This window comes from Hyla sarda, chromosome 10, assembly GCF_029499605.1.
Source record: "Hyla sarda isolate aHylSar1 chromosome 10, aHylSar1.hap1, whole genome shotgun sequence".
Classification (NCBI taxonomy): Eukaryota; Metazoa; Chordata; class Amphibia; order Anura; family Hylidae; genus Hyla; species Hyla sarda.
In genome coordinates this window covers 133,352,775-133,413,277 of record NC_079198.1, presented here as the reverse complement: position 1 = coordinate 133,413,277, position 60,503 = coordinate 133,352,775, and the positions used below count along the sequence as shown (strand labels likewise).

At 45.0% G+C, this 60,503-nt stretch overlaps 2 protein-coding genes across 3 annotated transcripts in view; both read right to left on the bottom strand.

The window, feature by feature from the left end:
• Nucleotides 1-21,885: 21,885 nt before the first annotated feature.
• LOC130293768 (indolethylamine N-methyltransferase-like) lies at nucleotides 21,886-26,227 on the bottom strand. 2 transcript variants are annotated; one of them, XM_056542843.1, is made up of 3 exons: nucleotides 26,055-26,227; nucleotides 23,972-24,179; nucleotides 21,886-22,874 (listed from the first exon to the last, which is right to left on the bottom strand). In XM_056542843.1, the coding sequence occupies exons 1-3, from the start codon at nucleotides 26,191-26,193 to the stop codon at nucleotides 22,433-22,435; spliced, it is 789 nt and encodes a 262-aa protein (XP_056398818.1). In that variant the 5' UTR covers nucleotides 26,194-26,227; the 3' UTR covers nucleotides 21,886-22,432. The 2 variants fall into 2 exon arrangements, with proteins under 2 accessions (XP_056398818.1, XP_056398816.1); XM_056542841.1 differs by having other exon boundaries at nucleotides 21,891-22,877.
• Nucleotides 26,228-41,815: 15,588 nt separating this feature from the next.
• LOC130293657 (nicotinamide N-methyltransferase-like) overlaps nucleotides 41,816-60,503 on the bottom strand; it is a 23,116-nt gene continuing 4,428 nt past the window's right edge. Inside the window, exons 2-3 of the mRNA XM_056542626.1 lie at nucleotides 48,050-48,257; nucleotides 41,816-43,322 (exon numbers count right to left, since the gene is read on the bottom strand). Of these exons, the coding sequence (XP_056398601.1) occupies nucleotides 42,899-43,322; nucleotides 48,050-48,257 (632 nt within the window). The 3' untranslated portion in view covers nucleotides 41,816-42,898. The remainder of the gene's footprint in view (nucleotides 43,323-48,049; nucleotides 48,258-60,503) is intronic.

Sequence of the window (60,503 nt, the reverse complement as noted above, 5' to 3'; positions counted from 1 at the left end):
GGGGTTCGCCGTACATTTTATGGTAAAATGAGAGGTTTCATTACAAAGTACAATTGGCCATGCAAAAAACAAGCCCTTATGTGGGTCTGTAGATGGATATATAAAAGAGTAATATAGGGTCCTTAAGGTGAAAATGGGCTTGGTCCTTAAGGGGTTAAATGACCACCTAAGCAAATATGAGCAGGACTCTTGAATCATCCCGTTCTTGTTATCTCTTTTTACCCTGGCAATGTTGGAAGGAGAAGGCACATCCAAAATTTGCCCTGGGGTCCATAGTTACACCTACTATTCATATGCATTGAATGTGCCAGGAGGCTCCACATATGACAAAGCAGCTGATGTTTGCTTGTGCTTTGCCAAATATTACCGTATTTATCGGCGTATAACACGCACTTTTTAGGCTAAAATTTTTAGCCTAAAGTCTGTGTGCGTGTTATACGCCGATACACCCCCAGGAAAGGCAGGGGGAGAGAGGCCGTCGCTGCCCGCTTCTCTCCCCCTGCCTTTCCTGGGGTCTAGAGCGCTGCTGTCGGCCCTTCTCACCCCCTGGTTATCTGCCCCCGCTGCCTGTTCTGTCCCTCTGACTATCGGTGCCGGCGCCGATAGCCAGGGGGAGAGAAGCGGCGCCGACAGCCAGGGGGAGAGAAGGGGCAGCGGCACCCATTGCCGGCGCCGCTGCCCCGTTGCCTCCCCCCATCCCCGGTGGCATAATTACCTGAGTCGGGTCCGCGCTGCTGCAGGCCTCCGGCGTGCATCCCCAGCGTCGTTGCTATGTGCTGAACGGCGCGGCGCATGACGTCAGTGTGCCGCGCCGTGCATAGCAACGACGCTGGGGACGCACGACGGAGGCCTGCAGCAGCGCGGACCCGACTCAGGTAATTATGCCACCGGGGATGGGGGGAGGCAACGGGGCAGCGGCGCCGGCAATGGGTGCCGCTGCCCCTTCTCTCCCCCTGGCTGTCGGCGCCGCTTCTCTCCCGATAGTCAGGGGGACAGAACGGGCAGCGGCGCCGATAACCAGGGGGTGAGAATGGCCAACAGCAGCGCTCTAGACCCCAGGAAAGGCAGGGGGAGAGAAGCGGGCAGCGACGGCCTCTCTCCCCCTGCCTTTCCTGGGGGTATATCGGGGTATACACGCGCACACACGCACCCTCATTTTACCATGGATATTTGGGTAAAAAACTTTTTTTACCCAAATATCCTTGGTAAAATGAGGGTGCGTGTTATAGGCCGGTGCGTGGTATACCCCGATAAATACGGTAATCTGTAGTAAAGAAACCCAATATATAACCAACAATCAGGTGCAGAAATAATATTACCTCGAGAAGATCCAGACGACAAGGAACCAGGCTCTGAAGATGGAGGGAACGTCTTCTAAACACTATACGCTTCCTGATTTTGACCATAAACAATTTCTTCAGACATTTTGCTCTCCAGCCATAGACCCCGTTTTGTTTGAAGAAGTTTTTCTATTCCCATTAAGACTCGGCATCCAGAACATTCATTTAGGTAAAGATGGTAAAGATTACCATATATTTCAGGTCAAGTATGTGGGACTGTGATATGTTGGGGGGGGGGGTATGTTCGCATGTTGTTGTTGCTGTTTTAAGCTATTATTATTTTTTTTAATTCAAACAATTTTTATTTGTGACAAATAACAGGAAATGCAACATCACAACAGGTAAGCAGCATACAAAACAGCATGGAAAACATCAACTACAATGTAGATAATCACTAAATAGAGATCACTAAGAGAGGAGAGGCATTCTCTTAAGCCTCGTAGCGATGAAGCGTGGGTTCAGGACGGGAATGGGAAGAAGGGATCAGGAACTCACAGTAGGGTAGGGAAAAAAAACATTCAGAAAGGAGGGAAAAAAGATCCAGTGTAACAAGGAATGACAGTAAACTCCGGAAAACACATACAGGAGGTCAACCGTAGTAGGGGAGAAGTCCCTGAAGGGCAGTGTGGGATGGAAAGCCAACTGTACCAACTTTTGTGAAACTGGGCAATCTGGGAGTGATTGAGAACATATGATTTTTCATAACTGCAAGTGAGATTAAAGGGGTACTCCGGCGCTTAGACATCTTATCCCCTATACAAAGGATAGGGGATAAGATGCCTGATCGCGGGGGTCCCGCCGCTGGGGACCCCCTGTGATCTTGCACGCCGCACCTCGTTAAAATCAGTCCCCGGAGCGTGTTCGCTCCGGGTCTGATTACTGTCGATCACGGGGCCAGAGCGTTGTGACGTCAAGGCTCCGCCCCGTGTGACATCACTCTCCACCCCCTCAATGCAAAACTATGGGAGGGGGCGTGACAGCTGCCATGCCCCCTCCCATAGGCTTGAATTGAGGGGGCGGAGCGTGACGTCACACGGGGCGGAGCCTTGACGTCACAACGCTCCGGCCCCGTGATCGGCAGTAATCAGACCCGGAGCGAACGCGCTCCGGGGACTGATATTAACAGGGTGCGGCGTGCAAGATCACAGGGGTCCCCAGAGGCAGGACCCCCGCGATCAGGCATCTTATCCCCTATCCTTTGCATAGGGGATAAGATGTCTAAGTGCCGGAGTACCCCTCTAACTATATTGAACAATTCCAACAAGCTAGGAACATTTGGCGAGCGCCACCTTCTGGTAATCAGGAGCTTGGTCGACATTAGGATGTGGGCTACGGGGGAGCGAACGTTTTTAGGTAGTCTGTCTAAATTCAAGGACAATAGAGCCAAGCTAGGGGAAAGTGTGAATTTGTTCCCTACGAGTCTGTTGAGAATCAGGCGGACACCATGCCAGAGAGGGGAGAGCTTGGGGCAGTCCCACAATACGTGCAATAGGGTACCATGTTGGCCACAATTCCTCCAACAAAAGGCGGAACAGCCCGGGTTCATAAGGTGGAGTCTCGAGGGGGTGAACTGCCTCTCTGTGGTTGGTAGAGCGCAACAAAGTGCGGGACTGTCCCAAGGCTTGCTGCCATTGTGATTTGTTTTAAGCTATTAAAAGATTAAAGGGGTACCCCGGCCCTAGACATCTTATCCCTTATCCAAAAAAACTACCCCCCTCAGGGAACGCAACAAGGGGTACAGTGAGCCTTAACACCCCAGAGGTGTTTGATGACTTTTCATTTGAGTCAGATGTGTACATTTTTTCACTGAAATGCAGTTTTTTCACCAAATTAACCATTTTTACAAGAGGTAGCAGAAGAAAATGCCCCCCAAAAGTTGTAACCCCATTTCTTCTGAGTATGGAAATACCCCATGTGTGGACATAAACTGCTTTGCGGTTGCACTACAATGCTCAGAAGATAAGGAGCCACATTTGGCTTTTTGAAGGGAAATTTTTCTGAAATGGTTTTTGGGGACATGTCACATTTATAAAGCCCCTATGGTGCCAGAACAGCAAAAAAAAAAATAAAAAAAAACAACAACATGGCATACTATTTTGGAAACAACACCCCTCAAGGCACATAACAAGGGGTACAGTGAGCCTTAACACCCCACAGGTGTTTGACGACTTTTCGTTAAAGTCGGATGTGTAAATTAAAAATTTTTTTCACCAAAATTTGTTAGGCAATTTCTCCCGAGTACGGAAATACCCCATATGTGGCCCTAAACTGTTGCCTTGAAATACGACAGGGCTTGAAGTGAGAGAGCGCCATGCGCATTTAAGGCCTAAATAAGGGATTTGCATAGGGACGGACGCGGATGCAAGAATTACACTTGCCTTCGATACCAAAATTACCCTACGGCAGTGTTTCCCAAACAGGGTGCCTCCAGCTGTTGCTAAACTCCCAGCATACCTGGACAGTCAATGGCTGGGGTGTAAGGGTACGTTCACGTGGGTGGATTTATTTGTGGGTTTTCCGCTGCGTTTGTCTGCAGCAGATCCGCTGCAAGTCCCATTGAAGTCAGTAGGGTCTGCGGCGGATTTTCCTCATCGGAAATTACCTAGGGGAAAATCTGCTGCGGACAGCTGAGAAGAGCCCGCCCCCTTTCAAATACACAGCGGGAAACCCGCTAATAAATCCGGATGTGTGAACGTACCCTAACTGTGTAGGGGAATATGCATATGTAATTTTCTACCCTTTATTTTGTCTAGTGTAGTGTAGTATTTTTAGGGAACAGTCACATGGGCGGGGGTTTACAGCGAGTTTGAGCTGCAGCGGAAAATTTGCCGCACCTCAAACTTGCAGCAAGAAACTTGCTGTAAACCCCCGCCCGTGTTACTGTACCCTGTACATTCACATGGGGGGGGAGGGGGCAAACCTCCAACTGGTGCAAAACTACAACTCCCAGCCCGTGCTTGCTGGGGGTTGTAGTTAGGCAACAGCTGGAGGCTTACTGGTTGCAAAACACTAAGAGTTTGTTACTTGACTCAGTGTTTCGCAACTTGTGTGCCTCCAGCTGTTGCCAAATTATAACTGGAGCCAAACTATAACTGGAGTTGTAGTTGGCAACAGCTGGAGGCACATTTGTTGCGAAACACTGAGTTGGGTAACAAACTCTCAGTGTTTCACAACCATTGTGCTTTCAGCTATTGCAAAAGCTACAACTCTCAGCATGCAGTGACAGCTGAAGGGCATGCTAGGACTTGTAGTTATGCAACAGCTGGAGGTACACTGGTTGCAAAACACAGAGTTTGTTACTTAAAGCAGTGTTTCCCAACCAGTGTGCCTCCAGTTGTTGCATAACTACAAACCCCAGCATGCACAGACAGCCGAAGGACATGTTGGGAGTTGTAGTTATGCAACAACTGGAGGAGAAAAGTTTGGAGACCACTGCACAGTGGGAGTTGTAGTTTGGCTATTCCTAGAAGGCAGCAGTGAAGATTACTTACCACTGATCTTCATTGCTGCCTCCACCGCTCCCTCCGCCACCGCCTCCTTTCTGCCGCCAGCCTCGTCATGATCGCCGGTCCCTAACCGCCCCTCGCCGGTCCCTCGCCGGTCCTCAGGTACTCCGGCACATGCCGCCATCTTCTCCCCGCTCTGCCCGGACATCCTGGGGCGGAAAGAGTGGGATTTCAACTTTAACACTCCCCGCCCCCCAACTGCCAATGGTAGGTCATCTTGACCGACCAATGGCAGGGGATAGGAGGAGGTGGCACCCATGACACCTCACTCCTATCCTTCAGGATGGTCTGGGCTGTCTCTGACAGCTCCGATCATCCCTATTTTCCGGCGATCGGGTCACCACAGAGTTGATCAGCCCGCAATCGCCGCAAATCGCCGATCTGAATTGACACAACATGGACACGACAGGACCCCTCCAGGGGTTTGCACGGGGTGCCTGCTGAATGATTTCAGCAGGCATCCCGGTCCAGTCACCGCCCACTGAACAGCGGCGACCGGAATTCCCACGGCGTACAGGTACGCTCTGTGTCCTTAAGTACCAGGGCACACCAGTACACCCTGTGTCCTTAAGGGGTTAAAGGGGTTATCAAGGAATAGAAAAACAGAGCTAATTTATTTCAGAAACAGCTCCCTGTCTATCTCCATGTTGTGTGCGGTTCTTCTGCTCAGTTCTATTTAAATGAATGGAGCCAAGTTGTAATACCACACCCAACCTGGGGACAGACGTGAAGCTCTTTTGAAAGAAATTAGCTCTGCTTTTTCTATTCCTGGATAAACCCTTTAATACATAAGGCACCCATACTGCCTCCTGCCGGTCTGGGCATGTGTAGGAGTAATTTTCTGGTATACTGGCTAATATTGCATATATCTGCAAATTGTTGCCCGGGATATAACTTTAGTGGTCCCAAAGGCTTTGTAATCTAGTCATGTTTCATGAGGAACAGCTCCTATCCCTTGACTTATGTTCTTGACCTTGACTCAGGGCTCAAGTCCTGCAGGAACTCATTGGAACAGAGTTCCTGCACTTTTTCCACATCAGTTCCCCCGTAGCCCACATCCTAATGTCGACCAGTTCACGCAGTTCCCATTAGCAGGAGTCCTGCAGGACCAGCCCTTAAAGGGTTACTCCGCCCCTAGACATGTTATCCCCTATCAAAGGATAGGGGATAAGATCTTTGATCACAGGGGTCCCACTGCTGGGGACCCCGTGATCTCAACTGTGGCACCCCAGAGATCCGGTGCACAGAGAGAACTTTGCTCCTATCGAATGCCTGGTGATGCAGGGCAGAGGCTTGTGACATCACAGTAATGCCCCCTCAATGCAAGTCTATGGTAGGGGGCGTGACAGCCGTCACGCCCCCTCCCATAGACTTGCATTGAGGGGCCGTGACATCATGAGCCTCTGGCGCTGCACCCAATGCTCTAAACGAATGCCGTGAGGATCAGGGAGAACGTGGGGGTCCCCAGCGGCGGGACCCCCGTGATCAGACATCTTATCCCCTATCCTTTGGATAGGGTATAAGATGTCTAGTACCCCTTGAAGTGGAAACCTAGGGTGAGTTCCCACACTTTTTTTTCCCAGGACTTGACGCCTGCTTTGACTTATGCTTCCATAAGGACCTGAGCCCAAGTGTAAACAAATGCTGATCTCATGGATTGTCGCCATGTAATAGGGTCCTAACCTCTGTATTGCACTTTTATTATTTGTGAGCCCAGATGTGTTGTTAACCGTTTCCTATTATGTTTTTGCAGTGAAATCTTTGGGAGCAACCTTGTGTGATCTTTCGATGGGCCCGAACATTTTGCATTTGTTACCATTCTGTGAATATTTCTCAGATATTATTGTTCTTGAGATGAATTAAAATTGTGTCAAAGAATTGGAGAGATGGCTGAAAAAGGAGGAAAATGCTTTAGACTGCGCCCCTGCAGCCCAGTTCATCGGAGACTTGGGGCTCAGCAGGTGAATCGTTTTTGAGTATTTTAGTGCACAACAAGATTTATAGCCATTAAGTACACATTTCAAATATAAAACAAAAAACACCAAAAAACTAAAGCCACTTGCTTTCAGTTCTCATCTTCATAAAAAATGGAATTTGAACCTGGGGTCCTAGGTTCAAACTCCACTAGGGACACAATCTGCATTGAAGAATCTGTGAAGAGAAAAAAGAAGGACCGACGGACGGCACCTCGTGTATTACCCAGGGGTAAGAGAGTGGTGAGTGGGGGGGCAACCCCGCGGAGCTTATAGATGGCTACCCACCTTGTGATAGTATAAATAGCGCATGTAACCCACAAACACAGTTGGGGTGCTAGGGGTACGAGCCGCTGCTGAGCCAAAGGATTGCAGGAGTAGACACAGTCGTCCTGGAGTAGGAGGTAGAAGTAAGGCAGGAAAAGGACCCTTTAAGTTGGCGCTGCTGACTCAGGTATGAAGGATAAGGCGAAGCCAGAGGTGATACAAAAGGCCTCAGCAGGACATTTTATTGATAGAAAATAGAAAACGGACAGATGACGCGTTTCGGGAGGATCCCTGATCTGAGGAAGGGAGGGATCCTCCCGAAACGCGTCATCTGTCCGTTTTTTATTTTCTATCAATAAAAGTCCTGCTGAGGACTTTTGTATCACCTCTGGCTTCGCCTTATCCTTCCTACCTAAATCAGCAGCGCCAACTTAAAGGGTTCTTTTCCTGCCTTACTTCTACCATCTGCATTGAGCTTGTATAGGGACACTTTAGTGGGAAAAAAAATTATAATTTTTTTTTTTTTTCTTTTCTTTTTTTTCTTTTTTTTTATTGTAAACCCCAATTGGGACAGAGGCTGATTTGGTTGATAGCCAGGGATGTGCACAAGCATTTTGGGGGGCAGAAGCTCAAGCAGAAAAAAGGGAATGCTCAATCCACATGCAACTCGCAAGGAGCAGTAGGCAAATGGGAGTCAGCACACTACACAACACTTTTGGCCACTTATCATTGCTCATGTCACTCTTACAATAATAATTCTTTATTTATTTAACGCTCACAGATTTGGCAAAACAAATGGTTATCCATTGGGGCTTTCAATCTCAATTCACCTTTCAGTATGTTTTTGAAGTGTGGGAGATAACCCATGCAAAAACGGGGAGAACACAATTGCAGATATTGTCCTTGGTGGGATTTGAACCTAGGACCCCAGTGCTACGACCCCATACAGTACCAGCCAGAGTCCCCCCCATACAGTGCCAGCTACAGCCCCCCCATACAGTGCCAGCTACAGCCCCCCCATACAGTGCCATCCAGAGTCCCCCATACAGTGCCAGCCAGAGTCCCCCCATACAGTGCCAGCTACAGCCCACCCATACAGTGCCAGCTACAGCCCCCCCATACAGTGCCATCCAGAGTCCCCCCCCTTACAGTGCCAGGCAAAGTCCCCCCATACAGTGCCAGCTACAGCCCCCCATACAGTGCTAGCTACAGCCCCCACCCCATACATTGCCAGCTACAGCCCCCACCCCATACATTGCCAGCTACAGCCCCCACCCCATACATTGCCAGCTACAGCCCCCACCCCATACATTGCCAGCTACAGCCCCCCCATACAGTGCCATCCAGAGTCCCCCCATACAGTGCCAGGCAAAGTACCCCCATACAGTGCCAGCTACAGCCCCCCCATACAGTGCCAGCTACAGCCCCCACCCCATACATTGCCATCCAGAGTCCCCCCATACAGTGCCAGATACAGTAAATATGGCACGCCCTTGCTTCAGGTAAGGTAGTCAAGTTGGACTCCCAATCCATTCATCTATATAAAAGTTGTCTTGGCACTCTGGTTTATGATTCAATAGTAATTTTATTGTGCAGTCAAAAAAAATAAAAGATAACGTTTCATCAGAACACTACCGGACTGCTTGCGGAGGTAACGTGTAAGGTATAGAATTGGCCAGGCGCCGTGCTGATAGGAGAATCAGTGTAGGTGACCGGAGTCACAATAGAGTCTAGATTCTAACTTTTATTTTTTGGACTGCACAATAAAATGACTATTGAAGCATAAACCAGAGTGCCAAGTTTACTTTCATATTCACCCAATACAGTTCCAGCCACATTATTCCCATACAGTGCTAGCCATAGTACCCCCATACAGTGCTATCCATAGTACCCCCATACAGTGCTAGCCATAGTACCCCCATACAGTGCTAGCCATAGTACCCCCATACAATGCTAGCCATAGTACCCCCATACAGTGCTAGCCATAGTACCCCCATACAGTGCTAGCCATAGTACCCCCATACAGTGCTAGCCATAGTACCCCCATACAGTGCTAGTCAGAGTCCACCCATACAGTGCTAGCCATAGTACCCCGATACAGTGCTAGTCATAGTACCCCCATACAGTACAAGCCACAGTCCCTCCCCATACAGTGCCAGCCAAAATGTTCCCTCAGTATCAGCCCACATATATTGCCAGCTACAGTTAAGCTGCAAAAAGCTAGGCAAAGGATCAGTCACCACAGCCACAATCACCCTCATTGCCAGCCAAAATAAACCAATTAGGGTTAGCTCCAGTCCCCGCCACCTACAATATTTGCGTGCCCTCACAAGTAACTTTCTTAAAGGGGTACTCTGCTGGAATTTTTTTTTTAAATCAACTAGTGCCAGAAAGTTAAACAGATTTGTAAATTACTTCTATTTAAAAATGTTAATCCAACCCGTAGTTATCAGCTGCTGTATACTACAGAGGAAGTTGTGTAGTTCTTTCCAGTCTGACCACAGTGCTCTCTGCTGACACCTTTGTCCATGTCAGGAACTGTGCAGAGCAGGAGAGATTTACTGTGGGGATTTACTTGTACTCTGGACAGTTCCTGACATGGACAGAGGTCTCAGCAGAGAGCACTGCGGTCAGACTGGAAAGAACTACACAACTTCCTCTGACGCATAAAGCAGCTGATAAGTACTGGAAGAATTAAGATTTTTAAGTAGAAATTATTTACAAATTTGTATAACTTTCTGGCACCAGTTGATTTAAAAAAAATAGTTTTCCACCAGAGTACCCCTTTAACTATATAATGTTATTATCTTTCTTTGCAGTCGTAACCTCTTAGGAAAAGCAGACATTCTGGGAAAAAGAGTGAAACTTGTAATGTTATCTGATCCAAAAATGGAGAACCCCGACAAAGACCTCCCTGCCCCAGAAAGTCGATTGTTTAATCAATATCCACGCGCTAGACCATGTGAGCGTAGACCAGGAGAGCTACCGGCGGAACCTTAAGGCCCTCACTTCCAATGTAAAAATTGGCGGGGTATTATTGCCAGGTGGAGCATTCGGTTCTCAGTTTTTCGGTGTTGGGGACCAGACGTTCAGCACTTTTGCCTATGATGAAAGTTTTCTGAAGAAAGCTCTAGAGGAGGCCGGCTTCACTATAAAACAACTGGAAAAGATGAAATCAAAACTATGCAGCGCGGTCGCTGAAGTGTGGTTTGTGGCTGCAACCAAAGTGCGAGAGGTTTAAAGAGCACCTGTCATCAACAAAAACTTTTAATATTTTGTTCATAATCATTAATGAAGAGATATTGTAATATATCTTCATTAAAAAATATTAATATTTATACCAGTTTTTTCATTTTATACTTTTGGCCACTAGGGGTCACTCTTCTATGCCTGGTCTGCAAGCAGCATCCTATGCTTTCCATAGTAAGTGTACAGCTTTTAGGACTAATGCTGAAGGGCTCTGGTCCTTCCACCGGAAGTTCAGTACTGTGAGCTACAAGCCTGCACATACCTCTCATATAACAGCCAGTCACCTCCCCCTCCCCCCTGCTCTGTGTTCTCCCTGCCCCTCACCACACGTTATCTTATACATTGTATCATCTCACTGCACTCCCTGCTCTGTGCCCCACCCCCCACATTCATCTTAATCACTGCCTCTGTAATTGTTCCCTCAGCCCCTGGTTCTCAGCATTGAATTTTTAGTGCAGAGAGACACAGGAGAGAGAGAGACAGGCTGCCGTCCCTCTCCTGTACTTAGTCTGTATGCACACTGCAGAGCAGTGTTTCCCAACCAGAGTGCCTCCAGCTGTTGCAAAACTACAACTCCCAGCATGCCCGGACAGCTGTTGGCTGTCTGGGCATGCTGGGAGTTGTAGTTTTGCAACAGCTGGAGGTACCCTGGTTGGGAAACACTGCTGCAGAGGGAGAGCAGCATACAGGAAGACTGGCAGAAGCAGAGCCCCAGCCAGGCTTCATGTGACATCATGCCTGCCGGGACCCGCCTCCTTCCACCCCTCAGAAAGACAGTGCTTCTGAGCTAATGAAGAGGGATAAAAAAAGGTATTTCCACAGCGTTTTAAACCTCAATAAACACAGGGATAGGCATAGTTAGAGAAAGGGACAGATGGGAAGGGGGATCAGGGAAAGTTTAGATGATGACAGGTACTCTTTAAGTCCTACTGGGACCCGGCAGATAAGAAATGATTGGGAACAATGTTTGTTATTCCGTTAAAATTATTGACCAATATTAAAATATTACAATCTCCATAATAGGCTTAACATTTCTTTATTTATCATGCGCTAATCCTGACTTATATCTTGTATTATACTCCAGAGCTGTACTCACTATTCTGCTGGTGGGGTCACTGTGTACATACATTACATTACTTATCCTGTACTGATCCTGAGTTATATCCTGTATTATACCCCAGAGCTGTACTCACTATTCTGCTGGTGAGATCACTGTGTACATACATCACATTACTTATCCTGTACTGATCCTGAGTTATATCCTGTATTATACTCCAGAGCTGTACTTACTATTCTGCTGGTGAGGTCACTGTGTACATTACATTACATTACTTATCCTGTACTGATCCTGAGTTATATCCTGTATTATACTCTAGACCTGTACTCACTATTCTGCTGGTGAGATCACTGTGTACATACATTACTAATCCTGTACTGATCCTGAGTTATATCCTGTATTATACTCCAGAGCTGTACTCACTATTCTGCTGGTGAGGTCACTGTGTACATTACATTACATTACTTATCCTGTACTGATCCTGAGTTATATCCTGTATTATACTCTAGACCTGTACTCACTATTCTGCTGGTGAGATCACTGTGTACATACATTACTTATCCTGTACTGATCCTGAGTTATATCCTGTATTATACTCCAGAGCTGTACTCACTATTCTGCTGGTGAGGTCACTGTGTACATACATTACATTACTTATGTGGTGTCCCGGTACCGCATCCTATACGGTACCTGTATATAGGTCCCCATCACCAGAGTCCCTAGGACATCGGGGTCCTTCTTATTTTGTCCACCCCTTGTCACCTCTCATCTAGATATTAGTTATCTTACAGTTACTCAGGATTTATATAAATATAATTGTACAAATGTATATAAGTGGTTAATTACCTGTACGGAACGTAACAGGACCTGCGGGTCACGTGATCAGGTAAACTCTATGGTTTTTGCTTAAGGACCTTTGGAGGTCCCTATGACGTATTGCGCCCACAATTCCTTGTAACAGTGAGTGACAGATATTCGGACCAATTAAAACGACCCTGCCCATATAAGGGAGTGGCGGCCATAGCTCGCTCTCTTGTTCCCGGGCTTTGATGAGAGAAGGATCTGCGCTGCTGTCATCAGTGAGTTTAGGCCTGAGCCTTGAGGCAATGGCTGATCATTACCAAACCGTGAGTGTATCAATCCCTAAGCACTCTGCAAGATCACCGGACCTTATCTATCCCCTAAATCCGGACGGATCTTCGCAATTAACCCTAAATCTAGAGACTTATAAAACAAGTCAAGGTCCGCAACAACTGCCAGTCACTGAAGTGTATAGAGACTGTATTGATGACTCTTACTGTTTATTGGATGTACCGCAAGCCTTTAAGTAAAGTTTATCCAAGTTCAAGTTCAACTATCTTGTGGACCTTCAGTCATTATTTGCATGCACCTATTGTTATTGGGAAGGGCGGCGATAGGCCAGAGAATTATCTCAGCATGCTAGCCCTCAGCCTGGCGTCACAAACTATAGGGTTAACCTTAACCCCTGATAGACTGAAGCAATACCCTGACTACATTACCCCTACCCCAGAGGCCTACCACACTTATCCTGTACTGATCCTGAGTTATATCCTGTTTTATACTCCAGGGCTGCACTCACTATTCTGCTGGTGAGGTCACTGTGTACATTACATTACATTACTTATCCTGTACTGATCCTGAGTTATATCCTGTATTATACTCTAGACCTGTACTCACTATTCTGCTGGTGAGGTCACTGTGTACATACATTACATTACTTATCCTGTACTGATCCTGAGTTATATCCTGTATTATACCCCAGAGCTGTACTCACTATTCTGCTGGTGAGGTCACTGTGTACATACATTACATTACTTATCCTGTACTGATCCTGAGTTATATCCTGTATTATACTCCAGGGCTGTACTCACTATTCTGCTGGTGAGGTCACTGTATACATACATTACATTACTTATCCTGTACTGATCCTGAGTTATATCCTGTATTATACTCCAGGGCTGTACTCACTATTCTGCTGGTGAGATCACTGTGTACATACATTACATTACTTACCCTGTACTGATCCTGAGTTATATCCTGTATTATACTCCAGGGCTGTACTCACTATTCTGCTGGTGAGGTCACTGTATACATACATTACATTACTTATCCTGTACTGATCCTGAGTTATATCCTGTAGATCTTTTATTAAAATTTCAAACATAACAATAAAAAAATTACAAAACATAAACATATCATATCCGACAGAACATATCAATATAACGATCATAAAACCAACACCATAGCATAAAATACAACACCGGTCCACCCCACACTCATTCCTGCACACAAACAAATATATACAATATTTACAAAAGACATATTCCTATAATACCCATAATACCCATACCATACTAATAAACTATATACACTAATATACACTAATACTAAATGTGATTTTCCTGGCCCAGTTGCAATACCAAAAACCCAATACCAGTGATATACCAAAAGAATAACAACAACAACAATAATAATATATACAAAATAATAAAAACCAACACAAACAAAATAACACCACTTATTTTTATTTTTCTATTTTTTTTTTTTTTTTTTTTTTGGCCCTGAGCTGGTCCCGCATCCCATGCCCCCAGTACATGTTACCAGACGTCCATGAACCAGTCCAGGATTTTCTGTATTTATAAAAGTCCCATACAAACCCCCTCCCCCCTTTTTAACCCACCACCCAACCTAAACTAAACCCAATCCCCAGGTGGCATCACACAATATATACAATATATACATTACATAAAATATACACAGACTAACAATATATAAGTATACAAATAGACTACAACAATAAATACAATAACAAATACATATAACACTATAAGCCAAACAACAAACCCCTAAAGCTCAAGTTCAGCGCCTGCAAGCCCTATATTACCATAAACCAACTGCTCAAAACAAAAAGACTAATGTGCCAGCATCAGCCCACCACCAGGGGGAGACAACAGGCTAAGGCACTTTAAAGGCAGAGCCCCTCCATAGACGAGAGGCCCTGCCAGCACCCAGCCTCTCGTACTCCAGAGAACGCACCTTCACCAGGTCACCGAGAATGTTCCTAACCACCACATCCACAGGGAGGATTTTACGCTGCGTCGACACTAAACACCGTGCGTTCCACGTGTAGTACCTAACCACTGAGCTGACTAGGAATAAAGTGCACCGGTCCCAGCCTCCAAGGTTTCTGAATGCCCCATAGGCCCATTCCGCATAGGAGAGACTGGCCAGCCGAGGCCAACCAATGGAAGCGCCCACCCTGGTGTAAACCTCTGTGTTAAAGGGACAATGAAGCAGAAAATGCTCCATGCTTTCCAGCATGCCTCCACACTCTTCGCGGGGACATCCCCGGTCATCAGAGCTCCTGCACTTCAGATTGTCCCTCACACACAGTTTCCCATGGAAGCAGCGCCAAGTCAAGTCCCAAAACTTCAAGGGGATCCTGATAGAATTCAAAAGCTCTAAACCCACCTCCAGATCCCGACTTGGGCAGTCCTTGAGCGCCAATGGCCTCTGGAAATGAGAAGACAGGACCCTCTTGTCAAGGAATTTCCTCGACAGAGTCCTAATCTCCCCCATCCCCAGACCCCACCGACGAATAACCTTCAGAACCGGGGTAGCGTAAGCCGGGAGATGCCCGTGTGGTGTGCGAAGATCCTTCACTTGCCCTCCTGTCTCCCATTCCTGGAAGAAAGGCCAAAACCATCCCCTACAGGAGGATACCCACGGAGGAGCCCTCTCTGACCAGAGGTTTGCTATATTGGTCTTAAGAAAGGTATTCACTAGGAATACCACAGGGTTGACCATACACAACCCCCCTAGTCTCCTTGTACGGTAAGTAACCTCCCTCTTCACTAGGTTCAGTCTGTTCCCCCATAACATTTGGAAGAACACACTGTAGACCCGGGTCCAAAGAGGTTCTGGCAACATGCATACACTGCCCAGGTATATCAGTAAAGGGAGCAGGAATGTTTTGATCAGGTTAACCCTTTCCCGGAGGGTCAAAGACCAACCCTTCCACTGATCCACCTTCTGAGCGGCGATCTTAAGCCTGCTGTCCCAGTTTTGTTTGGGGTAATCCCCTTGGCCAAATTCGATGCCGAGAACTTTTGCAGATTCCTGGGGCTCTGGAAGGGCGTCCGGGAGATCAAAATTAGGATCTCCCCCTCCCAGCCAGAGACTCTCGCACTTATCCCGGTTGATCTTGGACCCGGATGCCTCCGAGTAGCGGTCCACCTCTGACATCACCCATTGGCCTTCCTCTTGTGAGGAGACAAACACGGTGACATCATCAGCATACGCTACCGCCCTCAGAGCCAAATCCGGCACCGCCAGGTCCATTCTCACCCCCGCCAACGGTCCACAATCAATCCTCCTAAGGAAAGGATCAATTGCAAACACGTACAGCAACGGGCTCAAAGGACAACCCTGACGGACACCAGACCCAACCTCAAAAGAGCAGCCAATCCAACCATTCACAAGCGGGAAACTCTCTGCCCCTGCGTACAAGGTCTTAAGCCAATCAACAAACCCCCCCGGCAGGCCATATCTCAGAAGAACAGACCAGAGGTACTCATGGTTAACCCGATCAAACGCTTTTGCCTGATCCAAGGACAGCAAGTACCCCTTCCAGTGGCCAGCCCTACCCTGCTCCACAGCCTCTGGGACACTGAGCACAGCACTAAATGTACTGCGGCCCGGAACAGAGCAATGCTGAGCCCCCGAAAGGAGCCGAGGTGCAAACTCCACCAGCCGGTTAAACAGCACTTTTGCCAGAATCTTTCGGTCCACATTGAGAAGCGCTATGGGACGCCAATTCTCAATGTGGAACGGGTCTTTACCCTTTGACAGGATGATCAGCGCTGACCTCCTCATTGACTTTGGCAGAGTGCCCGAGGATAGACACTCATTAAATACCTCGGTCAACAGGGGAACCAAAGTGTCCTTAAAGGTCTTATAGAACTCAGATGTTAAGCCATCTGGACCGGGTGACTTCTTGAGGGCAAGCCCATCAATAGCCATCCTGACTTCCTCTTCCCGGATCATCTCTGTCAAAACGTCAAGAGAGGGGTCTACTCCTAGTTCAGGGATGGTTTCAGCCAAGAAAGCTGACACCTTATCCCGATCTAGATCCTTCCTTCCCAAGAGGTGCGAGTAAAAGGATCTGATGACCTCCAAGATCCCTGATCTGGACCTTTTCAAGGATCCCGTACTATCAATCAGTCCTGAGACTACCTTACTATTCACTGACATCTTGCAGTTTCTGTAAGGGTCGGGCGAGCGGTACTTCCCGTAATCCCTCTCAAAAACCAAAGATGCGTGCCTATCGTACTGACACCTCATCAGCAAGGATTTCACTCTGGAGATATCATCACGACTACCTCCAGTCGAGACAAGGTGCTCAAGTTTCTTCCTCAGGCCCTGGTACAAACGGTACCTGTTTAGGCTTCTGAGGCCTGAGAGCTGGCGGAAGAATCTCGCAACCCTTTTTTTGAAGATCTCCCACCACTCTGACTTACTGCTACAAAGGCCCAGCAATGGTACCTGGCTCTGAAGAAAATCCTCAAAGGACTGTCTTATCTCCGCTTCTTCCAAGAGAGGCGAATTCAGCTTCCAATAGCCTCTGCCCATCCGGGGGGTCTCTGTAACATTCAGAGAAAACAAAATTAAACAGTGATCGGAGAACTCCACCTCAACAACAGACACTGCTGAAGAGACGGCCTCCTCCTTTAAATAAAACCTATCTATCCTAGACCTACAACTACCCCTATGATAGGTGAATCCCGCGTGGCCTGGGGTGTGCCGGATGTGGACATCCACCAGGCGAGCCTCACTCGCTATGCTATTTAGGGCGACGCTATCATAAGTCAGCTTGTCTCTGGCACCTCCCCTGTCTTGGGGCCTCGTGACAGCATTAAAGTCCCCTCCAAAGACCACCTGCCGACTTGTAAAAAGATAGGGCTTGATCCTCATAAAGAGACACTTCCGGTCCCACTTAGACTGTGGGCCGTAGATGTTAATAAGGCGAAGTTCTTGTCCCTTCATGAGGACATCTAAGATCAGGCACCTCCCCATTTCTAACTCGATAACCCGTCGGCATTCTACCGCTGCGGTAAAAAGGACCGCCACTCCGCTATACGGCTCGGCCCCAAGAGACCAGTAGGAGGGCCCATTCCTCCACTCTCTTTTAGCCTTGTAGATAGATGACATATCTGTTAGCCTGGTCTCTTGCAAAAATAAAATATCAGCATTAATATGGGCAAAAAAATCATAGGCCGCAAATCGAGCCGTATCTGACTTTATGCTGGCAACATTAATGGATGCCAGAGTCAACGGAGAGGGTGCCGCCATCAAGGGTGATTGAGTTAGACAGCTTTCTTTTTCCCACCATCCTTCCCATCCACCCCACCACCCTCCTCATCAGATGATGGTTTACCCCTTTTTAGTGAGATGGATGTGTCCATTTTCCCTTTATTTACATTTTCCTCGTCCCCTGACTCTGAGCCAGTCCCCCCCCCTGAAGACATAGGTTCCCCAGGGAGAGAGGACTCAGGGTCCCCTGTGGGCCCCACCGCAACATCCGGAACCTCACCCCCAGCCTCCTCCTCCGAAGAGGAAATGTCGCGGAGGGCTCGGAACCGGTTGGAGAGACCAATCAGAGGGGGGTCAGTTGTACCTTCCTTTGGCATCTGGCGGGTGGGAGAAGATTTTAAATCTCCCTTTTTCTTATTCCTCCGAGTACCCCGCTTTGTTTCTGCCCATCTCCCTCTGTCCTCATCTGCGCTCCCACCATGGGAGGACAGCGAGGAGACAGTATCCTCCTCTTTGTGGATCCTTCCAGTCTCCTCATCCAGTTCACTATCCCCCAGGGCCTCAGCAGTAACACTGGTCGCAGGGACAGGATCAGAAGCCACCTCAGCTGGCTGATGCTCCTGTGACTCCCAAATCTCCCTATCCCTTTGACGCTTCTTGAGACGCCTCAGTTGGGCAGGCGTCTTCTGCTTACTTTTCTTCCCTGGCCCCTGCACCCCTTCATCCCCGCCAGCCATCCCCCAAGCAGAGTTCACCTCATGGCTTACCCCCACTGGGGCAACAACCGCGTTGACAAAGGAACGAGGGCAGCGACTGAATGGGTGACCTAAGTCACCACACAGGTGACACCTAATCTCTGCACAAGATGCAGCGAGATGGCCTATTTCCCCACACAGAGTGCACTTCTGCACAGTGCAATTGGCACTAAAATGTGTGGGGTCACCACATCTGTGACAGAGCTTCGGCTGACCCTGGTAGAAGATCTGGATACGATCCCTTCCGAGGAAGGTCGCAGATGGTATATGGGTAACGGTGTTTCCTGAAAGCTTAAGCTTGACCATAAACGTCCAGGCCCCTGACCAGATGCCATATTCATCCCTGTTCTTTTTTGGGACCTCCACCACCTCTCCATACCGACCTAGCCACGTCATGATGTCAATACAAGAAAGTGATTCGTTACGGGTTAAAACGGTCACCTTCTTGACATTGTTTTGGCGAGACACCGCCTGAATGGCAAAGTCTCGCCAGCCGGGCTCATTCTTTACCAGCTCATAATTCGACCAGAAGAGCTCAAGCCCCTCTGGCCGAACAAAGCTGATATCGAACTCTGGGGTACCATAAGGATGTATTAAGGCGTAGATGTCAGCTGCCTTAAAGCCCAACTTCAGCAGAAGCTCAACAACTTTAGATCTTGGAGGACATGTATCACTGCCTCTCCACCTCAGCCGGACCACATTCCTTCGGAGACCACCTGGCCCGGCTGTTGGGAGGGACCACACAGTATCCCCCCCTCTTTCCTCTCGGAAGGCTGAAAGACCATGTCTTTCTATCCAAAAGGATAGATCAACCTCCCTACCCTCTACATTGATTGATCTCTCCCCTCTCCTTAAGGCCCCCAGGAGACGCTGCTGCAAATTGCCCCCCCCAGAGCCAGAAGACGAGGAAGGTGCCCCCCTCCCCCCAGCGGTGACATTTGCGTAGCTGCGTACCGGTGCTGCCACCGCTGGGGGTGCAACTGGACCAGGCCCTACATCCCCACCACTAATCTGTGCCCCTTCACCACCCTCCTCCACATAATCCATACTCACACCATTATTGCCTGTTTTAGCTGATGTGCCCCCCATACCTCCACCCGTGCTACAGCCCATACTACAATTCACTCCAACATTAACCTCCTCATTCATACTGGCTGGACCGGTGCGTTCTGGTGCAGATAGTGTACCATCAGCATCACTGGGTACCAGAGCTGGAGCCACCACCACAGGACAGGTCACCGGTCCTTTATACAAGGACCGGGAAGCCTGCCTAGCCTGTTTATTAGTGGCCCCAGCCCTGTTTTTACTGGTACCCTCCGCCTCATCAGTACTGGAGTTTTCTGCTCCTGGGCGCCGCTGTTCTGGATAAGCGGCGCCAATACAAAATAAAGGTTTTAGTCCAGTCTTTCTGGGAGGCGAAGACATCTTGGCCCCAGCAGCTCTTTCACGATGACACCGCTGCTCCAAAGGAACAGCAGTGCCAACGCTCAGAGCCACCGGAGCTCCCGCAGCTGACTCTGGCACAAAGCCGCCCCCCCCTCCCGTTAGGGAGCAGCCCAATGTGCCAGAGCCATCCATGCCCATCGCTGGGCAAATATCACTGTCCGACCTCACAGCCGATACATTGTCTGCTCCACCACTGTTACTACAAACAGCGATGGAGCTCACCGCCACACTAGACTCCATACTCTCCCCACTCTCCTGCACTGAGTCCACAGTAGAACTCAGGCTGGGCTGAGAAATGGGGTTCACACAGTGAGCTGACCCTGCGGCCAGTCCGGGGGGCTCAGGGAGGGGGGTATATACAAATGTTACCTGCTCCTGGAGCTTGGTCTTCTTTAGCTTCTTTTTCCTTCCCCCAGGTGCCTCCTCTGGTAACTCATCCCCAAACGTGAAGTCCTGGAGGCGACCTGGGGACTCCAGGAGCTGGATCTGGGCCATCAGCGCCCCTCCCTGGTGACTGGTGCTGCTCTCATCCCCCGAACCGCCAGAGCCACGGCCAGATGACATCGCCACTTGCCCTGCAGGGAGCCCACTGTATGGGGTGAGATGTTGCAGACCCCCGGGTGGATTTGGCTCAACATTATCGGCCTCCGCAGCGTCTCCTTCCTCCTCCACCCGTGGCTGAAGCCCCCTCAGCCGTCTCTGCTTCTCTCTCTCCATTGTATGAAAGCGGTCTTCATTTAAAAGTTTTTCCCTAAATGGCCCGCTGTTCTCTAAAATAAAAGTTCTCTTCTTCTCCAGTATCCTTATTTCATTTTTCAGCTGTTTAATCCGGGCTGACAGCTCAGCTTTCTGTCGTTTCGCCGCAGTTTCCATCAGGGCTTTTGCTTCCCGTACCTCCTCCTGGAGCCTATACAAGCTGCCCCTTGCTTCCTCATATCCACGGATGTGTTCTGCCACACGAGAGTTATGGGGGACTCCAGACTCCCGGGCCCTAGGCATCCCCCAATCCTCCTCCACACATCCGTGGGCATTTAGCTTTGCTCCAGGAGGAGTATCACAGTCCACATTGTCAGGCCTTGTTGTCACAGTACCTGTGCTTCCGGAACTTCTTGCACTTGTAGTCCCACAACTTGCAGGGCCAGCCTTGCGGCTGCTCTTTGTCTCTACGGGTTCAGGGGTGGCTGGAGATGCATCGCTGCACCTCCTGGCAGAGCGCCTCAACCCGGAGACCTCTGATGCACTTCCTGACGCTGGTCCCTCCACACCTGGTCGCTGGCTCCCCCTGCCCCCCGCGGACCTGATTCGGGGGGCAGGTGTTGGGGTTCTCCTCTCCTCGCTCATGCCTGAACACACGCTCTCCCTCTGGGGAAGGAAGAACGCTGTCCGGCACAGATGACACGGCAGAGCTCAGAGCGCACACACACCAAACAATCCAGCAAACGACTTCCTCCACACTCAGCAGACTCACAGGAAGATGCTCCCTCTAGTGGCCAGACTCCAGAGCTGTACTCACTATTCTGCTGGTGAGGTCACTGTATACATACATTACATTACTTATCCTGTACTGATCCTGAGTTATATCCTGTATTATACTCCAGGGCTGTACTCACTATTCTGCTGGTGAGATCACTGTGTACATACATTACATTACTTACCCTGTACTGATCCTGAGTTATATCCTGTATTATACTCCAGGGCTGTACTCACTATTCTGCTGGTGAGGTCACTGTATACATACATTACATTACTTATCCTGTACTGATCCTGAGTTATATCCTGTATTATACTCCAGGGCTGTACTCACTATTCTGCTGGTGAGATCACTGTGTACATACATTACATTACTTACCCTGTACTGATCCTGAGTTATATCCTGTATTATACTCCAGGGCTGTACTCACTATTCTGCTGGTGAGGTCACTGTATACATACATTACATTACTTATCCTGTACTGATCCTGAGTTATATCCTGTATTATACTCCAGAGCTGTACTCACTATTCTGCTGGTGAGGTCACTGTGTACATACATTACATTACTTATCCCGTGCTGATCCTGAGTTATATCCTGTTTTATGCTCCAGGGCTGTACTCACTATCATACTCTTCCTGGGCCTTTGCTCACACTTCGTCCTCCATCCCAAGGAATTTGCTTCCCAGTTATTCTGAAATGGCTTGGTGGTGTTCAGAATTCCCCAGCCTATCAGACCATTCAACAGGTGCTCTGACAGTACAGGAGCACACGACAACACAGTGTATAAAGAAAAGATCACAGAATATACTCATTTTTTTCCCACTATATAATCATTCCAGATGCTAAATACTTGTCATTGTTTCTATACATATCAATGGAAGGTGTGTCCTCCTAAGACAAAGCTACAATTATTTGTTGACTTCAGTTTTAATGTATTAATTTCTTTATGTTATAATTATTTTTGTTATTGTTGATGTTATTATTATTAATATTATCTTTTTCCGTGCATTATGTATCATAGTCATCCTCTTTCTCATGGTATATCGAGGTTTTTCTGTGCCACAATAAAAACATTGGCGTATGTGTCTGTAATGTGGGCACATGTGGTCTTATCGGGGATGTAATAGACTTCCATGTCCTGAATACTGTACCCCGCATCTATGACAGCGTTCCTCACCGTCTCTTCATCCAATGGCAGACAGAAGAAAGTTTTGTCTCCCACCTTATAGAAAGAGTCTCCAAGGACACCGATCAGAACCAGATGTCCTCCAGGTTTCAGCAGGGTTGTTATGTTCCTCAGGGAGCAGCGATAAGCATCAATATCTCTGCCGGCAGTCTCCAAGCACAAAGCCGTGGTCAGACAATCCACAGGGGGGATCACTGTGGGATCTAGTGGATTACCCTTCGTTACGTCACACTTCAGAACTTTCTGGATTCTGGATCGTAACTTGTTCTCTTTTTCCACCCAGTTGTCTCTGCTTAAAGAAAAAATAGAGAAGCCTGAAAACAGCTGTGAGGTCAGATCTTAATATTTTATTACCAGATACTATTCTACATTATGAGGCCAATGATCCTTTATGTGGATCTCCTCAACTTGAAATATCTAATAAAATGGGGGGGGGGGTTGTTAATGGATGGACCTAGATAGAGAGCTCCTCGAGCTTCAAAGACATAAGGAAGTTTGCCTCAGATCATTAAAGGTGTACTCCGCTGTTAGATACATTATCTCCTATCCTGTCTGTTCGCGAGGGTCTGGCTGCTGGGACATCCCCCCCCACCCCTGCGCAATCTCCATGCAGACAGCTGGAATTCTGAATATTATGTTCAGAATGCTGGGTTTGGGGGCCCATGGTTGTGACATCACACCACGCCCCCTCCATTCATGTATATGGGAGGGGGCATGACAGGTGTCACGCCCCCACCCATGGACATGAATGAAGGGGACCTGGCATGACAAACCCAGCGTTCAGAACACTGAGCGTCCAGGTGCACAGAGATTGTGGGGGTCTCAGCAGCCAGACCTCCCTGGTCAGACATCTTATCCCCTATCCTTTAAATAGGAGATAAGATGTCTAGCAGCAGAGTACCCCTTTAATTCTATGACCTTGGTCTATGTTATAGATTCTCCAACCCATGTGTGTACACCAGAGAGGCTTCCAAGGCCGCTTCCTTGGACCTTTGAAGAAAGAAGTCTTGAGTCCGGTTGTCCCTTCCTTCTTCCCTATGGGTTATGTGAACCTGCCCAAGACCCCCTTTATGCATGGACATCTACATCAGCAAACATGGGCGAGGGGGTCGGGAGAACAACTTCATTGATTTTGTTTTGGTCCAGAACCTTATGACTGCAAATTCACTGTATCGTAGGGTTTTAGGTTGAACTTGATGAACTCTTGTCTTTCTTTCAAACCATAAATCATGAGATTCTCCAATAGCTCTAAAACTGCTAGCAATCCTGTGCATGTATTTTTTCTACAACTATTTAAAAAGTATTCATATTATTATTATTATTATTATAATTATTATTATAGACTTGGTATATATTAGTGTGAAGTCATGTAGGTTTGTTATCTACCTGTCACCTTCCAGATCACAGACGGTCTTCACAATCCCTGACCAGTCGAAGGTTCCCGGTTCCCTTCTCAACCATCTCTCCAGCTCCTGCCTATTGCTCTCTGTGAAGTCGGTCGCAATGATATGAGGAAAAGATTCACAGGCAGAGAGGAGATGATATATCGACGGTCCAGTCCCAATATCAACCAAAACATTTCCTGTGAGGCCTCCTGAAGGAAAGACAGTAATATATTGGGTAATGGACGTCACACAAGTCTGATAATAATTTTTTTTACTTCTAATTCACAGAGGAGAAAGTCAAAGCGGCACTCACCCTGGGAAAATGTCCTTTATTGAATCATCCACAAGCAGTTCAGACTGGAGGATGCACCTTTTCCCCCTATGCCTATGGACGTTTCGAGGGGCACGTGTCTTCTTAAAGGGGTACTCCCGTGTCCCAGCCTTCTGAACATCCGGTTCAGAAGGCTTTGAGCAGTGGCCAAGGTCACAACGTCATGGCCATGCTCCCTCGTGATGTCATGCCATGCTCCTTCCATTGATGTCTATGGGAGGGGGCGTGACAACCGTCATGCCCCCTCCTATAGCCATCAATGGAGGGGGCATGGCGTGACATCACGAGGGTGTGTGGCCATGATGTCGCGATCACGGCCACTGCTGGGGCACGGGAGTACCCCTTTAAGCTCTCATGGGAGGAAGGAGCAGTATAGAGAATTATATTTTACATATAAGACAGCAACAGACCCATTTTTCCATGAGGCCCTGAGATAGCACGTGCCTCGCAAAACAGCCGTAGGCTATGGGGGAAGAGGAACATCCTCCTTTCTTAGCTGTTTGTATCTGGATGATTAAATAACAAAGACATTTTATTCCCAGGGTGAGTGCCGCTTTAATATCGAGATCTTCTGTCTTCGGACAGCTGAGAAAAAAACAGTGCTGCAACTGGGAAGTGTAAAGTGTACACACAACCTGTGCCTAGTGCCGATTTTATCTACCTTATGGGATGATGGAAATGTTTAACTCATACCAGCTGTGCATGTATTATTCTATACAGTATATACCCAGGTTATACCAGCATGGTCCATATCTCTATATAGAGGAGATATATAACTTATACCAGCTGCACATATATAATTATATACAGTATATATCAGGTTATACCAGCATGGTCCATATCACTATATACAGGAGATATATAACTTATACCAGCTGTACAGATATAATTATATACAGTATATACCCAGATTATACCAGCATGGTCCTTATCACTATATACAGGAGATATATAACTTATATCAGCTGTACATATATATTCTATACAGTATATACCAGGTTATACCAGCATGGTCCATATCACTACATACAGGAGATATATAACTTATACCAGCTGTACATATATATTATATACAGTATATACCCAGGTTATACCAGCATGGTCCATATCACTATATACAGGAGATATATAACTTATACCAGCTGTACATATATAATTATATACAGTATATATCAGGTTATACCAGCACGGTCCATATCACTATATACAGGAGATATATAACTTATACCAGCTGTACATATATATTATATACAGTATATACCCAGGTTATACCAGCATGGTCCATATCACTATATACAGGAGATATATAACTTATACCAGCTGTACATATATAATTATATACAGTATATACCCAGGTTATACCAGCATGGTCCATATCACTATATACAGGAGATATATAACTTATACCAGCTGTACATATATATTATATACAGTATATACCCAGGTTATACCAGCATGGTCCATATCACTATATACAGGAGATAAATAACTTATACCAGCTGTACATATACATTATATACAGTATATACCCAGGCTATACCAGCATGGTCCATATCATTATATACAGGAGATATATAACTTATACCAGCTGTACATATATAATTATATACAGTATATACCAGGTTATACCAGCATGGTCCATATCACTATATAAGGGAGATAAATATAACTTATACCAAGTGTACATATATAATTATATACAGTATATACCAGGTTATACCAGCACGGTCTGGATCCTATGCCATGCACTTACCTGGTCCAAATGTTTCAAAACATTTTTTAAGTCGGAATGTTAGAATGTCGTCTCTTCCAGATCCCAGGCTACAGAAAGAAGCAAGATATGCTTTGGGGTCAAAGCTGGACTCATATATTTCCCCTCCAGTAAAGTCCATCTTAAAACACAGGAGTGATCTTGCATATAGTCAGATATGGAAGAAAGACCTGACATAAGTTTCAGCCCCAGACTCCACTGTTAATGTTTAATGTGCGCTTACTCAGTGTGACCTAAAAACATCAGGATTACTCAATGTTTGGTTACCATCCATAAACTGCAAGTCATTGTTATCTACTTTCTTCTGATATGACCCCCCCCAAAAAAAACAAAAAAACAAACAAACAATCAATATAAAATAATATATGTACACTACAATGCACACAAAATACAAGTTATTAGGTAAAACATGCAGTGGCCTGATATGGTGCATGTAGTGACCTGATATGGTGCATGTAGTGGCCTGATATGGTGCATGCAGTGGCCTGATATAGTGCACGTAGTGACCTGATATGGTGCGTGTAGTGGCCTCATATGGTGCATGCAGTGGCCTGATATGGTGCGTGTAGTGGCCTGATATGGTGCGTGTAGTGGCCTGATATGGTGCATGCAGTGGCCTAATATGGTGCGTGTAGTGGCCTGATATGGTGCATGTAGTGACCTGATATGGTGCATGTAGTGGCCTGATATGGTGCATGCTGTGGCCTGATATGGTGCGTGTGGTGGTCTGATATGGTGCATGTAGTGGCCTGATATGGTGCATGTAGTTGCCGAATATGGTGCGTGCAGTAGCCTGATATGGTGCATGCAGTGGCCTGATATGGTGCATGCAGTGGCTTGATATGGTGCATGTAGTGGCTTGATATGGTGCATGTAGTTGCCGAATATGGTGCGTGCAGTAGCCTGATATGGTGCATGCAGTGGCTTGATATGGTGCATGTAGTGGCTTGATATGGTGCATGTAGTGGCCTGATATGGTGCATGCAGTGGCCTGATATGGTGCATGCTGTGGCTTGACATGGTGCATGTAGTGGCTTGATATGGTGCATGTGGTGGCCTGATATGGTGCGTGGTGGCCTGATATGGTGCGTGTGGTGGCCTGATATGGTGCATGTAGTGGCCTGATATGGTACATGCAGTGGCCTGATATGGTGCATGCAGTGGCTTGATATGGTGCATGTAGTGGCCTGATATGGTGCATGTAGTGGCTTGATATGGTGCATGTAGTGGCCTGATATGGTGCATGCAGTAGCCTGATATGGTGCATGCAGTGACCTGATATGGTGCATGTAGTGGCTTGATATGGTGCATGTAGTGGCCTGATATGGTGCATGCAGTGGCCTGATATGGTGCATGCAGTGGCTTGATATGGTGCATGTAGTGGCTTGATATGGTGCATGCAGTGGCTTGATATGGTGCGTGTGGTGGCCTGATATGGTGCATGCAGTGGCCTGATATGGTGCGTGTGGTGGCCTGATATGGTGCATGCAGTGGCTTGATATGGTGCATGCAGTGGCTTGATATGGTGCATGTAGTGGCTTGATATGGTGCATGCAGTGGCCTGATATGGTGCATGCAGTGGCTTGATATGGTGCATGCAGTGGCTTGATATGGTGCGTGTGGTGGCCTGATATGGTGCATGCAGTGGCCTGATATGGTGCATGTAGTGGCTTGATATGGTGCATGTAGTGACCTGATATGGTGCATGCAGTGGCCTGATATGGTGCATGCAGTGGCTTGATATGGTGCATGCAGTGGCTTGATATGGTGCATGTAGTGGCTTGATATGGTGCATGTAGTGGCTTGATATGGTGCATGCAGTGGCCTGATATGGTGCATGCAGTGGCTTGATATGGTGCATGTAGTGGCTTGATATGGTGCATGCAGTGGCCTGATGAGGCCCTGAGATAGCATGTGCCTCGCAAAACAGCCGTAGGCTAAGGGGGAAGAGGAGCATCCTCCTGTCTTAGCTGTTTGTATCTGGATGATTAAATAACAAAGACATTTTCTTCCCAGGGTGAGTGCCACATTAAAATTTAGATCTTCTATCTTTGGCCAGCTGAGCAAAAACCAGTGCTGCAACTGGGACCAAAGTGCAAAGTGTACACACAACCTGTGCCTAGTGCAGATTTTATCTACCTTATGGGATCATGAAAATGTGCTCATAACAGCTGTGCATGTATTATTGTATACAGTATATACCCAGGTTATACCAGCATGGTCCATATCACTATATACAGGAGATATATAACTTATACCAGCTGTACATATATATTATATACAGTATATACCCAGGTTATACCAGCATGGTCCATATCACTATATACAGGAGATATATAACTTATACCAGCTGTACATATATATTATATACAGTATATACCCAGGTTATACCAGCATGGTCCATATCACTATATACAGGAGATATATAACTTATACCAGCTGTACATATATAATTATATACAGTATACACCCAGGTTATACCAGCATGGTCCATATCACTATATACAGGAGATATATAACTTATACCAGCTGTACATATATAATTATATACAGTATATACCCAGGTTATACCAGCATGGTCCATATCACTATATACAGGAGATATATAACTTATACCAGCTGTACATATATATTATATACAGTATATACCCAGGTTATACCAGCATGGTCCATATCACTATATACAGGAGATATATAACTTATACCAGCTGTACATATATAATTATATACAGTATACACCCAGGTTATACCAGCATGGTCCATATCACTATATACAGGAGATATATAACTTATACCAGCTGTACATATATAATTATATACAGTATATACCCAGGTTATACCAGCATGGTCCATATCACTATATACAGGAGATATATAACTTATACCAGCTGTACATATATATTATACACAGTATATACCAGGTTATACCAGCATGGTCCATATCACTATATACAGGAGATATATAACTTATACCAGCTGTACATATATAATTATATACAGTATATACTCAGGTTATACCAGCATGGTCCATATCACTATATACAGGAGATTTATAACTTATACCAGCTGTACATATATAATTATATACAGTATATACCCAGGTTATACCAGCACGGTCCATATCACTATATACAGGAGATATATAACTTATACCAGCTGTACATATGTACTATAAACAGTATATACCCAGGTTATACCGGCATGGTCTATATCACTATATACCTTATACCAACTGTACATATATAATTATATACAGTATATACCCAGGTTATACCAGCATGGTCCATATCACTATATACAGGAGATATATAACTTATACCAGCATGGTCCATATCACTATATACAAGAGATATACAACTTATACCAGCTGTACATATATATTAATATATAGTATATACCCTGGTTATACAAGCTTTACATATATAATTATATACAGTATATACCAGGTTATACCAGCATGGTCCATATCACTATATACAGGAGATATATAACTTTTACCAGCTGTACATATATAATTATATACAGTATATACCCAGGATATACCAGCATGGTCCATATCACAATATACAGGAGATATATAACTTATACCAGCTGTACATATATAATTATATACAGTATATATCCAGGTTATACCAGCATGGTCCATATCTCTATATACAGGAGATATATAACTTATACCAGCTGTACATACATTATTATATACAGTATATACCAGGTTATACCAGCACGGTCCATATCACTATATACAGGAGATATATAACTTATACCAGCTGTACATATATATTATATACAGTATATACCCAGGTTATACCAGCATGGTCCATATCACTATATACAGGAGATATATAACTTATACCAGCTGTACATATATAATTATATACAGTATATACGAAGGTTATACCAGCACGGTCCATATTACTATATACAGTAGATATATAACTTAACCCTATAGTTCGTGACACCAGGCTGAGGGCTAGTATGCTGAGGTAATTCTCCGGCCTATCGCCGCCCTTCCCAGTAACGATAGGTTAATGCATAAAATGACTGAAGGTCCACAAAGTAGTTGAACTTGAACTTGGATAAACTTTACTTAAATGCTTGTGGTACATCCAATGCACAATAACAGTCTCATTCAAACAGTCTCTATATAGTTCAGTGACTGACAGTTGTTGCAGACCTGGAATTGTATTATAAGTCTCTGAATTTAGGGTAATTTTGGAGATCCGTCCGAATTTAGGGGATAGATAAGGTCCGGTGATCTTGCAGAGGGCTTAGGGATTGATACACTCACGGTTTAGAAGAGATCAGCCTCGCCGCAAGGCTAGGGTCTAAATTCACTGATGACAGTAGCGCAGATCCTTCCCTGTCAACAGCCCATGAGGAAAGAGCGTGAGCAATGGCCGCCGCTCCCCTATATGGGCAGAGGCGGGGTTGTTCTGATTGGTCCGAATATCTTTCACTCACCGTCACAAAGAATGATGGGTGCAATACGTCACAGGGACCTCCAAAGGTCCTCAAGCAAAAACCATAGAGTTTACCTGATCACATGACCCGCAGGTCCTGCTACGCTCCGTACAGGTAATTAACTATTTATGTACATTTATACAATCCTTTATATATAAATCCTAAATAATTACTAGATAACTAATACCTAGATGAGAGGTGACTAGGGGTGGACTAGACAATAAGGACCCGCACGTCCTAGGGACTCTGGCTATGGGGACCTATACACACAGGTACCGGATATGATGCAGTATCGGGACACCACATCACTGTATACAGGATATATATATAATTTATACCAGGTGTACATATTTAATTATATACAGTATATACCAGGTTATACCAGCATGGTCCATATCACTATATACAGGAGATTTATAACTTATTCCAGCTGTACATATATAATTATATTCTGTATATACCAGCATGGTTCATATCACTATATACAGGATATATATATAACTTATACCAGCTGTACACATATAATTATATACAGTATATACCTAGTTATACCAACATGATCCATATCACTGTATACAGAAGATATATAACTTATATTAGCTGTACATAAATAATTATATACAGTATATACCAGGTTATACCAGCATGGTCCATATAACTATATACAAGATGTATTTAACTTGTTCCAGCTGTACATATATAATTTTATACAATATAGTGGGTATTTATACTTACCATAATTCTACTTTCCTCGAGTCCAGAAGGCAGCACAGAAGGGTAATTTGGTCTCCTGGACCACCCACTAGGACCACCCATCTAGAATAAATATCAATTAATAAATCAGCCCCCTGTCCCTATTGGGCCATAAATAGACCCCGCCAACAACAAACTGTGTAATAAAAATATACCGACTGATGCAAAAACACAACTTTATTGGGAGGGTATGTGTGCTGCCTTCTGGACTCGAGGAAAGTAGGATTACGGTAAGTATAAATACCCACTTTCCTCTTTGTCCATCCGGCAGCACAGAAGGGATATAACATAGACAAGAAAAGGGGGGGGGGGGTTAATATCTGCGCACAGTGGACAACACGGTGCTTAAGGCTGGGCTTTCGGACTGCAGATCCAACCGATAGTGCCTGGCAAATGTTGAGGCGGATGACCAGGAAGCTGCGTTGCTAATCCCCAAAACCGACACCTGCTCTCTTTCAGCCCAAGATGTTGATGTTGAACGTGTTGAGTAAGCTCTCAAGGGATAAGGTGGCTCCATTCCTTCCTTAACATAGGCTTCTACTATAGTTGTCCGAATCCAGCGTGCCAGGGTATCCTTAGATGCCTTACATCATTTCCTGCTGCCTGATGGCAAGATGAACAAGTTTTCTTCCTTCCGGAATTCACAAACTCGTGATAGATAGCAGGAAAGCGCCCTTTTTACATCCAGAGCATGGGACTTCTGCTCTTCTTCCGAAACTGGATCAGGGTAGAATGCTGGAAGAAAAGATTCCCTGTTTATATTCTCCGTTGAAGGGACCTTTAGGACGAAGGTTGGCATTGTTCTGAGACGATCCCCGACTGGGCTAAATCTGAGATACGGCTCAACAGAAGATAGTGCTTGAAGCTCCCCTAATCTCTTGGCAGATGTAATGGCAACAAGAAATAGAACCTTCATTGATAACCATCTAAATTCCACTGTGTCTAAAGGTTCAAAAGGTGGGTTCGTCAGTGCATTGAGCACCAAAGCTAGATCCCACGAGGCCACAGGCGGCCGGACTGCTGGATTCAATCTCTTCAATGATTTAAAAAATCCTGATGATAAGCGGCTGGTTGTTAAATCTTCCTTCCGTCATGGCATTGATGGCAGTCAGGTGGACCTTTAAGGTGTTCACTTTAAGGCCTCACTGCAGGAACTGTAGAACCGATGACAGGGAGACTTGTAATGCTGATTCCGAGAGCCAAGCTTGGAATTTTTTCCACAACCTAGAATAAATGAAGTTAGTGTATGACTTCCTGGATGCCAGTAGCATTTTTACCATTTCATCTGACAGACCTAGTTGCTTCAATCTCTCCCATTCAGGAACCAGCCCGTAAAATGCAACCGTTCTGGTTGTGGATGAAGAAAACCCTTCTGAAGCAGGAGATCTGGAGCCACTGTTAACTTCACGAGATTCCCTGCCAACAGATGAAGCAGTACTGGGAACCAGGCCCTCCTGGGCCAGAATGGGGCTATCAAAATCACTGTTGGAATTTTGGATAGAACCCGAAGTAGAACGGGAAGAGGAGGATAAAGGTAAATAAACCTCCTGCTCCAAAGTAAGGAAAATGCGTCTAGCACATCTGGTTGGTCGTGTTTACTGAGGGAGCCAAACTTCTCCAGCTTGCGATTGTCCCGCGTAGCCATCAGGTCTACTTCCGGTGTTCCCCATTTCTCGGTCAATAAACGGAAATATTTTGTGTTCAGTGACCATTCTCTGGACTGCAGTTATTGCCGACTTAACAGATCCACTTGCTGGTTGCAAATCCCTTTGATATGTATCGCTCATAGATCTGTGACTATTGGTTCCTCCCACTTCAGGATCTGGGCACATAGTTCCTGCAGGGACTTGCAACTAGTTCCCCCTTGTTTGTTTAAATAGAATGCCGCGGTAGCGTTGTCCGTCTGCAAGAGAACAGATTTTCCAGAGACAGATGATTCGTAATGCCGGAGGGCCAGCTGAATAGCATTGAGTTCCCGGAAATTGGATGACTTGATGGCTACAGATGGGGCCCAACTCCCCTGAACCCAAGACCGACCTGAATGAGCCCCCCATCCTGTGGCTGAGGCATCGGTAGTAATCACCACTGGATTGTTGAAACGGAAACTCTTCAATATTTCCAGATTCGCACTGACTGTCCACCAAAGAAGACTGCTGCGGGTTCTGAGTGAAATGGATATCTTCGTCTCCAGTGAACGGAGATGTGGTCTGGACAACAGCATTTCCTGTTGAAAACTTCTGAATTGGGCTCTTGCCCACGGAACCGCTTCTATAGCTGCCTCGAGAAGTCCGAGAAGGCTCATTGCCCTTTTGATGGATATCTCTGGAGAGAAGTATAGCATCTTCTATCTGGTGGATCTTGTGGACTGGCAGAAAATTTTCAGCCCTATAAACTGGATGTGGGATGTTGGAATCAATTCAGATTTTTGGCGATTGATAATAAATCCAACGTCCTGTAACAACTGGATGCAAATCTGAATGTGATGTTTTAGAAACTCTGACGTAGCGGCTATGATAAGCCAATCATCCAGGTAAGGTATAATTCTTATACCCTGCAGCTGGAGCGCAGCCACAAGCACGATCACAATCTTCGTAAATATCCTGTGTGCGGGGGATAGTCTGAACGGAAGTGCCCGTAACTGAAATTGCAACATTTGATCTTTTGATGCCACCGCCACCCTCAGATATCTTCTGTCTTCCTCTCGAATTGGTATGTGGAGATAGGCATCCTTCAGATCGAGGGATGCCATGACTTCCCCTGGCTGGACAATACTGTAGACTGACTAAAATATTGTCCATTCTGAACCTTGCCTTGATCAGATGCTTGTTCAGATAACGGAGATCAATGATTAGTCTCCATTTCTGGTCGGGGTTTGGCACTGGAAAAACTCTGTAGTTCACTCCCTGAAACTTTTCTCCTGCAGGAACAGGCTCTAGAGCTTTTTTGTCCAGGGATTCCGATAGCAGCTTGGTCACTCGCTGATCCTTTTCTTGATTCATGAAACATCTGCTTCTGGGCTGATGGTGGAATTCCAGGGCATACCCCGAACAGATAATGTTCAGTACCCAGACATCTGATGTAATTTTTTCCCAGTTTTTCACAAATCTCAGAAGCCTTGCACCCACTGGACCCCCACTCCTGGCGCCAGAATTTAGGCTTGGGCAAGGGAGGACCTGGTGTCTTCTTTTTTCCTTTTTCCTGAAACTTGGACTGGAATCTTCTTTCTCTGTCCTGAAATGGACGTCTCCGAAAGTTACCCCTGCTTTTCGGACCACGGTTACTCCTGAATGGTTTGCGGAAAGAATGAGGCAGAACCAGAACCTTATTGTTTTTATTCTCTTTTAGAACTTTATCCAATTGCTTGCCTATTAGCCTTGCCGGCTCAAACGGCAGGGCACAAAAAAGCATCTTCGAGGAGGGATCCCCCGACCAGGGCCTAAGTTAGTAACCGCCATAGATTTTGCAGCAATTTTTAGCACATCAAGGGAAAAATCGCACAAAAAATCAGCTGCTGGTTTTAATGAAGAGAGCTGCTCCTTCAGATGATGTTTGTGATTCCTATCCTGCACATCCTTAGATAGATGGCTAAGCCATAACCTGACTGCCCTGGACACTGGAACAGATGAAATTACCGCCTTCTTCAGCGCTGCCATATTTTCATGCAATCTCTTGAGTAATGTCTCTGATTTCTTGTCCATGACATCTTTCAGCAGGATGGACTCATCTGATGGAAAAAGGATCTCTTTGTTACTCTCGCTACTGCAGCATTCACCTTCTCTGGCTGCTCCCAGTCATCAAAGACTGATGGGTCAAGTCTATACATAGACTTAAATCTAAAGCCCATATCCAACCTTTTATCAGGCTTCTTCCACACTCTCTCCATGATACCCTGGAGCACATGATGACCGGGAAGCACTCTAGACTTCTTCTTGGGGAAATAGAATAGTTTTTCTTTTTCCTGAATCGATCGTTCATGCTTCCTTGACTCCATGCTCTTCTTCACCCTCTTTATCAGCTTATCTGCCGAGCCTGTGTTAAACAGGTAGTAATCTTCAGCCACATGTTCCGAGTCAGAGGATGAGTTCTAGGAATCAGAGGGAGGATGATGATGACACCTTTTGATGATATTTCTTCTTCTTGTGAGAAGTTTTTACTGAGCTATCTGAAGAGGAGGACAACACTTTTTTTCATTTTAATCCGCTTATACTTTTTCTTGGAAGCCAACAGTAAAGAATCTGAGGAGGATGAAGAAGAAAAAGATATTTTTCTCTTTTTTAACTTCTTACTGGCCCCTGACGGACCTGGCTCCGACATGCGGGAGCGCATCCAACTAAAGAAGCCCCTGGCTTCATCTTCAAAACCTACTTTATCAGGGGGTTAACAAGTATAGCACAGATTAGAAGGGTGCCCGTCTGACAGATGTTGTAAATAACTTATGCATCTCTTATATTTTTTCATGGGTGTCACAGGCTTAAAGAAGATATCCCATGCAGCAAAGAAAAAAAAAAATACCTAGCCATTCCATAGTATATTCACCTACCACCTCTCTGACATGTTTGTGATTTTTTTTCCGCCCCCCATTCACTGGCTATTCAGCTCATAAATTCCAGTTACTTCCTGGTTATGGTGGCTATGCCTGTGATCTCAAAGACTACATTTCCCTGCATGCACTGCTCACATTTCCTGCTCTCAGCTGCCTGAGCAGAGAGCTTGTTACCTCCCCTAACTTATGTTAGTCACTCCCACATAACACTGAACTCCAATCATAGCCCTATACAGCAGGGTGGCCACGAGGAAACAAAATGTAATCTCAGTGCTCAGAGAGAGGGACCCTGGAGTTGAAGCTGCAGTTTTACACTGTAAAATCACTCCCTCCCCCTCCTCCTCTCAATGAAACAGCTTTACACTGGCACAATCACCTCCCCCCTCCTCTGCCCTGCACTCCTCTCTCCCCAGTGCTCAGTGTGACAATTCTACTCTCCCTCCCCTCCATTCTCAGTGTGACAGGTCTACGCTGGCAGCTCCCTCCCCTCCCCCCTCTCCTCCGTTATCAGTGTAAAAACATTAGCAAGGAGAGGGGAGAGAACTATGATCTGAATCAGCCGGCATATAGGCAGTGCTGCTCAGCCAATCACTGCAGAACAGAGGGAGGACAGTGTGAATATTCATCAGATGGGAGGGGCTAAGGCCGAGCTCAGGCAGCTCTCTGCAGCACAGGGGTTTTCTGGGTAATTGTCACGTCACGGCCCCTGGATGCTGCTGATAACAGCCTGAATAGGGGGTCGAAAGTCATGAAAACCTGGAACAGCTGAATTTCCTGTCAGACAGAAGAATACAGATAAAGCTTGTTTCTAAGCAGCATTGGTAATGGAAGTGATTTACAAACCTATATAACTTTACCTTCTGCACTAAAAGCTGAACAATTGTTTACTGTGAGACTTGTCCTTTAAGTTTTTTTAGCACATAGATCACACTCATGAAGGGGGAATTCATCTGTGAGCAGCTCCTGCCAGAGTCAGTAGACATCTGTAAAAGGAAGAAGTGAGCCAGCTAAATGAATAGCAGCCTTACACAATAGACAGGAGGAAGAGACAGCAGATCCTGTAAATACCTTATTAGCCCGAGAGTCCGACTGCCCAGCAAAAGAGACCACACACCACCGAGCTCTCGGCCTAATAACAGCAACCCCGATGGACCCCTGGAGTGCAGGAGCGGCATTACATCACCAGTGCACGACCCCGCCAGAGATATACAGGCCACCGCTGGAGACGCGCGCACAGGGAAAAAGCTGAGCAGCGAGCACAAGAAGCGAAGGCTGTGGACAGTAAGTACAACATTCAGAGCATACACGGCATACACTTACCCCGCAAGGAGAGCTGAAGGTACTCAAGAGTATGGCACCGCACATATCAGCCACAATCCCCATAACCGCTGTCAGGAACAAGGTGCCAATGCAGGACTTCTCACTGCTGCACATCACGATCGGGCATAACCAGGATCCCACACTGGAATTAACCCTTAAGGTAATGGCAATCCAGGACCATGCACTGGTAAATTTGCACGTACCTTTTAGTTGCTGAAAGCCAGGACCCCGCACTGGCAACATCCTTGTTATCCATACAGCAATATAGGAACTGGGACCCCACACCAGTATAAATGGATGACAAGAACGCCAGGACCCCGCACTGGCAATGTACTCACAATATAGTTGCAGCCAGGACCTTGCAAGGCTGATTCTTTCTTAGGATGGACAAACAGAGTGGTCCCTTGCATAAGGAGGACCAAGAAAAAACACAGTTTGTTGTTGTTGGCAGGGTCTATTTATGGTCCAATAGGGACAGGGGGCTGATTAATTAATTGATCATTTATTCTAGATGGGCGGTCCTAGTGGGTGGTCCAGGAGACCAAATTACCCTTCTGTTCTACCGGATGGACAAAGAGGAAATTGGGTATACACTGTATATAATATATATGTACAGCTGGCATAAGTTATATAACTCCTGTATATAGTGATATGGACCATGCTGGTATAACCTGGGTGTATACGGTATATAATTAGAAATGTACAGCTGGTATAAGTTATATATCTCCTGTATATAGTGATATGGACCGTGCTGGTATAACCTGGTATATACTGTATATAATTATATATGTACAGCTGGTATAAGTTATATATCTCCTGTATATAGTGATATGGACCATGCTGGTATATCCTGGGTATATACTGTATATAATATATGTACAGCTGGTATAAGTTATATATCCTGTATATAGTGATATGGACCATGCTGGTATAACCTGGTATATACTGTATATAATATATATGTACAGCTGGTATAAGTTATATATCTCCTGTATAAAGTGATATGGACCATGCTGGTGTAACCTGGGTATATACTGTATATAATATATATGTACAGCTGGTATAATCTAAACATCCCCTGTATATAGTGGTATGGACCATGCTGGTATAACCTGACATATATTGTATGTAATCTACATGTACGGCTGGTATAAGTTATATATCTCCTGTATATAGTGATATGGACCATGCTGGTATAACCTGGGTATATACTGTATATAATATATATGTACAGCTGGTATAAGTTATATATCTCCTGTATATAGTGATATGGACCATGCTGGTATAACCTGGTATATACTGTATATAAGTATATATGTACAGCTGGTATAAGTTATATATCTCCTATATGTAATGATATGGACCATGCTGGTATAACCTGGTATATTCTGTATATAAGTATATATGTACTACTGGTATAAGTTTTATATCTCCTGTATATAATTATATGGACCATAAGTTCATACCACTAACGTACATCTAAATAGTGTACCTGTAAATCTGTCAACGGCCTAGATACTGTGAAAGGACAGACAAAAGTAATCACCGGCTAGTGTTGTACTCAAATACTATTTTAAGCGTACTGTAGCGCATTTTTCTGCTCTCACAAGTGCATTCCACATACCTGCATCTAAGTAGTGTACTATTTTGTACCTAATAATTTGTCATGGGCCTAGATAATGTGAAAGGACAGGCAAACGTACTCACCGGCTGATGTTGTACTCAAATACTATTTTAAGCGTACTGTAGAGCATTTTTCTGCTCTCACAAGTGCATACCACATACCTACATCTAAATAGTGTACTATTTTGTACCTGTTCATTTATCAAGGTCCTAGATAATGTGAAAGGACAGCCAATAGTACACACATACTGCTGTTCTAGACAAATACTGTTTTAAGCGTAGTGAAGCGTATTGTACTCCCCTCACAAACAAAATAAGTATGTCAGGCAGAGAAGTGCCAGGACGTGCACAGAGTAGTGGCAGAGGCCTAAATTTATCAGGCAGAAGTGGCAGCAGACTAGGGGTGAATGGCAGCAGGAGTTGCAGCGAGAGGCCTGAGCTCCCAGTATCAGCTAGCGGTCGTGTCTCAACCAGCAACCCATCTGCCGTCATCGATTGGTTTGCAACGCGGTCATCCACTTCCTCACAAGTGACATTTGATACCCCCAGTCAACAGTCGGTGGGTTTCTCAGACACAACCCTCAGTTGGCATGGCCCGGGAGTAGTCCCTGTTCTTCCATTGCCTCTGTCCTATGCTGTTCTCTCACTTAAAGAAGTATCTTATGCTGTGGGTTCAGCTCCACTATTCAGTGAGGACAATCTAATAGAGGACAGTCAGCAGCTACTGCCCAGCCAAGAAGTGGAGGAGACATCCGCTAGGCGGGCAAGTAGTGATGAGGAGAGTGGCGTGGGAGGCGGTGTTGCCAACGTTCAGGGTCCTGAAGCAGACACTGTTGAGGAAGCTCAGGAGGACATCAGTGATGTGCAGATACTTGTTGATGATGATACCGATCGCAATTGGGAGCTGGGTACAGAAGGGGCTTCATCATCATCATCATCATCATCATCATCAGGAGAAGAGGGTTGCAGGTTGTCCGTGAGACAGCAGCTGAGCCAGCAAGGTCGTAGCATGGTTGGCAGTTAGCATGGGGGCAGAAGTGGAAATTCTGGAGCCAAACGTGCCCGCGGGAGACCACCTGCTACTCGGCAGCCTACCTTCCCGGGAGGTAGTGGAACAGGGGTTCCTGGAGACGGCGCCAGTAGCAGTCAATTAGTGCGGACTGTTGGTGGGAAAATCAGCTACTCGGCGGTGTGGCAGTTTTTCATCTAGCATCCGGAGGAGGTTAACATAGCCACATGCAAGATGTGTCGGCAGGAGGTGAAGCGGGGCCAGGGTCCCAATGTTGGCACCACGGCCCTGCGTCAACATATGCTGCGCCACCATGAAGCAGCCTCGAAGAACTGTGGCTCCAATGTGGTGGTCCAGCCTGACATCAGGAATGGAGCTAGACATCAGGAATGGAGCGAAGTTCCGGTGCCGCAGCAGAGATCGTGGGGGTCCCAGCGGCAAGACCCCTGCGATCAGACATCTTATCCCCTATCCTTTAGATAGGCGATAAGATGTCTAGGGGCAGAGTACCCCTTTAATTTGTACTTACCTAATAAGTATGGGTCAACAGACATATCGTTGTCTTGTTGCTTGTTCTTATTTTTTATTTTTTTGCCCATTCCACCTCTGTTATAGGACCAAATGAAATATTATTGTAAATAAACATGCCCAAAAAAGACACACAAGTGCTATCCTGCAATGTTTTTTGCACTTTAAAGGGGTATTCCAGCTTTGTACATCTTATCACCTATCCAAAAGATAGGGGATAAGATATATGATTGCAGGGCTCCCGCTGCTGGGACCCCCGCAATCTCGATGCAGCCCCCCGCTTACCACAGTTGGTTGTGTAACCACATACACAACAATGCTTATTGGGTGTAGAGGCAAATGCAGTCTGGCCAGAATCAGTCAAATGTTTTTTATTTCTCTATAATGCAACATGTTTCGCAGCACATGTGCTGCTTCATCAGGAATCTGACCCATTTATGGTTTTTGTGAATTGATGTTGGACTTGGACTATTCCAACAATTTCTACCTTTGTTATTGAAGGTTGCTGTCTGAGTGGCTCCTGTAGCATGTTATGAGGATAAGACGGCTTCATTCCAATATTAGTTTACTCCATATTTAATGCTGACTATATGGCTGCGTGTCCAAGAAAGCCAGCCAAGAAACGTATGAGGCATAATCCTTATAAGAAGTATTTTATTCACACAAACAAGAGCTACACATTTATAATGTGAATGCATAATAAGCCATGGGAGCTGCTATAGAGGCCTTCAAGTAAATTGCAAAATCATCCTTGAGATAGAACATGGAACCAAATCAATGCCAAACTTAAAGGGCTACTCCGCCTCTAGACATTTTATCCCCTATTCAAAGGATCTTTGGCACCCCAGCATTCTAAACATTATGTTCAGAATGCTATCTTAGGGCGGCTGTGGTCGTGATGTCACATTATGCCCCCTCTTTTCATGTCCATGGGAGGGGGTGTGACAGCCTCCCATAGACATGAATGGAGGGGGCATGGCAGGACTTCACGACCATGGCCGCCCCAAGCCAGAGTTCTGACCATAATGTTCAGAATGTCGGGGTGCCGGCTCGGACATCACGGGGGGTTCCTGTGGCCAGACCCCCACGACCAGACATATTATCCCCTATTCTTTGTTAGGGGCAGAGTACCCCTTTAAGTACTACAGTTCTTTCACAGTGAAATCCACATATACCTTCTGTTCATATCTCGTTTGGAAAATATGAAGATGGTGTCCATCAGGAGTAATCCCTAACATATACCTCCATTGTACACCTAGTGAGTAATCCACTGTATGGCCATATAGTGATATATGTTGGACGTTGTTCACTGGAAGAAAGTCCAATTGGAACTGTTTGTATCAAACACAGCAATGTTTCTGTTCTTGATGTTGTGTCTTATACTAAAGACTAAGAATAGTTAAAGAGTACATCTCATGATCTTGTTACATTTTAAAATCCTCCCGGGTCACTGCCCCCATCATTATAAACCACCCCTTGCCTTTATTTTAATTATTTTTTAGTGTTCTACCTTGATATTGCTCTGTATTTTCTGCTCAGTCAGATTCAAACACCGGGAAGGGGCGTTCCCCAGCAGGCGTGACCTCATCTGAAGCCATACAGGGGAGAACTTCATCCCTCATTCTGCCACACACAGCCTAGAGCAATTCAGTGTGAGATGAGCTATGATTGGTTAAGGCTGCACACACCTTCCTCAGCAGTCCAGACTGCATTTCCTGATTTTGGACTTGTGCCAGACCAGCAGGAGTCCAAAGTCTGTGCAAGAGATGGGGATGAAATGTGCTCTGGACAAGTAGGGAGACACCTAGTGGCAGCTTTTTTAAACATAAATAAAACAAAAGTACATTAGAAAGATTTTTTAATTACCATAATGAGAGCAATAGCAAAAAATTTGTTTTAATGACAGTGCCCATTTAATTTCTGGAATACTCCTTTAAACCTCTTACTTTAGCTTGGCCTTGTCTAATAGAGGAAACTTTTTACTTAAAGGCTGATCTATGCTCCACTACTTGCCATAGAAAGTATATACTTAGTAAAGATACCATTAGGGAAAAATAAGCAATTGCTACTGAGGGACAAATCATTGCAAATGAAAACAGGTCGGGACTACAAAGTGACACGCAAAACTGTTCTGCAACTTCGAGGTCAAATATCACAACATTATCAACATTGACCCTTAAGAAATTACTGTTAGGGTAAGGTTACGCGTAGCGCATCAGCAGCATATTTTATGCTGAGGATTTGCCCTTAGTGTCAGCCTTCTACTTTGCCTGTGTATCCTGGTTTGTCTGCTCGTAGCAGCAATATACCGCTACAAGCAGACACAGACTGATCTGCAAGTCGCGCACTCCCTCCCTTTGCTAGGCTTCGATGTCTGTGAGTACGCTGCACATGCACATGCGACTCGCAGCTCAATCTCTGCTCATAGGGGCGTATTGCTGCTACAAGCAGACCAACCAGGACACAGTGGCAAAGTAGGAGGCTGACTCTAGGGGCGGTCAGTAGCGCATCCACAGCGTCAAATACGATGCGGATGCGCTACGTGTGACCTTACCCTAAGGCACATAAGCATTATTTCTATCTCTTCTATTTGCATTTGTGAGCAAGTATAAATATAACCCCCTCATGATTGACAAGCTTGCTGTCCTCCTTCCTGTCCTTGACATAACAATAATCAATAGAAAGACCCTCATCAATAAGAGCTTCCCTCGCAAACTTCTCATTATACTTGAAGGCATAGAACTTCTCCTCCCCCACCATGAAATATGTTGTATTTAAAATCCCAAATAACATCAGGTATCCTCCAGGCTTCACCAGGTTCACAATCTTCTTCAGATTCCTCTTATAGTCACTTTCATCTTCACTGATGACATCTAGGAGACATCCAGTGATCACGCAGTCGGCTTGGGGTACAATCTCGGGATCTATAAGATTTTCTTTATTAAGGTCACATCTCAAGATGGGCTTCATAGCAGCCTTCAGCTTTGTTTCTGGGTCCAGACTCTTTTCACTAGAAAAAAAAAATACTATAAAAATCACTTAGTAAAGTACAATCACATGAGTTTTTAAAGGGGTACTCCACCCCTAGACATCTTATCCCCTATTCAAAGAATAGGAGATACAATGCCTGATCGCGGGGTTTCCACTGTTACATTCATTTCCTCTATGATATTTTTGTGCTTCACATACATTGGCCAAACATGGCCATCAAAAAGTCCCGGTGGATCTGGAACGGTGTACTTTCTGGAGCTCTTTCTCCTCTTGCATTTATCGTAAGGTATTGAAATAAAATAACGGTGTGTAAATAACTCGTTCATTTAGAGTGTTGGGTGCAGCTCCGGAGGCCCGTAATGTCACAAGCCTCCACCCCGCATCGCCAGTCATCCGACACGGAGCGAAGTTCGTTCCATGCACTGGATGACTGGGGTGCCGCAGAAGAGATCACGTGGGTCCCATGGAGTGGGACCCCCCCGCAATCAGACATCTTATCACCTATCCTATGGATACGAGATAAGATATCTAGGGGTGGAGTACCCCTTTAAGGCTGATGACTATTGGCTGGTCACTGCCGAAAAGTAAGGGAATCTGTATAAGGGCTCCTTCTGCATTGGGAACATCGGGTGTCCAGGACACTAAAGTAAGGACCAACATCCTGTGGAGAAAGACACATGAATGCCAGAATTGATGACATGCTCCTTCCCCTCAAACTCTGCACTTGTATTATTTTGTCTCTCAATTTCATGTTACATTTTATATAGATAAAATCAAAGTAAAAGTAATTTTGTAAATGTGTTACATTATGTTTCATATATTAAACCAAAGTTACTGGCTATATTATTCTCCAGAGTTTTGCTCACTATTCTGCTGGTGGAATCATTTACTCACTGCACCTATTCCAGGGTTGGGTCACAATCGACAGCTCCAGCTGATGACATTGTTTTGGTTGCATAATGGCGGTCTCCTCTACTGCGGCTCGGGCTCCTGTGTTGTTTCCTTCTTCTCATGGTCCTGCTGTGGCTGTATGACAGTGTTGGCGCAAGCCTTGCCCAGTGATTGGCTCAGCAGGCATTTATTATGTGTTGAGATGTGGACCGTGCAATATGTGCCTTATGACAATGACAGAGGGGGGGGGGGGGGGAATTGTGTACGTTGTTAGAACAAATTGACCACATTCGATAAGTGGTGGTAACCTTGGTGTTTCTAGGTGTATTCATGGTAGACTCAATTTGTAGTCTGAGTAAAAGGCAAGTGTTAGATTGTACTATGGATCAGTTGTGTACCCCTCAGAGACCTTCTATGATATGGGGCAAAATACATTTTTTTTGGGAACTCCTTAGATATGCTCCTTACTTGTTGGTTTGTTACATAGGAAGAGGATATGTTTTCATGGTGTATACTTTAGACTAGAGATTACTCAAATGGAGAAGGATGGTCCAGATCTGGATTTAGGTCAGCAGTCACCAGGACTGCCAGACGATTCCCTGAGAAGGCAGCCAGCTCTCTCCACATACATGTGTATTGGTGTCTTTGTCTACATCTAAAACAAAGAATAGCAGATTTTTGACCCCCACTTGGCACTCAGCTTGCTGGAAAAATGCCCCAATTGACCCCCCTAGTTAAGCCTTCTTTTTCTCTATACTACTGTTGACTCTATGGCCCATTTCACACAATTGCATTCAGTATCTGTAGCCAAAACCAGGAATGAGTCAAAATAAAGAAAAAGGTGCAAATCTTTCCATTATTCTTTATCTCTATGTCAGTTGTTCTACTGGTTGCATACGAAAAATTACCAAAATTTTACTATTGAGTTCCCAATGGATTATGTATGATCAGCCATGATCTGGTTACTGTTTTCTGGCTTCAAAAGGGATATAGAGTGGGGATGAAATATGGAATAAGCCTCCTCCACCATCATGACCCAAGCGTACCATTGCTGACCTCTTAAATGGCAGGTGCATTGGCCCTGGGCTTCTTGAAGATCCTTGGGCTGAGTTGTGACTGCTATTTCTGTTCCTTCTATAACTACACTCCTATAGAGAGTTACTATGTGCAGCATTTTGGTGCCCCACATATATGCAAAGCTCTACCCATTTTCAGTCCATATATCTCTTAACAAATCTAGCGGCTCCATGGCTACCGGTTTAGGTGGTGCCTATTTCTGCAAATGTAGGTGTGGCATGTTTGGAGGACATGCCTTCCCTTCAAGCATTGCAGATCCTCTAAAGTTGCACATTTTTGCAGCTGTTTTGGGAATCTTGGAAAAAAGGGTTCCAGCCCCAGTTGGTCCCATTCCTTTATCTATTGGTATGAAACTGTGCAGAAACCCTCCAATCCAATTGGTCATGGAAACAAAAGGGTAATAAAAACCTGACCTTTCTTAGAGGGGAAAGCCCCATACATAGAATGTGTCGACAGATGGGAACCATTTGGCCCATCTAGTCTGCCCAATATCCTCTCTCATTGGGGCCTCTCTCTCCTATGTCTGACACTGCTGACAGGCCCACACAGGGCAGGTAGCGGAGTCCATACAATGTTTTTGGTCTTGGTCATGCAGCTTGCATGACCAAGATAAATGTCATGGAAGGTTGTGACCGTGTTTTAGCTAAAACTAATAGCTTTGATATAGTATCAGTAGTCCAAAGTTTTAGCCGAGAGGACGGTCCGGGAACACTCTTAGTACAGAGACCTCTGGGCACCTAAGAAACTGACCCAGGACCTTCAACAACATTTATGGGAAGACACATGACCACGGCCAAAAATATGCATGGACTCCTCTTCCTGACATTCTGTTAGCAGTTTTGACAAGTCCCTTAAAGTACCTTAAAATAGTTATGTTTAAATTAATGACAAGTCAAATATAATGCATTTGGAAAGTTTTCCAACCTTTTTACCTTTTTTTCAGCATTTTGTTATATTGCGGCCATGTATTAAGAAAATGGAAGAAAAAAAAAAAAACAATTTTCCTCCATCATTCTGCGCTTCCCATAATAACATAGTGAAAACAGGATTTTAGGACTTTTTAAATGAAAAGGAAAAACTAAAATTATTCATGGACATAAGTATTCAGACCCTTTTGGGGCCTCCAATTTCTCTTGATCATCCCTGAGATGTTGCTTCGCCTTTATTGGAGTCACCTGTGGTAAATTCAATGCATATCAGAGCAAACACCAAGTCATGAGGGGGAAAAGAACTACCTGTACTGAGACTTGGTAAGAGAGGTAACCAAGAACCCAATGGTCACTCTGGCTGAGCTACAAAGATCCTGTATGCAGAAAGTCAACAAACATTGCAGCACTCTTCAAATCGGCCCTTTACAGCAGAGTCGCCAGAAAAAAAGGCTCACCTAAAAGACACATGCAAGCCGCCTGGAGTTTAAAAAATAAATAAATAAATGAATAACTAAATAAAATTTAAAAAAATCACCTGAAGGAACGTGAGAAACTAGATTTTCTGTTCTGATGAAACCTAGATGAAACTTTTTGGCCACAATTCTAAGTTTTACGTTTGGAGGAAACCAGATACTGCCTATCACCTGCCCAATACCACCACTACAGTGATCAAGGTGGGGGCAGCATCATGTCTGGGGGAAACCAGGCACTGCCCATCACCTGCCCAATACCATCCCTACAGTGATCATGGTGGGGGCAGCATCATGTCTGGGGGAAACCAGGCACTGCCCATCACCTGCCCAATACCATCCCTACAGTGATCATGGTGGGGGCAGCATCATGTCTGGGGGAAACCAGGCACTGCCCATCACCTGCCTAATACCATCCTTACAGTGACCATGATGGGGGCAGCATCATGTCTGGAGGAAACCAGGCACTGCCCATCACTGCCCAATACCATCCCTACAGTGATCATGGTGGGGGCAGCATCATGTCTGGAGGAAACCAGGTACTGCCCATCACCTGTCCAATACCATCCCTACAGTGATCATGGTGGGGGCAGCATCATGTCTGGGGGAAACCAGGCACTGCCCATCACCTGCCCAATACCATCCCTACAGTGAAGCATGGTGGGGGCAGCCTCATGTCTAGAGGAAAGCAGGCAATGCCCAATACATCCCTACAGTGATCATGGTGGGGGCAGTATCATGTCTGGAGGAAACCAGGCACTGCCCATTACCTGCCCAATACCATCCCTACAGTGATCATGGTGGGGGCAGCATCATGTCTGGGGGAAACTAGGCACTGCCCATCACCTGCCCAATACCATCCCTACAGTGATCATGATGGGGGCAGCATCTTGTCTGGGGGAGACCAAGCACTGCCCAATACCATCCCTACAGTGATCATGGTGGGGGCAGCATCATGTCTGGAGGAAACCAATACCAATACAGAGGTATTTTTTTAATGAAAACGTGATCCATAGCACTCTGTACCTCAGACTGGGTGTATAAACCTTGTGGCCTCTTTCCCAAGAAGACTGGAGGCTGGAATACCTACCAAAGCAGCTGCACCCAAGTCCTGAGCATAGGGTCTGAATACTTATGTCAGTGCAAAATTTTAGTTTTTACTTTTAAATAATTCAGAAAAGATATCTGACAGTCTGTTATCACTTTATCAGTATGGACAATTGAGGGCAGAGTGATGGGGAAACTTTTTTTTGACAAAATGTCAAAGAAGTAAAATGGACTGAAGACTTTCCGAATGTAATATATATTCTTGTTTTTTTTTTTTTTTTTTTTAAATCAACACATCGCAACCAATCATTCACATCTGCATAGCTACTTACAGGTCCCCTAGGATGCTGGTCAGGATGTTTGTTGTGTGGCTCCAGTCAAAGGCTCCGGTCCGTGCGTCCCGCCATTTATTCAGCTCCATGACACAAGTCTCAGTGACTCGCAGTAAAGTGATCTCCTTGAAAAATCCACAGGCAGAATAAAGATGGTGAATGGCGGAGCCGAGGCTGATGTCAATCAAACTGTCTCCTTTAACATGACCTGTGGGGGACCAGAGCGTGAAAAAACAACACACAATAAAAATGTATAAAAAAAAAATAATCAAATGGATCTCCATAGGTCAGATCTAACACCCCCCCCCTCCCCCCGATCAGACACTTTTGCCCTATCCTGCAGACAAGGGATAAGTTGTTTTATTACAGGCCATATGTCATCCACCATTTCTATGAAGTGCCGGAGATACCAGAGTACAAAACTTCCATAGAAATAAATGAAGATCAACAAAAAACAACTTAACCCCTATACACAGAATAGGGGATAAGTGTTTGATCACAGGGAGTCCGACCATTGGGATCCGTCATGATCAGATACTTATCCCCTCTCCAGTGGATAGCAGATACGCTGTTTTTGACTGAACTAACCCCTTTAAATGATGTACATGTAAATCATTGGAGAAACAGGACAACTTTCTTCCAGGATCCAATAGGGAAAAAGCCAATAGCTAGCAGCAGGGCCCATAAATAGTGTATGCCCAGATAGGGAAGAAGTGAGCAAAATGTGATTGGCTGCAACTAGGACTGCACCTTTGCATGGGGAGGAGAAAGAAAAACTTCAAGGGGCATGCGGTTACCGAAAATCTAAGGATTATTAAAGGGCTACTCCGCTGCCCCAGTGTTTGGAACATTTAGTTCCGAACGCTTGGAGCAGGCAGCAGGGGTCGTGACGTCACAGCACGCCCCCTTCCCATCACTAGGCCACACCCCCTTCCATGCATAGTTTTGCCCCCCTTTCTCCCACAGTCACTGATGTAGTTTCCTAAATGGATGTGAATGTTTATATTGTGTGTGTGTGTGTGTGGGGGGGGGGGGGGGGGGGCACCCCGAGTAATATGTAAACATGTCCTGACAAGTCTGGAAGTGAATGTCAGTTAAATGGGTACTCCGGTGGAAAACTTTTTTTTTTAAATCAACTGGTGCCAGAAAGTTAAACAGATTTGTAAATTACTTATATTAAAAATTCTTAATCCTTCCAGGACTTATTAGCTGCTGAATACTACATAATAAATTATTTTCTTTTTGGAACACAGAGCTCTCTGCTGACATCACGAGCACAGTGCTCTCTGCTGACATCTCTGTCCATTTTAGGAACTGTCCAGAGCAGCATATGTTTGCAATGGGGATTTTCTCCTACTCTGAACAGTTCATAAAATGGACAGATATGTCAGCAGAGAGCACTGTGTTCCAAAAAGAAAATAATTTCTTCTAAAGTATTCAGCAGCTAATAAATCTGTTTAACTTGGGGTCATCTGAAGGCAATTGTCTATGCTGTGAAGATTCGAGATGTGCAGCACCTGAAACTACGGATACTGGAAGCCTGTGCTAGCATTTCTCCTGCGGTGTATATAGTAGTATATAGCAGTGTATACGGATACTGGAAGCCTGTGCTAGCATTTCTCCTGCGGTGTATATAGTAGTATATAGCAGTGTATACGGATACTGGAAGCCTGTGCTAGCATTTCTCCTGCGGTGTATATAGTAGTATATAGCAGTGTATACGGATACTGGAAGCCTGTGCTAGTATTTCTCCTGCGGTGTTGCTATCAGTGTGTGTTATAAAGTTATGATAAAACCAAGCACATCATTGTTTTTCTTGTGAAATTCCCAATAAGTTTGATGTGTCACATGACCCTCTTCCAATTGAAAAAACAAATGTTGGATTCAAAATGGCCGACTTCAAAATGGCCGCCATGGTCACCACCCATCTTGAAAAGTTTCCTCCCTCACATATACTAATGTGCCACAAACAGGAAGTTAATATCACCAACCATTCCCATTTTATTAAGGTGTATCCATAGAAATGGCGCACCCTGTATTTTGTACTGCACTGTGGTATTTGGTGTGGCGGATATTATGTGTGTTACTTGTTCTATTTAGTTTGTATTGATGGGTATAACATGGGTGGGACGCTATAGCGTTTATTTAGTGTTGTGTGGTATTATTTGTTATTTGTTCATGTGAGGGCGAAACAGAGAAGTCCTGCTATATAGTACATTACAGTGTTTTGTTACAATATTTCACCATTTAGATCATACTTTTAGTTTTGCACAGGGTCTAAAATCTGCCCTGCCTTGAGTGTTCCAAAATATGATTTTGAGAGGGATCCCTAGAGGCCCAAGATGCAATGTAGAGGAGCAAATCTGAAACACCTATACTGGTTTCCTACCAATTTAGGGTTTCGGAGAGGTCATGAGGCCGATCCATAGAGTCTTTAATGAGGTTGTTCCAATGGACCAAAACTGTTACCATACCACTTTCCACACTGTGGCACTATACACCATAATCACACTGACATTTTTAACATAAAAAAGATCAAGGAACATTTTTGCTTATTTTGAAAGCAACAAATTGATTGCTATTTTAAAGTTTTCGATTTAATCCTGAATAGTTGGTTGTGTTTAAAAAATCATTCAACAACAAATAATAGAAAAGCTGAATAAATAAATACATATTAAATATTAATAATAAGGGAAAGTTATACATTTTTTCATGTGATAAGAAACATATATGTGTTGGTTATTTTAGGAATGAAATGCTTTAGAGCAACTATTGTAAACTTTTACACTGCCTGCAGTTTCTTCATGGTGTGGCCCCACACAATGCTACAGAGCATAGGGCCCCTACGTATGTGTAGGGAGAAGCCACTAGCTTAAAGTTACGTGTCTCAGCACCTCTAGAGAATGCAGCCTCTCCTAGGACTGTATCCACCTTTTCCAGCCCACCGGAGCACCTGAAACCTGAACTAATTCATGCAGGAAAAGTCATTAACTGCCGAGCCGAGAAGTTCGTGACGAATCGAATTACTGTAACTTCGCTAATCTCTAGCAGTAAGTACAAGGCCAGCATTTGTGAGAATACCAAAGAATTGTGCAGTGTTTAGAGTCAATTCAGTGCTACAGTGTAATGACGAGAAGGAAATTGCTTCACGTCTCCGGAGGTGTATGGTGGGTCCTGTGATGTTCGTTCATGGGAGAAGGATTGGTAAAACCTGAAATACTTTTACTCTAGTATTTACTATGTGTTCATACATGTCCTGTTATTATTACTGTCACTGATAATGATGAATGTCATTATTTATCATGTGCTAAAAATGTATAACATAATTATTATTATTTTTATTACCATATATACTCGAGTATAAGCCGAGTTTTTCAGCACGATTTTTCATGCTGAGAACGCCCCCCTCGGCTTATACTCGAGCGAACTCTCCGCCTGTCAATCCCTTCATCAGTGATCTTCAACCTGCGGACCTCCTGATGTTGCAAAACTACAACTCCCAGCAAGCCCGGACAGCCATCGGCTGTCCGGGCATGCTGGGTGTTGTAGTTTTGAAACCTCTGGAGGTCCGCAGGTTGAAGACCACTGCGGCCTTCGTCATCATACAGCCCCCCCCCCCGCCTTTTGTTTTGTACTCGCCACCCCTCGGTGGGAAGGAAGGGTGAGCTGGTCCGGGCCATCTATGCTGCAGGGACCGTCCGGTGGGGAGGGTTAGTCGTTCAGGGCTGTCCATTTTCACCGGGGGGGCCTCTTCTCCGCGCTTCGGGCCCGGCCCCGGACTAGTGACGTTGCTTTGACGACGACGCACAGGGACGTTCATTCGCAACGTTCCTGTGCATCGTCGTCAAGGCAACGTCACTAGTCTGGGCCCGAAGCGCGGAGAAGAGGCCCCCCCCCCGCCCACTGAAAATGGACAGCCCTGAATGACTAACCATCCTCGATGGCTGTCCGGGCATGCTGGGAGTTGTAGTTTTGAAACATCTGGAGGTCCGCAGGTTGAAGACCACTGATGAAGGGATTCATAGGCAGTGATGATGAAAGGGGGGGATGATGACGAAGGCCGCAGTGGTCTTCAACCTGCAGACCTCCAGAGGTTTCAAAACTACAACTCCCAGCATGCCTGGACAGCCGATGGCTGTCCAGGCATGCTAGGAGTTGTAGTTTTGCAACATCTGGAGGTCCGCAGGTTGAAGACCACTGATGAAGGGATTGACAGGCGGTGATGATGAAGGGGTGGATGATGACAGGGGTCTGGATGATGACAGGGGGGATGATGTATTTCCCACCCTAGGCTTATAGTCGAGTCAATAACTTTTCCTGGGTTTTTGGGGTAAAATTAGGGGCCTCGGCTTATATTCGGGTCGGCTTATACTCGAGTATATACGGGTATATCAAATGCAGAAAAAATACAGAACAGAGCTTCCCATTGTCACAGTATAAAGATGATAGTAAAATGCATAAGATGAGTGCTTGCTCACCTTTTTCAGTTGTTTGAGATACACAACTACCTTAAGGATTTATATGTAGTTTCGTTGTTCAGTCACCTAGCGCGTCGATATCATGGAAGTTCCACGTCACTCCAAGAGATCAATAGGGGTAGGTACAGCAACCAAGTAAAAAATCCTGAGTGTAGGCGCGATCCGTATAATAATGACCACAATCCAAAGTATAGGATCTACTGTTTATTATGCCCAAATCAGACGCGTTTCAAGACACAGTCTCTTTATCAATGAACTGTGTCTTATTATTGTTTTTATTATAGTATTTTCTTTAAATTTATATGATACTAAACCTTCTACGATTGGTCACATTTAATTTACTTACAATAAGCACAGTGCCAGTTTGCCCCAGATATGACTTGGTTAGCACAATATTTTTATGAACCTTTGTTATGTATATAGTACCTGAAACACGTGTGTGAATATACCATAAGGCCTCAAAGATCTCATGGAATGTTGTGTGCATTTTTCAATTAATTTATTCCTTTTTGTGCTCATATTGTTTTCCTATCAGCTAGTTAGGGACAAAGTTCAAATGGCACCTAGGAATATTCTTGGTATTTTGGCCATTATTTTAACCGAAATTAGGAGTTGAATTAGTCTGACTGTAATCTACAAATAAAGAAAGCAAAACACAAAATGTTCAAAATAATAGACTCATTGCTAAATCCTTATTTTAGAAATTAAACTCTAGTATTGACGTTTAACCTCCCTGGCGGTATGATTCTGTCTGGAAATTTGTACCAAAAGCGGTACAATTTTTTTAACTGAATTTCACATCTCCCTCCGCCCATTTCACATCTCCCCTGTCACATTCCCCCTCTCCCTTGTCACATCCCCCGTCACATTCTCCCCCCTCCTTGTCACATTCTCCCCCCTCCTTGTCACATTCCCCCCCCCTGTCACATTCCCCCCCTGTCACATTCCCCCCCCTTGTCACATTCCCCCCCCTGTCACATTCCCCCCCCCTGTCACATTCCCCCCCCTGTCACATTCCCCCCCTGTCACATTCCCACCCTTGTCACATTCCCCCCCCTGTCACATTCCCCCCCCTGTCACATTCCCCCCCTGTCACATTCCCCCCCCTTGTCACATTCCCCCCCCTGTCACATTCCCCCCCCGTCACATTCCCCCCTCTGTCACATCCCCCCCCCCTTGTTACATTCCCCCCTCTGTCACATTCCCCCCCCCTTGTCACATCCCCCCCCCCTCTGTCACATTCCCCCCTCTTGTCACATTCTTGTCCTGCAGCAGCATACATTAGGTTTGCCGGGCAGATTTCAAACCTAGTGTATTTCCTGCAGAACAAGTCCTTTCCCCTTCAGCCAATCACAGGCTTTACACCACTGCGGCCTGTGATTGGCTGAAAAGTGAAAGGTCCTAGAAGATGAATAGTGAAGAGAGGACACCCCGGACCGCACGGAGGGGAACGGCATCTGCAGGGACCGGGATTAGGTGAGCAAAAGTTTTTTTTTATTTTACTACTTCTTCCTTTTACACTTAGCTCAGTGTTTTTCTAACAGGGGGCCTCCAGCTGTTGTGAAACTACTACTCCCAGCATGCCCGGACAGCCTTTGGCTGTTCGGGCATGCTGAGAGTTGTAGTTTTGCAACAGCTGGAGGCCCCCTGGTAGGGAAACACTGACTTTTAGTATTTTTCTTTACCTGCTCTGGCCGGCCCCCGCAACAGGAGCCGACCAGAGCAGATAATCGCATGTTTTCCCGGGGGCCGCATCGCTATATCGCATTGCTTTTGCGATATATCGTGCAGCCCGGCCGGGAACTCTGCAATTCTACCCCGAGCGTGACTCGGGGTTACCGATCCTGGCAGGGAAAATTAACCCCGAGTCACGCTCGGGAATACCGCTCAGGAGGTTAAAACTACAGCCGTAAAATGACAAACACTAACAATGTAGCTCACTTGGTCTACCACTAAAACATACGCTCTCTGGCCTTGTATGATTGAATTGACCCGGCCTGACATAGATGGCTACATTGAACATGTGTAACCTTACGATTCATCAGAACATTACATGTTACTGGGAGCCTAAGAATATACCATGATTTTCAGCACTGTCAGGCAATTACATTGGTAGTGACTTCATTATAGAATGTGAGCTTGTATAATTCTTAGAGATAAGATCCAGGCCTCACATTTATTTTGTCTATGTTACTTGCTTTTGTTCTCTAGCAACCCTTTTATTGTATAAAATTAAGATTTATATTAAATGAATGGGAGCTGGTCATGTAAATACTTTGACTCAGAAGCCTAATATACATCTACTTTAGTATTTACTATGTGTTAATACATGTCCTGTTATTATTATTACTGTCACTGATAATAATAAATACAATTATTTATGTATTATAATTATATAACATCATCAATATAGTATTTTCTTTTAGTTTATATGTTAGTAATGTTTTTATGATTGAATATATTTATTTCTCTTACATTTGGAACAATACCTGGTTGCGATGTATATTATTGGGGGTAATATTTTTCCTAAATCTTTGTCATGTATACAGTACCTAAAGCACTTAAAGAGTGGTGTAAAATAACTGTAACTGTAAGTTGTGAACTTTGAGAATTTCATGGTTTACATTTACAAAAAAAGAAAACAAAACCCAGAATGCACCATAGGAACACATAGTAACAGTTGGTAAGACAAGAAAAGACAAGAGATCGTCAAGTTCTACCTAGAGACACAATATTAGGCAGTGATATTAATATTATGGCTGATGGGACATTTTTTTAGGCAATAGTATTAATATTATAGCTCATGGGACAAAATATTAGGCAGTGTTATAAATTTTATGGGTCTTGGAACACAATATTAGGAGTTGATATTATTGTTATGGCTGATGGGACACAATATAAAGAGGTAATATTAATGTTATGTCTAATGAACCACAATATTAGGTGTGGTTTTAATGTTGCATTGTATGATTCTATAAATGATCTGTGTTAGATCCCACACTAAAATAATTCAAGAACCCTTACATAGAGGTGACAATATTCTTTGATATAGCCCCTACATACACAGCTATGTTACTTTTAGGAGTGTCTTATGTAAGAAATTGGGGGACTTACTGTTGGAAAACGATTTGTTTATACAGATGTTCTGGGATACGGCTATGTAAGCTGCTTTTGCACAGTTTTTAAGGGTGTAATAGAAAAACGTAACACATATAAGAACTGCTCTTAAATCATAATAGTAAGAAAAACAATTCTCACAAGCTGCCTGTACCCTGTTTCACTACTCTGTGGAATGTGTGTCATCTGTACAGAAAAAATGTTCTTCTGCTGGAAAACTCTGTTTATTCAGCTTGGATATATTTATTTTCCTTACATTTGGAACAATACCTGGTTGCCATGTATATTATTTTGGGTATTATTTTCTTGAATCTTTGTCATGTATACAGTACATAAAGCGCTTATAGAGTGGTGTAAAATAACTGAAACTGTAAGTTGTGAACTTTGAGAATATCATGGTTTACAAAGAATGAAAACAAAAGCTAGAATATGAGCCCCTTGCTATAATTAACAACAGCTGGAACGTATTTAACTGACAGTCAAAAGGAATGACCAGCTTGTGGGGATTTTTTTCTGTTATTAAAGTTTTTAAAATATAATTCAATAACTATATGAACTGTATTTATTTCTATAAATGTAGAAACAATTCTTTGAATTGTGTTTTAATATATGATTACTTCTATTAATAAAGCTTTATAAAATGATACATTGCTGTCTGTTTTTTTTACTATAAGACATTCTGCTATGCAGACTTGTCAGGACATGTTTACATATTACTCAGGGTGGGGAAGGGGGGGCCCAAACTACAAACATTCACGTCCATTTAGGAGACTACATCAGTTACTGTGAGAGAAAGGGGGTGAAGCTATGCAGGGAAAGGGGCGTGGACCAGTGAGGCTCTGTTAGAAAAGGGGGCATGGCACCTGTCACTTTATATCTGGTGGGCGGTTTGACGAAAGGTACCCCCCCCCACTCACTACTCCCTATTCTTTGGAAAGGTTATTTGGTCCCCAATCATTTTAATTGAATCTCTCCACAAAGCTTTTAACCCGTTCATGCGTACCTAACCAAATAATAAAAGGTCATCTATAAAACACCTGAAAAACATGGTCTTTCTATATATAATATAAAAAAAATATAAAGAATATATTATGCTTCAATATAAAATAAATGGAGATGCACTCGATCCATAGACTGCCAGTCCCGGCTGCAATCAGCTCAGGCAATCAGCAAGATAGCTGCCCCATAATAATGAGGGATCAGACAAAATGATATGTATAAAATTATGATACATCTACTTTAAATAAGTGGAGCACATCCAGGAGATTTGAGGAGAAATGTCAGTCTACAAGAGCAGGAGGGTGATCAAAGCTGACCGCCTCGTCTGAAGTGAAAGTGAAAGTATCCCGGCTGCTCAGTCGGGCTGTTCGGAGTTTTTAGGCATATTGTAGCACATTTTTCTGCCCTCATCAGTGCATACCGCTTACGTACATCAAAATAGTTTACTATTTTGTACCTGTTAATCTGTCAAGGGCCTACATACTGTGAAAGTCCAGCACAAATCGCTTCATTAAACTCCATTTACTGCGGTGCAGGCTCCAGGCGGGAAGGGAAGTAGGCGGGATGACCCTGATTCACATGGAGGATGCAGCCTATCAGCAGACAGTGCCCCCTGTGATGTCCCAGCCCTATATAATCGGCAGCCAGTCACTTCATTACAATACACTGCAGAAGGGTCATAGGACGCAGAGCCTGTGTGTGTGTTACAGCAGAGAAAAGTGCAGTCCAGCAGTGTTTAACATCCTCCTAGTCACATAAGTGTTCTCGTGGACGGAGAGCATTGTTTTTTTTACTGAAAAGGATTTTTACTGCAGCTGCAGGCATTAACCTCACAGTCACTTTCTTCGACATAGTATTACAGAGAGGGGCAGATAGCTGTATGTTGCCTCATACATTTCACCAAGCTGCCTCAACTTCATAAACCTTAGCAGAGGAGGCAGGAATAATTTCTCAGTGCAATTCAGTGTTTTTGTTCCACAAAAATCATCTGCTGGTTATACTAGTCTGTAGACGGTATAATACACAGCAGTCCATTCCTAATAGTCTTTGACAGAGTGCAATTTTGTGTTTAGTACACAGCTTTTTTTGGCTGCAGCATTGTTGTGTGCTGCTGGTGTTTAAAAAAAAACAAGGGTACTGTAGCACATTTTTCTGCCCTCATAAGTGTATAACGCATGCGTACATCTAAATAGTGTACTATTTTGTACCTGTTAATTTGTCAAGGGCTTACATACTTTAACTCCTTAATGACGCAGGACGTATATTTACGTCCTCCGCCGGCTCCCGCGATATGCCGCCCGCGGGGTCACGCGGTGTCCCCGCGTCATATCGGGTCAGTCCCGGCGGTTATCAATGGCCGGGACCCGCGGCTAATACAGGACATCACCGATCGCGGTGATGCCCTGTATTAACCCTTCAGACGTGGTGATCAAAGCTGACCGCCTCGTCTGAAGTGAAAGTGAAAGTATCCCGGCTGCTCAGTCGGGCTGTTCGGGACCGCCGCGGGGAAATCGTGGTGTCCCGAACAGCTTACAGGACACCGGGAGGGCCCTTACCTGCCTCCTCGGTGTCCGATCGACGAATGACTGCTCCGTGCCTGAGATCCAGGCAGGAGCAGTCAAGCACCGATAACATTGATCACAGGCGTGTTAATACACGCCAGTGATCAGCATGAGAGATCAGTGTGGGCCCTATGGGACCTATAGATCAGTGGGCCCTATGGGACCTATAACACTGCATAAAAAAGTTTTAAAAAAGTGTTAATAAAGGTCATTTAACCCCTTCCATAATAAAAGTTTGAATCACCCCCCTTTTCCCATAAAAAAAAAAAAACAGTGTAAATAAAAAAAAATAAATAAACATATGTGGTATTGCCGCGTGTGTAAATGTCCGAACTATCAAAAATGTATAATTAATAAACCGCACGGTCAATGGCGTACGCGCCAAAAAATTCCAAAGTCTAAAAAGCATATTTTTGGTCACTTTTTATACCATTAAAAAATGAATAAAAAGTGATCAAAAAGTCTGATCAAAACAAAAATCATACTGATAAAAACTTCAGATCACGGAGCAAAAAATGAGTTCTCATACCGCCCTGTACGTGGAAAAATAAAAAAGTTATAGGGGTCAGAAAATGACATTTTTAAACGTATACATTTTCCTACATGTAGTTATGATTTTTTCCAGAAGTATGACAAAATCAAACCTATAGAAGTAGGGTATCATTTTAACCGTATGGACCTACAGAATAATGATAAGGTGTCATTTTTACTGAAATATGCACTGGGTAGAAACGGAAGCCCCCAAAAGTTGCAAAATGGCGTTTTTTCTTTGATTTTGTCGCACAATGATTTTTATTTCCGTTTCGCCGTGAAATTTTGGGTAAAATAACTAATGTCACTACAAAGTAGAATTGGTGACGCAAAAAATAAGCCATAATATCGATTTTTAGGTGGAAAATTGAAAGGGTTATGATTTTTAAAAGGTAAGGAGGAAAAAAAGAAAGTGCAAAAACTGAAAAACCCTGAGTCCTTAAGGGGTTAAAAGGACAGATAAAAATAAATAACCGGCTGGTGTTTTACAAAAATAAAGAGTTTTTAGGCGTACTGTAGCGCATTTTTCTGCCCTCATCAGTGCATACCGCATACCTACATCTAAGTAGTGTACTAATTTGTACCTGTTAATCTGTCAAGGGCCTACATACTGTGAAAGGACAGACAAAAGTAATTGCCGGCTGGTGTTATACAAAAATACAGGGTTTTTAGGCACATTGTAACACATTTTTGTGCCCTCATAAGTGCATACCGCATACATACATCTAAGTAGTGTATTATTTTGTACCTGTTAATCTGTCAAGGGCCTACATACTGTGAAAGGACAGACAAAAGTAATCACCGGCTGGTATTTTACAAAAATACAGACTTTAAGTGTACTGTAGAGCATTTTTCTGCCCTCATCAGTGCATACCACATACCTACACCTAAGTAGTGTACTATTGTGTACCTGTTAATCTGTTAAGTGCCTAGATACTGTGAAAGGCCAGCCAAAAGTGCACACCTGCTGCTGTTCTAGACCAATACTGTTTTAAGCGTAGTGAAGCGTATAGTACTCCTCTCATATATGCACTAAGTATGTCAGGCAGAGAAGTGTCAGAGGCCTAAATCCTTCAGGCCGAGGTCCCAGCAGACTAGGGGCGAGTGGCAACAGGAGTCGCAGTGAGAGGCCTGAGCTCCCGTTATCAATTAGCGGTCCTGTCTCGACCAACAACCCATCTGCCGTCATCGATTGGTTAACACGGTCATCCACTGACATCTGACACCCCCAGCCAACAGCCGGTGGGTTTCTCAGACACAACCCTCAATTGGCATGGCCTGGGAGCAATCCCTGTCCTTCCATTGCCTCTGTCCTATGCTGTTCTGTCCCTTACAGAAGTATCTTATGCTGTGGGTTCAGCTCCACTTTTCACTGAGGACGATCTAATAGAGGACAGTCAGCAGCTACTGCCCAGCCAAGAAGTGGAGGAGACATCTGCTGCTTCCTCCGCTAGGCGGGCAAGTAGTGATGCGGAGAGTGATGTGGGAGGCGATGTTGTTGAGGAACCTGAGGAGGACATCAGTGACGTGCAGACACTTGTTGAAGATGATGAAGCCGATTGGGAGCCAAGTGCAGAAGGGGCTTCATCATCATCAGGAGAAGAGAGTTGCAGGTTGCTCATGAGGCAGCAGCTAAGCCAGAAAGGAGGTAGCATGGTTGGCAGTCAGCATGGTGGCAGAAGTGTAAATTCTGGAGCCAAACGTGCCCGGGGGAGACAACCTGATTCGCAGCAGCCTACCTTCCCGGGAGATAGTGGAACAGGGGTT

Coding starts and splice junctions, on each gene's coding strand:
- LOC130293768 (XM_056542841.1), bottom strand. CDS start 26,193: ATGGACTTTACTGGAGGGGAAATATATGAGTCCAGCTTTGACCCCAAA. Junction 24,180..26,054: donor TTTTGAAACATTTGGACCAG/GTAAGTGCATGG, acceptor TCTTTCCTTCAG/GAGGCCTCACAGGAAATGTT. Junction 22,878..23,971: donor TGTGATCTGGAAGGTGACAG/GTAGATAACAAA, acceptor TTTTTCTTTAAG/CAGAGACAACTGGGTGGAAA.